We start from the raw sequence: 72,089 nt of genomic DNA, 5'->3' as shown, positions 1-72,089 counted from the left end.
GGAAATAAATCTGATAAAAATTCAGGGGCATGCTACCTCTAAAATTTCTAGAGGTCTAGTGATGTTAGGCATGACATGATATCCCTTCCAAGGTAAAAAGATCCGTTATCACATCTGGCCTTACCTACAACCAAAAACAAGTTACAACCCCTTCTGGGCCTCTTTGGATTTTGGAGGCAACATGTTCCTCCTTTGTGTGTGCTACTCCAGCCCATTTAACAAATGACTGGAAAAGCTGCTAGTTTTGAGTAGGGCCCAGAATAAAAGAAGGCTCTGCACCAGGTCCAAGCTGCTATGGAAGCTGCTCTGCTACTTGGGCCATATGATCCAGCAGAGCCAATAGTGCTTGAAGTGACACTGGCAGGTAGAGATGCTGTTTGGAGCCTTTGGCAAGTCCCCAAGGTGGACCACAACACAAACCCTTAGGATTTTTGAGCAAAACTCTGCCATCCTTTGTGGACAAGTACTCTCCCTTTGAGACATAGCTCTTGGTTTACTACTGGACTTTAGTAGAAACTGAAAACTTATAATACACTTTCTTTACTCTCTTATCCCTTATTATATAAGAGGCATTACATTTACATAATAGTATCTAAGTTATAGGATATCAAAGAAAAGCGTGAGCATCACTCAAGGACTTTGCATTCTCTTCTGGAGAAAAGGTTACTGAATTTTCAGTTGTACATAAGACAGTTACATCATGTTAAGAGGAATCATGAACTTGTTGCCTTTATTTGGAGATTAAGTATAGTTTAAGGAGATGTCTATGGGTGCCAAATTGACAACAGGTGAACAGTGATGGTTAATTTTATGTGTCAATTTGTCTGGGCTATAGTGCCCAGATGCTTGGTCACACCACTCTAGATGTTGCTGTGATGGTACTTTTTAGATGTGATTAACATTTCAATCAGTGCACTTAGAGTAAAACAAATTACCCTCCTCATTGTGTGTAGGCTTCATTGGTCAAGACGCCCTTCAGACTCAAGACTGAACCTTCACTCCCGCCAGAATTTCCAGTCTGCCAGCCAGCCCTACAAATTTCAGACTTGCCAGTTCATACAATCGTGTGTCCCAATTTCTTTTTTTTATTATTATTTAAATTCAATTAGCCAACATATAGTCGGTTATATTGGTTTTTGGTACAATGTCCAATGATTCATTAGTTGCATATAACACCCAGTGCTCATCACATCATGGGCCCTCCTTAATGTCCATCATCCAGTTACCCATCCTCCCACACACTTCCCTTTACACAACCCTCAGTTTGTTTCCTGGTGTCAAGAGTCTCTCATGGTTTGGCTACCTCTCATATTTCTTCTCATTCAGTTTTTCCTCCCTTCCTCTATGGTCCTCTGAGCTATTCCTTATAGTCCACATATGAGTGAAACCATATGATAATTGTCTTTCTCTGATTGACTTGTTTAACTTAGCATAATACCCTCCAGTTCCATTCATGTTGATGCAAATGGTAGGTATTCATCCTTTCTGATGGCTGAGTAATATGCCATTGTATATATGAACAACATCTTTATCCATTCATCTGTTGAAGGACATCTCAGCTCCTTCCACAATTTGGCTATTGTGGACAATGCTGCTATGAACATTGGGGTGCATGTGCCCCTTCTTTTCACTACATCTGTATCTTTCAGGTAAATACCCAGTAGTGAAATTGCTGAGTCAGAGGGTAGCTCTACTTTTAACTTCTTGAGAAACCTCCATATTGTTTTCCAGAGTAGCTGTATCAGCTTGCATTCTGCCCAACAGTTAAGAGGGTTCCCCTTTCTCCACATCCTTGCCAGCATTTGTTGTTCCCCGTCTTGTTAATTTTTGCCATTCATTGTGGTTTGATTTGTATTTCCCTGATGACAAGTGATGTGGAGCATTTTTTCATGTGTCTGTTGACCATTTGTGTGTCTTCTTTGGAGAAGTGTCTGCTCATTACTTCTGCCCATTTCTTGACTGGATTATTTGTTTTTTGGGTATTGCATTTGAGAAGTTCTTTATGGATCTTGACTACCAGCCCTTTATCTGTAGTGTCATTTGCAAATATCTTCTTCCATTCTGTAAGCTGCCTTTTAGTTTTGTTGACTGTTTCACTTGCCATGCAGAAACTTTTTATCTTGATGAAGTCCCAAAAGTTCATTTTTGCTTTTGTTTTCCTTGTCTTTCGAGATGTGTCTTGAAAGAAGTTGCTGTGGCCAAGGGCAAAGAGGTTACTGTGTGCATTATCCTCTAGGAGTTTGATGGATTCCTGTCTCACACTGAGGTCTTTCATCCATTCTGAGTTTATCTTTGTGTATGGTGTGAGAGAATGGTCCAGTTTCATCCTTCTGCATGTGGCTATCCAGTTTTCCCAGCACCATTTATTGAAGAGACTGTCTTTTTTCCACTGGATAGTCTTTCCTGCTTTGTCAAAGATTAGTTGACCATAGAGTTGAGGGCCCATTTCTGGGGTCTCTATTCTGTTCCATTGATCTATGAATCTGTTTTTGTGCCAGTACTATGCTGTCTTGATGATCACAGCTTTGTAATATAGCTCAAAGTCAGGCATTGTGATGCCCCCAGCTTTGGTTTTCTTTTTCAACATTCCCCTGGCTATTCAGGGTCTTTTCTGGTTCCGTACAAATTTTAAGATTGTTTGTTCCAGCTCTGTAAAAAATGTCAAAGGTATTTTGATAGGGATTGCATTGAATGTGTAGATTGCTCTGGGCAGAATTGTCCCAATCCATGAGCATGGAATGTTTTTCCATCTCTTTGTGTCTTCCTCAATTTCTTTCATAAGTGTTCTGTAGTTTCTAGAGTATAGATCATTTATCTCTTTGGTTAGGTTTATTCCTAGGTATCCTAGGGTTTTTGGTGCAATTGTAAATGGGATCAATTCCTTAATTTCTCTTTCTTCAGTCACATTGTTAGTATATAGAAATGCAACAGATTTCTGTGCATTGATTTTGTATCCTGCCATGTTGCTGAATTGCTGTATGGGTACTAATAATTTGGGTATGGAGTCTTTGGGGTTTTCCATGTAAAGTATCATGTCATCTGTGAAGAGAGAGTTTGACTTCTTCTTTGCCAATTTGAATGCCTTTTATTTCTTTTTATTGTCTGATTGCTGAGGATAGGACTTCTAGTACTATGTTGAACAGTAGTGGTAAAAGTGGGCATCCCTGTCGTGTTCCTGACCTTAAGGGCCTGATGTGCTGCTTCTCAGGTGTCTTTGCCTGGGTGGAGTTGCCCCACCCCTTGCCAGGGAGCTGGGCTCAGTGTAAGCTGGTCTTCTGTGTGGCTTTTGTTCCCTGGAGGCTTTCTGCACCTCTTTAGAAGATCAGAGTAAAAAATGCCCAGCTCTCCAGTCCAGAGCCAAAAGATCATGGTCCCCCTTCTTCAATAAACCCTGTGGGACAAGCAGTTTTCACTTTTGTGTGTGCCAAACTGCACAGACTCTTTCAGTGGTTGCCCACTGTAACCCTCCTGGGAGGAGTCCAAGGGACCTGTGCTGCTGCCTTTCGTGTGCCCGGGGCCTGAGAACAGTTGCAAGCTTGTGTGCATACTCACTCCACCGCCCCTGGGGGGAGTGCTGGGTGTCGCCTTACTGTCCTTTCCAGAGCTGCTGCGGCCATGAGAGTTGTTGCCTGATCGTGGGTGCAGCTGTTTCACCCCTCCCAGGGAATGGTAAATGGCCTGTGTGTTCCCATCCTTTTCAGGGTGCTCAGGCAAAGAGCAGTCACCTGACTGGCCTGGTTCGTGGTTTACGGTGACCCGAGCTGAGAGTCCCCTCCTGGGCTCACTGACCATGACCAGTTTCCCTGCTCCATTGCTTGGGCACTCTACCGGTTCAGGCACCCCCCCCCCCATTCATTCTTTGTCTCCTGGGAACTGGAGACCACGGTGACACATCGAGAATTCTGCCCTTTTCATCCCCTGAACCCCTGTCACAAAGGGATGTCTCTCACTGGAGCAGTTATCTGACGGTTCCGATTTTGCACTCCAGTGTTTTACCACTTTGCAGTAGCCAGCTCATGGAGGCTCCCTCCCCTCTCCATTTATCTTCTGATATCTCCCCACAGGTTCATGACTCCGCAGCTCCTACCTTAAAAAAAGCAGTCAATTTTCTACTTGTAGATTTCCAGATGTATTTTCTTACATCTCAGGCTGAATTCATGGGTGTTCAGAATGGTTTGATAGATATCCAGCTAAATTCAAGGGACCAGATGAAACAAGGTCCCCTACCTTTCCACCATCTTGTCTCCTCCCTCATTTGTCCCAATTTCTTAACATAAATGTCTATACATCCTGTTTCTCTTGAGAACCCTGACCAATTACTTCTCTCAGTAATGAACAGACCAATGAAATAAAAAATTTATAAGGCTAGCAAAGATTTTAAAAATATTTTCAGGTAACTTGACATAAGCAGTCTTTCAAATGCAGGTAAAGGTAGTCCCACATTCTGGGCCACAGAAGTCTCAAAAAATTCTCAAAGACTTAAGTTTTAGAAACTTTACTGATGACATGGAAATTTTTTTTTTAATTCTTTTTTTTTTTTTATTAATAATGATTTTTTATTATATTATGTTAGTCACCATACAGTACATCCCCGGTTTTCGATGTAAGGCTCGATGATTCATTAGTTGTGTATAACACCCCGTGCACCATGCAATATGTGCCCTCCTTACTACCCATCACCGGTCTATCCCAGTCCCCCACCCCCCTCCCCTCTGTAGCCCTCAGTTTGTTTCTCATAGTCCATAGTCTCTCATGTTTCATTCCCCCTTCTGATTACCCCCCCTTTCTTTATCCCTTTCTTCCCCTACTGATCATTCTAGTTCTTATGTTCCATAGATGAGAGAAATCATATGATAGTTGTCTTTCTCTGCTTGACTTATTTCACTAAGCATTATCTCCTCCAGTGCCGTCCATGTTGTAGCAAATGTTGAGAACTCATTCTTTCTGATTGCTGAGTAATATTCCATTGTATATATGGACCACAACTTCTTAATCCAGTCATCTGTTGCAGGGCATCTCGGCTCCTTCCACGATTTAGCTATTGTGGACATTGCTGCTATGAACATTGGGGTGCATATGGCCCTTCTCTTCACTACGTCTGTATCTTTGGGGTAAACACCCAGTAGTGCAATGGCTGGATCATAGGGTAGCTCAATTTTTAACTTTTTAAGGGACCTCCACACGGTTTTCCAGAGTGGCTGTACCAACTTGCATTCCCACCAACAATGTAGGAGGGATCCCCTTTCTCCACATCCTCTCCAACAATTGTTGTTTCTTGCCTTGTCTATTTTTGCCATTCTAACTGGCGTAAGGTGGTATCTCAGTGTGGTTTTGATTTGAATTTCCTTGATGGCTAATGATTTTGAACATTTTTTCATGTGTCTGTTAGCCATTTGTATGTCTTCATTGGAAAAGTGTCTGTTCATATCTTCTGCCCATTTTTTGATTTGTTTATTTGTTTCTCGTGTATTGAGTTTGAGAAGTTCTTTGTAGATCTTGGATACCAGTCCTTTATCTGTAGTGTCATTTGCAAATATATTCTCCCATTCCGTGGGCTGCCTCTTAGTTTTTCTGACTGTTTCCTTGGATGTGCAGAAACTTTTAATCTTGATGAAGTCCCATAAATTCATTTTATCTTTTGTTTCTCTTGCCTTTGGGGATGTGTCATGAAAAAGGTTGCTTTGGCTGATGTCGTAGAGGTTGCTGCCTATGTTCTCCTCTAGAATTTTGATGGATTATGACATGGAAATTTTTAAATCTAAAATCTTGTGTTACTGTGACCTCTAGATTTTAGGTATTCAAATATATTCTCATGTACTGTTTCATGGCACATTCCACAGGCAGTTTGTTTGTTTGTTTCTTTTTTATTGAGGCATAGTCGACGTAAAATGTTGTGTTTGACAGCAGTTTCTTGATCATGAGTCAGTAAAATAACAAAACTATGTTCAAAGTATTTTTTGTACGTGGCCATGTCTGAAGTGGCCCAACCACAACTGCTAGGTAGAGCATCTCTCTCGCCAGTAGCAGCAGTGTCCTCCTGTCTCCTGGGAAGTAAAAACGCTAAGGGTATATACAGAAGCTTCATCATTGGTGCTTAAGTCATGGTTCGAATAATAAATAACATTGGGAGAAACAGAGCAGACGACTTCATGTATTCAAGCCTTAATTCTGAGGACCACATCAAGCTTTTCTCCCAAGTCTCTTTTAGCATGGAAAAGGCTTTTTTGGGGGACCGCCTATGTGTCAGCCTCTTATTTTGCCTATACAAACACAAAAATCCAAGATGCCTCTTTCTAAGGACCCATTCATATCCTGGGTGTATAATAACTTCCTGAAGAAACTGGTTTTTTATAGAAAATCACATATTTGCTTATATAGACGGTCAGATCTACTACTCTGTTCCAAGAAAGGAAGACACTGGAATGAAGCTATCAATTCCTGAAATAAAATAAATAAGAACTTCTGAGTTGGGCTAAAGAAAGAAAAAATTCACGCCTATATTCTAGTAGACCCACAAGAGAAGTGTCCCTTTTAGGTCCTTACTGTAAAGAGTCTAATAAAATGCTAAAATATTCCAAGTACAATTTAACAACTGAAGGATATATCAAAAATAAAAATGCACAGAAAGCATAAAAAAAGTGGAAAGATAGTTTCAGGACATGGTGGGGGGAGCTCTCCAGAGCCTGCAGACTGAATTCATTTGAGCCCCTCTTCAGGCTCTATGCAGTATGTACCATCTTCTCATTTGCCACTGAAGACCACAGCAAGACATCTCCCTTCCAGCAACCAACCCTAGAGATCTGGGCCCAGAGAAAGATGTCCTAGAGAGAAAACTATCGACCCGCTTGTAGACCCACCTGATGAATTGCAGCTTCCTTTCCTGAGTCTGCTCCCCTGGGCGATGGACACTGGGAGTATCCACTCTCTTCATGGGCCACAGCACTGGAGCTGGGCCTCAATACACAGCCATTTCCAACACAGCGTAATATGTCTTCATCCATACAAGACATACCCACATCTCAGGTCTTAGTTCTGCCTCTGGTTATGGTGCCTGTTCTCAGCCTGTGGCCCTTACTATAATCGAAGGTATCATCCTGTTAGGGCTAGGGCTAGGAATTAGACAGTAATTTTCCAGCTCTTTTTAGAACTGCTGTTCCAAAACCTGCTTTTTGTTTTTTTGTTGTTTTGATTTGGGTTTTAGAGGAGGGTATCTATTTTTATTAATGACAGCACTATTGGGCTTAAAACATCACACTTGTCTTTGACTCTTCCTAAACACCTACATCTAACATGCCTCCAGGTTTATCCCATATGGATTTCTTACCCTGTTGCCTTCTATTTCCACTACTTATACCTAGTCAATGGCTTGGATTGTTCCACCAATTACCTCCTAATTAATTGCCAGTGTAGTCTTTCTCAAAATCAATTTTTTTCTCCTTTTAGAGAGAGGGAGAGAATGCACGCAAATGCGTGACTGAGCAGGGTGGGGGGAGGGGCAGAGGGAGAGAGAGAATCTTAAGCAGGCTCCACAGGAGTGCAGAGCCTGAGGTGGGGCCAATCTCACAACCCTGAGATCATGACCTAAGCCAAAAATCAGGAGTCTGCTACTTAACCAACTGAGCCTCAAGTGCACACACCAAATGTTCTCAGATACTCAGCATCTGCCTAACTTTACCCTAAATTTGCATCAACTTTCGCAAGTAGTTTGGGATTACAGGGGTAGAAACATAGACTTTGGGGGTAGAAAGGTTAAATTACAATTATGGCATCAGCTGTACTTGCATGAAAACTATTGAGCCTTGGTTTTATCTTACACCATCTGTGAATGAAAGTACTTTGAAAGGTTGTTGAGAGATTAAATGAGATGGCAAGGAGCAAGCATCTAGAATAATTCCTGACATATAGTAAATGTTTAATACAATCCACTGCCAGATGTCTTTGCTCCTGATGTCCTTCAGCTGGAGTACTACGTGTATGATTCTACTCGGATATGCAAAGTCTTGTTTTATGTAGTACTTACTTGTGGAATATAGCCTTAATTCCTCATTAATGGATTTAGTAAATCCTTTCTTTATTGATATTCCATGAGTACATCTTAGTTCTATTGTCAGCATTTTTCCTGTTCTATATTGTGTTGTGGTTCATTTTAAAGGAGACTGAAGGGTAGAGAAGTGAATAGTGTATTCCAGATTGAGAAGAGAGGATAAGCAAATATTCGGAGGGGGGAAATGCACAGTGCTTAGAAAATAGAAGGTTACAGTGCTCAGATTGGTGGTAGGACACAGGCACTGAGAATAAAAAGTAAATGAAGACTAGCTTCAAACTTCCTTTCACGCCATGCAGTAGATTTCTGATTTTATTCCATGAAGCTGAATCCTGATAGGTTGTTGCTTCATGTTTTCGCAGGGCTCACTGCAGTTGCCTGCATTTATACTCAAACCCAAGACCCATATTTTGGGTAACAAAAAAATAATTATTTAACAATTTTTGTTTGCCCATTTCACAGTTCTCCAACTGTGCATGTTTGCCTGTGTGTGTTGTGTGTGTTTTAAGATTTTATTTATTTATTTGAGAGAGACAGCACAAGCAGGGGAGAGGCAGAGGGAGAAGCAGACTCCCCGCTGAGCAGGGAGCCTGATGCAGGGCTCAATCCCAGGACCCCAGGATCATGACCTGAGCCAAAGGTAGACGCCCAACCGACTGAGCCACCCAGGCGCTCTTGCCTGTTTTTCACTCTACTGCTCATTTTTGCCTGGACGTGGCTTACTAGTTTCTGCTTATCTTTCAAGATAGCCAGTTCTAGATCACCAACTTGTTCAAAATAATTTGTGAGATAGCTCTTTATTTTCTTATAAATGAAAGTAAAGTCAGGATGACAAGAGTGGGAGACGTCCCAGCTTCACATTAAAGATGCAGTTCCCAAAAACTTTCACTGGCCATGTGTACTTTTCCTTCAGCCAGCCTTCTCAAACTTTAACCCAATATTCCAAAGGTCAAAATATAATAACCAGAATGTGAAGTTGCCTGTCATAGGTACAACTTTTTTTTTTAATTTTTATTTATTAAGTCATCTCTTTTCTCAATCTAGGACTCAAACTCACAAACCCAAGATCAAGAGTTGCATGCTCTACTGACTGAGCTAACCAAGCACCCCTCCTAAGTACAACTTTTAATGAGTTGAGATACTTCACAGTCATTGCTCAAAAGACAGGTTGTGCAAATGAGAAGCCCCCAGCTCACACTCTAAAACCACATTACTACTTAAATTACTTAGAACATGTTTAATTCCAAAAGAAAATATTGTCACTGGGGCGTTCCTAGAAATTACAGCAGCTATATTAAAAAAAATTAGATGAGTGGGATTTTTTTCTGTGGGTTTCTAATAGGGATGGATTTAGGAGCTTCTAATGAATTGAACTGTGCTCCTCCCAAAAGATACGTTGAAGTCCTACCCACCAGTACCTCAAAAAGTGACCATATTTGGGAAGAGGATCTTTAGAGGTAAGTTAAAATGATGGGCCCCTATTCAATATGACTGGTGTGCTTGTAAGCAGGTAAAATTAGGACACAAAGATAGACAGGCACAGAGGGAAGACAGCGTGAAGACATGCAGGGAGAAGATGGCCATGTGACTGGAGTGGTGGGTGTACAAGCCAATGAATGCCAGTGACTGCCTGCAAATGCCAGAAGCTGGAAGAGTCAGGAAGGGTTCTCCCCTGGAGCTGTCAGAGCATGACTTTGCTGACACCTTAATTTTGGGAAGATACAGATATTCTCTTCTGGCATTTATAACATCACTAACGGGAGATATTACTGAAAGTTTTTTGGGGTTTTTTTTTAATGATCTGTGAACATGACAGAATTTCATGTTTCTTAGAAAACAAACAAACAAAAAACCACACAGGTTTAGAGTAAGTCCTCTGTGTTAGGTTTCCAAGATCACCCCAGGCTTGATGATTCGATGATTCACTTGAAGGACTCACAGGACCCAGAAATTATTATACTCCGTAATTACTGCTTATTACAGCAAAATACACTGAGGAAAATCAGCAAAGGGAAAAGGCACATGGGAAGAAGTCCAAAGGAATCTGGTCACAAGCTTCCAAGAGTTCTCTCTGAGTAGACTTGCATAGGATATACTTAATTCCTCCTGCACCGATGTGTGACAACAGGGGCAGAGTGTTGCCAACCAGGGTAGCTCGTTAGAGACTCAGTGCCCCAAAATTCCAGGCCCCCAAAAGGAAAGCAGCTGTTTAGTATATACCACACTGTTTATACAAACAGTTTAGGCAGAGTGAGCCACTCTTACCAGTTAGGATTGATGAGAACTGAGGCAAAATCCAAGTTCTCAGATGGCAGCCAAGGGCCATCCTTGCAAGCAGACCTTTCTAAGGATGCTGTCCCAGGCCTGCTATGGTAATTCTCTTCAGTAAAGTCCATCGCTTGGCCCTTGACCAAACTGTGTTTATAGCAAAATAATTATCGGTAGGCCCCGGTGAAGGAGAACAGGTGGCTTCCTCAAGTTTTTGTATGAATCTTTTTAATGTGACCTGAGGCATCGATTCAGGCACAGAATCACCTGGCTGTAGGCTGAAGCTAACCTAAATTGCCTTCCAGCTGAGACAGTGTCATAATGATCAGGGTCCATACAAAATAAGAAAAACCTCTGCGGGCATACTTCAACTGTTAGTGCACCATAAGCAGGACACACAGTAGGCCCCCAGGTTAACAGAGCACCCAGTGGACCCCCACCAGGGCCTCCAGCCCCAGGATTTCCAGTTTAGTTGGAAAACTTTAGTTGAGCCCTTGGTTTTAGAGGGACTGCAAGAAGTCAGTTCCCGTTTGTGGTGTCAGCTCACCCATCCTATGACTGTGTTTTGCATAAAAAGTGCAAGCGCTGGGGCCACCCAATCTGTTCCACAGCCAGCACTGTCTGGTGTGAGCAAGGTTCAGCAGTCAGTCTGAATCAGAGCATTCTCAGCAGTTTGGACAGGCAGCACAGGGAGTTTCCTTCCGGAGGAGAGGACAGCTTCCAGGAACAGTTTTAAACAACGAAGGTCATAAATGCTGTCCCCCACTCCCATCCCTTCCAGATACTAGGGTTTTGTTTTTTCTCATTGTTGCAAAATCAATGTGTCCTTTTCAGTAATCATGACTTTATGTTTTTCAGTCATCCCCTACTCTAATGCAGACATTTCATCAGGAAGAGTTGTATGCAAGAGGAATAAATGTATTTTCATAGGAAAAAATATTTTTAAACAACTCAAGGAGAAAGACCTGGCATGTTCAGGAATCCATCAGGAGAAAATCCTGAATTTTTAAAAATTTCAGAATGGGTTTTCATAACCACCTACCCCTTCTATCCTAATGATGTGTCCGGTGAGCATCTAGAAAAAATTAATCCCTTATGAGGGATAGCTGCACTTAATGATCAGTTTGCTTTACTAAAGCTTAATTAATGATCAGTTTGCAAACCACAGCTAATCCAGAAAGCCAAATATAATCATCAACAACAGTGAGCCGTCCCTGAGACGGGGGTCAAGAGTCCATTCCGCTAGGAGTGGGCAGAAAGTTCACAGTCCCTGCAATGTGTCCTCCCCGAACTTGTACATAGTTCTTGGCAGAAATCACAAGTTGGAATGCAATTAGTTTTGTGTCAGAAATATAGAGCTGATCAGCAGCCTGATTCCAGATGGCCCCAGTAGAGAACAAGCCCTTTCCTGTGGACATTTGCATGTGACCCTGGCAGCGCAGATAGCGTCCATGATGTTTTCAGTTTGTGGCCCCATGCAGGGGTGCTCTGTATCTGCAATGATACCGGGGCTGAGTGATGTCTGCTTTTAGCGCAGCACAGTTTGTGCTGAGGCTGAAATAGCCCACAGCAGAAAGTTTCAGGTTTCAGCTTACAGTCAGGTTCAGGCAGTTAGGATCTTTGAGTTAAATTCCAGGAAAAAACCAGCAGCGTTTGTTCTGCTGGTAGCAAAACAAACACCCCCCACACCAGCAGCAGGTGGTCTAAGTGCCAGGGAGAAGCAAGGCTTTCCTAAACCCTGTTCATCTTGTTTTCCTAGAATCCAAACTGACGCATTCAAATATATGCACAGAGGCCAGAAAACTATCAGTCTCTATCAGAGGTCTGATTTTACAAGAGCTCATTAGCAACTACGAACACCTCTTTAAAATTCTAAAAGCGCTTCTCTATTTAGAGATTACCTCTTTTCATGGTGCCTCCCTTGTTTCAGACTCGAATAGGCAAAAATTAGAGCACATACCTCACATGTTACACAAAAATTAAACCAAAGTGGATCATAAAAACATTCTAAGTGAAAGAACCCAGAGATAAAGGGCCAGATATTATATGGTTTAATTTATATGAAATGTTCAGAATAGGCAAATCGTATTTAGACGGAAAGCAGATTAGTGGTTGTCAGTAGGCGGGATGAGGTGTGACAGCTAACAGGCACTGCATTCCTTTGGAGGAGGACAAAAATGTTCTGCAATTATGCAGTACTGATGGTCCCACAACTTCGTGAATATAATAAAAACTGAATCGTACACTACGTACGGTATGTGAGTATCTCAATTTTAAAATACCTGGTACTTAAAAGAAGTTCTCGCAGTGTTTCTAAGTAGAGAAAATTAGGAAATGATCTAGATAGGAAACTCACAATAAATTTTGTCATGTTAACATGACAATATTTTCAGATGTGAAAATCCTGTTTAAAAAGATCTTTGTTGCGCACCCGGGTGTCTCGGTCGGCTGAGCATCTGCCTTCAGCTTGAGCCCTGCGTCAGGCTCCCTGCTTCGCCCTCTCCCTCTGCCGCTCCCCCTGCCTGTGCTTGCTCTCTCTCTCTTAAATAAATAAATAAAATCTTCTTAAAAAATTTTTTAAAAAAAGATCTTTTGTGGGGTGCCTGTGATGTAGTTTTGGAATATAGGTGAGGTATGGTGGGGTGAGGTCCAGAGCTGATGACCAAGAAAGAATTCTTGAGACACCTTTAGTGCAAAAAAGTGGTCTTATTAAAGCGTAGGGACAGAACCTGTGGCAGAAAGAGCTATTGCCCCAGGGTTGTCAGGGATAGCTGATCGGGAGTTCAGGAAGGTAAAAAAAAGGGAGGTTTCAAAAAGATTTTCATATGTTAAAGAAGACTCACAAGATACCTAGAGGCTTTGCCATTGCCAAGTTAAGGTTGTTTTTACCTCTTCCTGGAAGAATGTCACATATATCCCACCCAGGAGTGTGTTGGGGTGGGGGTGGGGGTTGCAAGGTGTCAGCTTCTGCTTTGTCCTTAGCTAGCCTTCTGTTCCCTCATCTCCTGGGTGGGTCAGTTGGTTAAGTGTCAAGTTTGGCAAATGCTGAGTATCTGAGTGCATTTGGTGCGTGAAGCACTTGAGGTTCAGTTGGTCAAGTGACAGACTCTTGATTTCGGCTCCGGTCATGATCTCAGGGCTGTGAGATGGAGCTCCATGTCGGGCTCCACACTGAGTGTGGAGCCTGCTTAAGATTCTCTCTTCTTCTCCCTCTGTATCGACTCTCACTCCTTCCCTCTTTAAAAAGAAAAAAAAAAAAAGACCTCTTGTAGAACACCAAAGGCACAATCCATGTTTAAGAAAGTAATTGATAAGCTGGACTTCATTACAATTAAAAATGTCTCCTCTACAAAAGACACTGTCGGGAGAATGAGAAGACAAGCCACAGACCGGGAGAAAATATTTGTAAAACACAAACCCGATAGAGGACTGTTTTCCAAAATATACAAAGAACTTAACAATAAGAAAACCAACAACTCAGTTTAAAAATGGGCCAAAGACCTTAACAGACTACCTCACTGAAGAAGATATTCCGATGGCAAGTAAGCATGTGAAAAGATGCTCCACATCATTTGTCCTTAGGGAAATGCAAATTAAAGCTACAACAAGATACCACTATGCATCTATTAGAATGGCCAAAATCCAGAATATTAATACCATCAAATTCTGGTGAAAATGTGGATCAGAGGAACTCTCCTCCATTGCTGGTGTCGCTTGCTGGACTGCAAGACCTGACTTCACCGCCTGCTTGCTGGTACTCACCGATGCTTGTCCCACATTTTTCCTTAAGCTCTTCTTTCCAGTTTATCTCTTAACTCAGGCAGATGTAAAGTGAAACGTCACCTCTCCAGCTCTAGCGACTGCTCTGACAAGACCTCCAGCTGGCCCAGACCACGCACAGCAGTTTGAGCTCAACCCCTGACTCACACCTGTGCAGATGGATGATGGAGTGAGCCCTAGAATGACTGACAACTACCTTTTCCTCATTATAATACTAAAATCTCAGCCCAAGGAGGAAGACAAGCCTCATTTACATAACATACAATGTGTATAGGCATGTTTCCTTAAGGCGCATGTGTGACCTTATGCCTACGTCTACATATGATGACAAGGCTTCCCTACCTAAATATTCATCCTAATCCTAAATAAAAGCAACCTATCCATCCTTGCTTGGGGAGTCATGGCTTTGGAAGCCATTCCTCATGATCTCCTTACTTGCTGCTGATAAAGTTTTCTTCGTGTAACAACTCAACCTGGTACAGTTTCTGACTTACCAAGGAGTGAACCTGTTAGTTTGGCTACACTGGTAGGAATGCAAAATAGTATAGCCACTTTGAAAGAGATTTTGGCAGTTTCTGACAAAACTAAATATATTCTTGCCGTACAATCTCGCAATTGAGCTATTTGGTATTTACCCAATAATTTGAAAACTTATGTCCACACAAAAACTTGCACATGGGTGTTTATGGCAGTTTTATTCAGAATTGCCAAAACCTGGAAGCAAGCAAGATGTTATTTAGTAGGCAAATGAATAAATTGTGGTACATACAGACAATAGAATATTATTCAGCACTAAAAAGAAATGAGCTATCAAGCCATGGAAAGACATGAAGGAAGCTTCAATTCATATTACTAAGTGAAAGAGAACGATCTGAAAAGGCCGTGTAAGTGTATGAACCCAACTATATGACATTCTGGAAAAGACAAAACTATGGAGACAGTAAAAAAGATCAGTGGTTGCTAGGGGTTTGGGGGTAGGGAGGAATGAATAGGTGGAGAAAGAGGAATTTTAAGGCAGTGAAACTATTCTGTATGATACTACAATGGTAGATATATGTCATTATACTTTTTTCAAAACCCGTAGAATATACAACACCAAGAGTGAACCCTAATGTAAACTATGGACTTTGGGTGATAATGATGTGTCAATGTCGGCCCATGGATTATAACAAATGTACCACACTGGTGCAGGATACGGATAGTGGGGAAGGCCAGCATGTGTGATGGTGGGAGTTATATGGGAACTCTCTATACCTTCTACCTTCTCTTCAATTTTGTGGTGGACTTAAAACTGCTCTCTCTCTCTCTCTATATATATATATACACACACACATTACATTAAAAATATATATTATATTAATATGCATATGTGTGTGTGTATATATATATATATATGGACACCTGGGTGGCTCAGTCAGTTAAGCATCTGCCTTCAGCTCGGGTCATGATCCCAGGGTCCTGGGATGGAGCTCTGTGTTGGGCTCCCTGCTCTGCGGGGAGTCTGCTTCTCCCTATCCCTCTGCCCCTCCCCCTCACTCGTGTGCTCTCTCTCTCTCTCCCTCTCTCACTCTCACTTGCTCTCTCTCTCTTTCTCAAGTAAATAAATAAAATCATAAAAAAGATATATATATACTTTATATATATATACTTTATATATATATACTTTATATATATATACTTTATATATATATATATACTTTATATATATATATATACTTTATATATATATATATATATAAGGTAAATAAATAAAAAGTATATAGCCCCATTTGGTCAGCATATATTATTCTATTTATGTATTTATGTATTTCTGGATTCCATTTGCTATTATTTCACTAAGGATTCCCATACATATTCACAAGGAATTTTGGTGAATTGATGATTTAGTGATTTGGTGATTTTGGTGACTTTAGTTTTATTTTCTTGGAATATCTTTGTCTGGTTTTGCTATTAGGATAATGCTGGCTTCCTAAAATGAATGAAATAAATAACCATACAAAGGAGTAGTGCATAGCAACGGAAAGGAACTACTAATACACGTAACAGTACTAATAAATCTTAAAACGTTATGTTGAGCGAAAGAAGCCAGACACTAGAGAGTACAACTCTATGATTATGGTTATACAAAATTCTTGGAAAGCCAAATCTAATCTAGAGGGATAGAAGACAGATTAGCAATTTGCCTGAGGGTAGAGGTGGGGGTTGACTAGGTAGGGAACCAAGGGATCTTTTAGGATAAAAGGTCTAAATATACATAGTGGTGATTACACAGCGTCTAAATTTTCAATACTCATCCAAGTATATGGAAAATTGCACACATTACGGTATATAAATTATGACTTGATTGATTTAAAAAATTATATAGGTGAGTTTCAGTACTTCATTTCGTGGTGAGACAGTCAATGCTTAATGACCTCACTTGGCTATTATTCCCTGTCCCCACTTCAGATGGCTACATGATCCACAGCAAGTCATGCCTCACCCATAAAATCCAGTTTCCTCCTCCATGAAGTGGTGGATAATGATTATTATTAACTACAGTTCTTTTAGGGAACGCTTTCTACGGTAATTACACCAGTCACTTAAAACAATGCCTGACAGAGTAAATGATCAGAAAGTAATAACTCTCACATTATCTATTTTATTAGTGTTATTAAAAATCATAGTAATAATTTATGTTCCTTAAAGGAGCTCAAAGTAAGATCGTAGCTCATAATAAAACAAGAGAGTAAAATTAAGGCTAAAAGAAGACATCCTTGAAGGTGGACACCTATGCAGGAGGTCCTTACGCCATGGGGACGTCAGTTTTTTAGAGCACTCTTTATCTGATGATACTCACTCCTTGAAATCTTGAAACCTTAGGCCTCATGTGCTTCTGTCAACAGGCTGACATGATTCACCTCAAAATACTTTCAATAGGTCTAGTTCCCCGGAAGCTGATTTCTCATAAAGGTAAGAGAAGCACCCTCCCTATAGGGCATTCCTCCCCTGGAAGCTTTTAGAAACCAAAGGGAGCCTGGTGGACTATCACCTGGGTTCTCTGTGATAGTCCAGGGTAATAGCTACACACCAGATAAAAAGATTTTACGGTGCAAACACACTTGAGGATCGTGCTTATGTCAGTAACATACACACACCCTAAACGCCCCAACTTGTAATGGAGGTGATTTTGTTTCCTGTGGTTCCTTTTAACCCATGAATTTTGTCCTGAGTAGAATCTCTTGGCCAGCGGAATGACATTACAGCGTCCTCCATAGCAAAGGAAAATTCAGGGATAGGCCACTGCTTTGGCTCTGACTCATTGTCAAAAGTTGTAAAATTTCACAACTTTAGCAGTTATCTATTGTTACATTACAAATTACCACAAACTTAGCGGCTCAAAACAACATACATTCCTTATCTCACAGTTTTTATGGGGAAGGAGTCCAGACACTTAGCAGTTCCTCTGCTCTAGGGCCTCTCCTAGGCTGTAATTCTGGCATCTGACAGGCTTAGCCACCTGGAGGCTTGGCTAGGAAAGAATTCTCTGTCACACTCACATGGTTATTGGCAGAATTTCAATTCCACAAGGGCTGAGGGACTCAGGGCTTCTGCTTCTGTGACTATTGGCCTGAGGCTGCCCTCAGCTCCCCACCACATGGGTGTGTGAGATCTCTCAGTCCTGTGCGGTGCTTGGAGAGAGCATGTGAGCAGACAGCACTGGAGTCCTTTATAGAGGTAATCCAGGGTAAGGAAACACTGATTACCTAATGTGAAATTGACCATCTAAATGGAGCAAAATCAATACTGAGAGGGCAAATTTATTATCTACAGATATATACTTCTTTGCCCAAAAGAGCTACTTTGCCTCAATTTTTTAATTATTGCTTATTTTCCCAACTGTTGGAAGTGGAATGCCCATCATTGTGAATGAAAATGAGTAAGGCCTTCCTACAACTGTAATTCTCTCCCAGCTAAGGCCCAGTATTTCTCACTTGTTTTAATTTCGAAGGAATACATTGGAAAAAAAGAAATGTAATACACCGAAATACAAAATAACATAAAAAGAACTTCCTAATCCCCCCATGATGACCAGCAACAGTTTGCTATACATTCTCCTAGACTGGTGTCTCTCAGCTTCAGCACTCTTCACCTTTCCAGCCAGTTAGTTCTTTGTTGTAGGAGCTGTCCCATGCACTGCAAGGTGTTTGATAGCATCCCCGGCCTCTATCTACTAGATGCCAGTAGTACCCTTCCCCAGTCATGAAATTCAAAACCGTTTGTAGACATTGCCAAATGTCTCCTGGGCATTGGACATTGGCATTGGACAGCAAAGTTGAGTACCACTGTTCTAAACTTCATGCATATGCCTACATCTGCATATCAAAGTATACATACACCATTACCTTTCCTATTTTTTAATAAAATCATGTTATGAAGTGTTCTGAAGTTTGCTTTTGCCCTCAGTTATATCATATCCTTGACACCTTCCTATGACACACAGATACATCTCATTCTTTTAAACATTTTTTTGAGAGAGAGAGAGTGCATATGCTGGGGGCAGGAAGGGAAGGGAAGCAGAGGAAGAGGGAGAGAGAGTATCTCAAGCAGACTCCATGTCCAGCACGGAGCCCGATGCAGGGACTCGATCTCACAACCCTGAGGTCATGACCTGAGCCAAAACCAAGAGTCAGATGCTTAATGGACTGAGCCACACAGGCACCCCCTCATTCTTTTAAACCATCATATGTAACCATAATCAAACATTTCCTTACTGATAAATATTTAGATTATTTGCAGGGGGTTTTTGTTTTTATTTTTTGTTTTGCTATTACAAACTATGTTTGTACAATTAAAGTCTTTGAATATGTGAAATGTGTACTCTCCACACTTATGTGACTATTTTTGTAGGATAAAGTGGATTTGCAAAGGCAAACAGTATGTACATTTTTTTAAATTATAAACACCTCCAATTTTTTGTTGAAAAATTGCATCAATTTACCAGCAAATTTCCATTTCTCCACACTCTCCTCAACCCTAAATATCATCAATCTTTTTACTTTTGCAAAACTGAGAGGTTAAAAATAGAAAGATAGCTTATTTTAATTTGCCTGTCATTATGAGAAGGTAAGCATCTTCTGGTATTTTTGTCTCCTTTTCCTCATACTCAGAGCAAGACAGGCCATGAAGTGAAATCTATGGCGGGAACAGGGTTTCTCCTCTTAATTCCTTGACTCAGAATGTTTTCATCAGAGGAGCAAAAGCAATGAGACATCAATGTCATCTAAGACCGAGCATCAAATTGAAATGTTTTGGAAGACTCTGCAGGAAAATGTAAATAAATTCTGAAAGGGAATCAGTAGAGGCTGGTAAGGGCTTTGGTAACTGGAGAGTGATGATGTTATTCACATTTGTAGAAGTGTTAATGATTATGCAGACTGAATATCACCTGTCTATGAGTCAGATTTGGCCACGAATTTGTAATCCCTGATCTAAAATGATAAAGAGTCTGATTATCCAAAGAAATACATCTAAGTACTAGATTTTGGCTTCTGTAGAAAAAAAAATCCCCCATGTTCAAAATTCTAATATTTAGCTAACTCTTTTTCTTTTAAATGTTAAGTTTAGGTTTTGACTTAATTTTGTTTAAAAATTAAGATAAAACTTAATATTTTAGAAAACATATAAAGAGGTTTTGTTTTTTTTTTAACCTCACCTATGCCCATAAAAGAAGATCAACCAAAAGTAATATTATGAATTTGCCAGGAAGTATTAGGAATTTGCTTCTTTGCTTTAGTATTTATCTATATTTATATAGACACATTCCAATTAAAGGAATTCTTAAATCTTTTATTAAGTTGAACCACGTGAAATTGCCATTTTGAAGGTCAAAAATAGTTGAATGTCAGCAATCTCCTATATAAATCAAAAACTTTTTTGTAAACTTCTCTGTGCCACGCCAACTTATTTTAAAAGGTCCAGACATTTCAATAGGAGAGTAGGAACAATACCATTGAAGTGAGAATACTCATGTGAATTAGTTTGTTTTTATTAGCTGATTCAAACTTCTTGCTTCATCTTTTGTTTATTTGATTGCGAACTCACGAGAGAGGCAGGGTTTAGTTGTAGCTTGCACCAAAGGAAACAAGCTGTATCTCTTTAAGAAGCTGCTTACAGTGTCAATATCATTCAAAAGTTCTATCCTCTTCAGGAATGTCTGGGTAGCTCAGTCAGTTAACCATCCAGCTTTTGATTTTGGCTCAGGTCATGATTCCAGAGTCCTGGGATCAAGGCTGCACCAAGACCCATGGTCAGCGGGGAGTCTGCTTAAGGATTCTCTCCTCCCTCTGTCCCTCCACCCAACTCATGCTCTCCCTTTTTCTCTCTCTAAAATAAATAAATTTTTAAAAAATAAGAAGTTCTACTCTCTTCAAAGATGCCTTTTTGTCTCTGACTGGAAATAGTAACACTGACAGGCAAAATGCTTTGTGTTGCTCTGAGGTATGAAACATTACCTGTTTGGTGACAACATTACATAACTGCTGTACCCAGCCTCTTCCACCAAATGATTCATCAGTTTCATGGAGTCATTTGTCAACATCATTATCCTGATCGGTACCAATTAGAGTTTGTAGAGCATCCACACAGAGATGACACTGTACTTGGTGCTTGACAGAGTACAAGGAAGACAAAGAGTACAACTTATAAAGTAAACTATTGGAGCTGTGCATTTGAATATGAACCATAATGCAAACATACCTATAAGTCCAAACCTACCTGGGTCACACATGGTAGAATAAACTCATTGAAACTCACCATTGAGCTTCACAGTGATTATGTATGTTGCATCAGAGGATGGAGCAGATGGTCTTTCCACATGAAAGATCCTGAGAAAGGTTCCCAGTCTCTCCGGGCATCAAAGAATCAGACTAAAGGTCTGGGATGGCTTTTGCTGACCACTAATCTGAAATCTCCAGGATCCTTTTACAATGTCCATGGCCAGTGAGTGGCCACCAGGTCTCTAAAGATGTGGAGAATTTCAAGATTCCAAAGAAGATTCAGTAGGTTAAGCCATGGGAATTTCAAAGAGTTCTATAAAAAACAACAACCCTGGAACAAAAACACTCTTGAAATTATCAGAGGAGAACTGTAACACAAATGTTTTTACTTACTAGCTTTAATTAGAGACTTGAGGTGGGCACTGGAGTGAACCAAGACTATTCTTTACCATTGTCACCATTCTGATTCCAAATTATTTCTTGCTGCTTTATATCTTCTTCCATTCTATCTTGTACTGGATAGAGGCAGAATAAAAAAACTGAACAACAAAGTCCACTAGTGCCTGTCTGAGAAGCTCTCTCAAAGGTTTCTAAGAGATTAAAATAGGGTAGCTCCAGTTGACAAGCAGGTTGTATGCCCTTAGTGGGTATCCAATGGGCTGTTTGGCAAATAAGATGTATTTTCCCCAGGGACTGAGCTCTTGGTGGTTAGGCACTGAGACTGGTACAGGACAGCCCACTTACCTCGTGGTGCACCTGAAGTGGTGTCACACGATGTCACCTAATAGAACCTAACCCCTGTGGGTTACAAGGTCTCCCTGGGAAGCCAGCCACACATCTGTCCCAGTGCAGTCGATCAAGGCTTGCCCTTCAAGCTGCCCAGTGTGGGGCAGCAGGAGATATGGGCTCTTCCTGGCACCCCGACTGGACGGGGCAGGCCATCAAGAGAAACATGCTAGAACTCTCCAGCACAACTAAGCCCACAGATGGGATTTCTTTTTACTCAAGAAGAATTCAGCTCTGCTTTTAAGATTTTTCAACTGATTGCATATCAGGCCCACCCAGGCTATCTAGGGTAATTTCCTTATTTAAAGTCAACCGATGGGGACTTTTATCAGCACAGCCGATAAATCAGCGTTTATTTGAGTTTAATTAGTGTTTAATTGAATAACTAGGGACTATAGCCTACCCAGATTGGCACATAAAACTGACCATCACATCCATGTAATAAAGACAATGCTACCACTTCTATTTTCCACTAGGGGAATGGAAGCACAGCGTACCTAAATCATTTACCTAAGGGCACACAGCTGTCTCACACTTGGTTTTTCAGTTGTAAAATGGTCAGCAGTTCTTACCTCACATGATTGTTGTGAGGAATAACTAAATTAAATCCATTCCAACTGTGTATGTAAAGTCTCTGGCACCTTGGGGTCTCAATGTTGTAAAACAGCAATTAGATCACATTTTGCTTATAAATGAGATGGTTTACAAATTCTGAGGAAATGGACATTTTCATTGGCTACAGGTGGGAATACACATTGGAATAACTTTCTTCAGCAAGTAGTTCCATTTTCAGAAGTTAGCTTTATAATATTTGCACACGCTCATAAAGACACATGTGTAAGGGGCACCTAGGTGGCTCAGTCAGTTAAGTGCCTGCCTCTTGATTTCAGCTCAGGTCATGATCTCAGAGTTGTGAGATCAAGCCCCATGTCAGCTCTGTGCTGTGCATGAAGCCAGCTTGAGATTCTTTCTCTGCCCCTCTCCCCCAGCCCCTCCCCCATCTCTCTCTCCCTTTCTCTCTCTCTCACTCTCTCTCTCCTCCTCTCTAAAAGAAAAAAAGATACGTGTGCAAAAATATTCATTGCAGTGGTGTTTGTAAATGAAAAACAAATCTAAATGTTCATCAATAAGAGAAAAAGGAAAGTATTAAAAGTATTAAAGTCATTATAGCGTGGGTGAACACTGGAATGCTCTGTGTACAGTCATGGAAAGATATCTATACTTTAGTATTAAACATAAAATAGAAGATCTTATATTATTTGATGCCATTTATGATCCTAGACATTTTGCCAGTTCCTTTGGTGGTGGGCAGGGGATGGATTTCATGCCCATTCTGTTCAGATGAGCATATTGCCTCCTGAGAAAGAACTCTAAGGTACTGATGTTTTGGTTAAAACTTGAAAGTTTGCACCACATGCCTCTGCCTGTTCTCTCAGATTGGAATACCAATCCTTGTTTTCTCTGTGAACACAGGAGGACCTGCAAAGGTTAATAGTGAGGTCACCACAGGGACTTTTTGGGCAGACGGGCAGATAGGATCAATGGTGCAACGAGGCAACCCCTTGAAAATAAAGACCAGAGAGCAGGTCACAATAGAATGAGCTAGAGCTGAATCAGGTGACAGATAATGGGTCCTAGAGTTTGGGCAGAAATACCTGAATCAACCAGGCACGTTTGATCCATGATGGAGAACACTATGCATCCCTGGTCAGAATGTCTTTTATTTCATGTCATTCAGGACTTCACTTTTTCCTGAAGAAATCCGGAGAAGAGGAGGCTGCTGTAGTTTCTCAGGCTCCCCCTATCAGGGGGATGGGATGGCTACATGGAAACCTTGCTACTTGGGGACCCACAAAATGAGAAACTGCCAAGATTTTTAGGTCAATGGCAAAGAAAGAAAGCACAAGTCTATATATCATCCAAAAGTAATATTTGATTCATACCTACTGCTTCATGGGATGTAAGCTTCCCCAGTGCAAGGAGTGTATTAGTGTATGTTCATCTTTGATTCCTCAGCATAGGACCTGACATACAAGGGACTCAGTAAGGATTCATAGAATGAATGTATGGCAAACATCATCTCCTGAATCCAACTGAGGAGGGAGGGGAAACGCAAGCTGAGGACAAAGCACAAGCTGACACCACGCAAACCGCCCCCCCCCCACTCCCGGGTGGGGTATGTGTGACATTCCTCAGGAACCTCTAAAGCCAAGGGAAGGAAAAAAAATGGTTAACTTTATAGAGATTATAGTCTTGCAAGGCATGAGTCTCCCTCAGTTTACAAATGTCTTAGGGATTTACAAGAAAAAGGCATTCTTATCACTAATCTAACTTCCAGAAGGAAATGTAGATAAAAGTAAATGTCCTTATAACAAATACTTGAAGCAGCCCGAGTATAATGTTCCTCCAGGAAGCTCTCCCAACTGTCTTTTTTGTTTTTTAAGATTTTGTTTATTTATTTGAGAGAGAGTGAGCAGAAGCAGAGGAAAGAGGCAAAGGGAGAAGTAGGCACCCCACTGAGCAAGGAGCCTGATGTAGGACTCAAACCCAGGACCCTGGGATCATGACCTGAGCCAAAGGCAGAGGCTTAGCCAACTGAGCCACCCACGCACCCTCCCAACTGCCTTAATGTTAATATGCCTTGCTAGAGGGAAAAACGACTTAACTTGACAATGGCAAGGCCTGCAGTATCTTGTAGGTCCTCTAAAGCATATGAAAGTTCTTTTGAAAACTTCCCTTTTCCTCATCTCCCCCAATTCCCAAGTATATAATCAGTCACCCCTCACAACCCCCTTTGGCGCAGCAGTTCTTTCTGTCCAGGGTCCTGTCCCTGTGCTTTAATAAAACCACCATTTTGCACCAAAGACTTCTCAAGATTTCTTTCTTGGTTGTCAGCTCTGGACCTCACCCCACCAAGCCTCACCTACATTCCAACACTACGTCACAGCCATTGTACTGTCATTATCCTGAGCCCCTGCCCTTCCCTCTTCAACACCTTATACAGAATCCCCAGGAGGAACAGAGTGCAGGTCATTCGCAAAGGAAGAAATGGAGAGAACACCCAATTCCACATACCTGGCTAGAGAGCTAGCAGTAAGGGCAAGGGCCAGTCTTAATGTCACTCTTGGCTCAGGCCTGGCGCTCTCAGCCAGTGCTGTATAAATTAAGCTAAACTCCTCAAGACCCTTGTCTTATACCTACCACTTTTCCTCAAATGGAATGGAAGCATATTTTACAATTCTATCACTGTTCTTAGAGGGTGCATCCATCAGTCCAAGTGAATCCCTGGAGGGAGAGCTTCCTAGGACAGTAAGGTAAAAAAAACTGTAAGAAATCTGGCAGAGGACCATCCAGAAGGGGAAGAATGCCAGCTCCTATGGTTTTATAGCTATTGAGAGCTTTTCCTCTGAATCAAGTTACAGGCTCCTCTAATGCCTTACAGTAGGATTGTAGATATGTAATAATGGTCAAAGCTGTAAGCATGGTCAGTACACAATATCTCAACGGCAACAATTTTTGCTGCAATGCTAGTGTGCCTTTGCATTGAGATATTTCTCAAAGATATGTCAATTTTCAAGGAAGAAATTCTATAAATGTCTGCTTATATCAATATTCATGTTATCCCATTTAATTATTAATACGACCTTATAAGGTCATTAGTATTATCCACATTTAATTTTTTTTTTAAGATTTAATTTATTTATTCGACAGGATAGAGACAGCCAGCGAGAGAGGGAACACAAGCAGGGGGAGTGGGAGAGGAAGAAGCAGGCTCATAGCGGAGGAGCCTGATGTGGGGCTCGATCATAACGCTGGGATCACGCCCTGAGCCGAAGGCAGACCCTTAACCGCTGTGCCACCCAGGCACCCCTATCCACATTTTATAATGGGTGAAACCAGGGCTTGGAGAAAGTAAATTATTTGTGCAAAGTTTATGCCTGCCAAAGATGAGATTGGAGTTATCTATCTTCCAAAGATGGTGCAATCAGGTGGTAAATTGGGTCCGGAAGTACTGGAAATTGTTGTTTATTGGTCTGTCATTTTTCCATTGACTGTTTTAATGCAGATATGGTTGTAACATCGAAAGATTTTAAAATAGAAGCTTTGTGATGTTCTGTAATTTTGGTTGTAGAAGTTTAGTATTTACAGCAGGCATCCTTATTTATCAGCTCTCTCCTTTACCTCCCTACCAAAATAATAAACAAAAAAAAAAAGCATTAATGGTTTTTCATTGCTTCTCCAATCCAAAAAGATAAAACAGAAATGAAATTCAGATAGTTCCCAATTTTTTTCCCTTTCATAAATGGGCAAAACAACCAAATCATTTGTTTTTATTTATTTATTCTTAAAGATTGTATTTTTTTATTTGTCAGAGAGAGAGTGAGAGAGAGAGCGAACACAACCAGGGGGAGCAGTAGGCAGAGGGAGAAGCAGGACTTGATCCCAGGACCCTGAGATCATTACCCAAGCTGAAGGCAGACACCCAACCTAGCCACCCAGGTGTCCTGAAATGATCTGTTTTTAGATGGTGAATCCCCACTGTGATTACAGAAAGTTTTCTTTAGAGTGCTCAACAGTGGGAAATACAACAATATTACATCAAATGACTTAATTATGCTAGTATTCTTGGAACTCACTGGATTAAACACTTGATTAATATGAGTCCTATCTCGATGCTCATTTTTTTTTTAAAGATTTTATTTATTTATTTGACAGAGATAGAGACAGCCAGCGAGAGAGGGAACACAAGCAGGGGGAGTGGGAGAGGAAGAAGCAGGCTCATAGCGGAGGAGCCTGATGTGGGGCTCGATCCCAGAACACCGGGATCACGCCCTGAGCCGAAGGCAGACGCCCAACCGCTGTGCCACCCAGGCGCCCCTCGATGCTCATTTTTACCATTTCTCCCATGCACCTCCAACTATTTCTTTTTCTCCTCAATGAACCACTAGGGTTCACCAAGGAGTGGAACAGCAGAAAAGGGTCTCCACTCCCTGGGATCAGGCAAGCAATAGTAGCCACTTGGCTTACCATCCCAAGAGGCCACCCACAGGGACCCCTTACACTGCCCTGGTGGACTCCAGCAGAGTTCTAGAATCCACCAGCACCCTAAGGTTTTGGGTGTACAGGCCTTAAGAGACCCTTGATGGCTAGTTTCTGTCTTGGGGATTCTCTAAGGAAAGAGGATTCGCTAAGCTCCCTGTGGCATTTCCAAGCATCTCAAGGACAGTGAGGAGGATCTAGGATTTCTGTATCCTGGGAGTGAGAGAAGTTTCCCAAGTACACCTGAAACCCACTGAGCTCTGGGCCAAGTGTCAGGGTCCCCAAGAAGTTTAGCCAAATGGTCAATAATTCCTTTCTTGGCCCAATAATTGCCATTTTGCAGTGATATTTACATTTGCAGTGATATCTATCACATTCTGGGGACCTCAATACTATAAAACAAAGTCTTTGTCCCTCAAGACGCTTTTGCTGGGGAGACAAGACATGTAACTTAGTTTTGCCTGTCCTCCTGATACAAGTAAAACACTTTCTCATGTCATTCAGACGATTGCTTACTTCCATTTCCCTCTTTGAACTTGGAGGAAAAACTCTTCTTTACTACTTCCCAAAATTTTCTGTCAAATTCCACTGACTTTCTACGGAGTCATGCAAACCATCACTGACACCATAACTGAGCATTGCAGGTCAATTACTTCTACGCTGAGCCCATGGAAATTTACGAACTGGGAAAGTTTTGGCCAGGGGGTAGGGCACTGTGCAGAGGAGTGGGTAGATTTAGAAGACACACATGCCATATCCACAGTGTAGATGCTAATTAGCTTTGGAATCACCATCCTGTGTGATCTTGCTCCCTGGATGAGAAACCTGGGATGATGGGCAAGGAAACACTCAGGCAGGACAACCAGGCTCCAAGACTTACTAATTCAGTGCGCAGTGGGACTACACTCTGGGGGGGAGCTGGGCATTCTGCAATGTGCCTAATTTATTCTCCTAGAGTAAAAGAACATCATCTGGGCACAGGATTCTGTTAATAATAAATACATTTAAAAGAAGTAGTTGTTGCTTCCTTGGATCAGAGCTGTCTATTCTATACTGAACTCTTACATGCTATTTCATTTGACTGTGCTACCAGCGATCTTGAAGAAAAGTCAGATTCCTTATTTTTTTTAAAGATTTTATTTATTTATTTGAGAGAGCATGAGCAGGGTGAAGGGCAGAGGGAGAAGAAGACTCCCCACTGAGCAGGGAGCATGATGTGGGACTCAGTTCCCGGACTTGAGGATCATCACCTGAGCTGAAGACAAAGGCTTAACCAACTGAGCCACCCAGGCACCCCAGATTCCTTATTCACAGGGTGAGTTAGTTCTCAAAAATAAAAGCTGGCTTATTCAGTGGATGCTATGGATTTAACTTTCGATATACTTAAGACCACAGTTACAGGTCTGCTTTGAGGACAATGAAACCAAGATAAGAAGTCAGCAACCGTTGGGTGAGGGGTGGTAGATAGGCGAGGGCAGAGGGGGAACACATGACAGAAGAGAAAACAAATGTAAACCACCAGAGTGGAGTCAGTGACTCAGCAACATTACCAAAGTTTCTATTGAAAAAATTTCCCTGGTTTTGGTTTTAAGGGGATTATATAGGGAATTGGGGATGCTTGAGTACACAGTTTTATTTCCTTTTTATGGTCTCAAATTTTTAAAAAAGAATGCTTTACGTGTGTGTTTCCAGAATTGGTGAATGAATGAACCTCACTTTTTAAATACCTGAGCTTCTCAAAACCATTGAGTCACTGAAGCATTGCCATCAGAGGTAGACTTAAAATCTGACAATGAATTGATCATAGTTAAGGTAACAGAGCTTTTGTTTTCAAGAAATGATCAAGCAAGGAAACACCCAGGAGGCACAGGGCAAAACATCTTCCTGGAAGGTAGTGGGGCAGGAAGATGTGGAAGCCCAGCCCAGGGAGGGCAGCAATGCCTTCTGCATGGCTCACCGGTCTTCCCTTCCTTTCAGCCTAATGCCAGGTAAGGCTCCAGGTAAGTGGAGAGCCTGGTCCTGGGGAACTTTGACGCTTTATCTCACTATGGCCCCTATCATTTTCCACTTCCCCTGCTGCCCCCTGGCACCCAGAGTCCAGTTTGCCAAGTAAGCGATAGGGCCTGGGGCTGAGGGAAGAGGGCAAAGTCCCCCAAAGTCCAGCTTCCTTTTCTAAATCCTGCTGTCCTAAAGTACATTTAGGTTCTTTCTTCACTCTAAAGAGGAACCTGAATCACCCTTGATTTTGTATACCCCACGCCGTGACCATCTTCATCTATAAAATGGGGTGAACAATAGCACCCATCTCCTAGGGCAGTGGTTCCCAAAGTGGGTCCCTGACCAGTAGAATCAGCATTACTTGGGAATTTGTTAGAGAAGCAAATTCTCAAACCCCTGCCAGACCCGCTGCATCAGAAACTCAGGGGATAGAGGTCAGCAATCAGGTTTCACAAGTCCCCAGGTAATTCAGATGCTCACTCGAGTTTGAGAATCACTGTCACAGGGTTGTTGTGACGAATCAATGATAGAGCAGCTAGAGCATGCACAGAACAGTGCCTGGTGCCTAAGCGTTATTTAGCTGTTGGTATCCTCATCGTGGTCACTATCATCATTATCATCATCACGATTATCATCGTTGCAGGAATCTTTTCTAATAATACTTTAGTTTCCAGAAGTAGATGCCTTTCCTGCGGAACAACCCCCTGGCACATGTATGTGCAAACTGACTCTTAATAGCACAAGTGATATTTCCATCGAGAGGGGACCTTACCAAAATGATTCAAGGTGTCAGGGGAAGAAATGCAAGAACCTACCTTTGTAGGGGAAGACTTTATTAATGGGGGCAATTGCCATAGAGAGATGCTCAAAGCACAAACCAGAAATGTCTTCAGAAAAGGATGGGTGAGCAATGCTTTTATATGCAGAGACCCTGGGATAGGTGGCTGAGGAAAGAGTAAGGGGGCTTGGGGAAGGAAGAGGTAATAAAAACTGCTGTGTAGGAGTCTTGAAACTTAAAAAACTGTGTCAAACATTGCACTAACAGGAGAGTCAAGGCAGGAAATATCTGTATAGGGACATGAGCAAATTTACAGAGTGGGAAGGTCACGTAGAGTTTATGGGCTAGCTGTCCTAGTCAAGCTAGCCTAAAGATGTTGACCACAGTTTTGATCACCCTTGTCAAGAAACTAGTTTTTATTTATGCCATGTTGTGGTTGACTAAATAATGGCCCCCAAAGATACCAGAGATTAATTCTTGGAACCTGTAAATGTTACCTTACCTTGGCAAAGATTTTGCAAATGTGATTAAGTATTTTGAGAGGGAGAGATATCCTGGATTATGTGGATGGGCTCTAAATGCAAACACAAGGGTTCTTATAAGAGGGAGGTAGAGGGAAATTTGATGCAGACAAAAGAGGAGAAGGCAATGTGACCACAGAGGCAGAGACTGGGGTGATGTGCCGCAAACCAAGAAGTGGCTAAAGCTACCAGAAGCTGGAAGAGAAGAACAGGTTCTCCCGTAGAGCCTGCAGAGGGAGCACGGTCCTGTGACAACTGGCTTTCGACCCCCATGATGCGATTCTGTACTTCTGCCCTCCTTAACCGTGAGAGAACGTTGTTTTAAGCCACCAAGTTTGTGGAAATGTGTTACAGCAGCCATAAGAAACTGATACATCTTGTTTCATGAAAAGACTGGTTTTTCAGATTTGAGGAAGAGATCCTCTGGCAATCAAAGGAAAGTTTGTGAATTATAGTCTTGGCGGTGGAGAAAATCCCCCAAGGTTTTGTTATCTACTACATCAAGACGCTTTGCCGTAATCTCATTAAATGAGATTGATCATAGCTGTGCTCGCATGCTGTGAAATCGAAATTACCGTAGTAAATCTCAGATTTTAAAATGGAAAGGCTGAGCTTCAGTAAAGCCGTTAGTGAAGTTACGTGTAGAATGTGTAAATGCACAATTTATACCAGGAGAGGACAATGAGCACGAAGTAAGAATTTAATTAATTCTCGATTGATTTACTTAAGGAATTGGTTGACTGTTTAACCATATAGAAAAGACAAGGTTACAGTAGCTCAAAAAAAATTATTTCATAAGTGGCTTCATAGGAACATCTAATCATAATTTTCATAAAATTATAAAATATAATAAACCATTTTACAAATGGACAGTTGTCTGGACAACGTTTTTAATGTCTTGGCTCATTGAATTTAAACAAATTGGAGCGGTTGTTATTTTGGGGAGAGGTGTTAAGCGGCCCCAGGGTCCTGAATAACATTACATTGGATTTGTTCATTGCCCCATTGTTTAAAATTTCCAGAGATGAGGTAAAGAATTATATCCTGTTTTACTGGTGAGCCAAAGAAATCTAGACATGCACGTGAGAATATACTTTCACAGAGACTGCATTTTAAACAGGAACTGGGAAATTCTGACAACTGAATTTTATTGAAGGCAGAGCTAAGTCTTGGTTGCTTGATTAAAATGTGACTATTTTAATATTAGCACCCATCTTAGTTATTTTGCAAAGGAATAGCAGTAGAATAAGCAGAAAAGGAACACAATGGTTAGTAATACACATTTCTGTAATGCAGTACTTAACAGACTATGTAAAAGTACATGTCATGAGTTGGAGCAATAATATCTTCAGATGGCTTTCTCCTATATTTCTCCTGAATTTAGATATTTCTTGATTTAATTTTAGGTTCTGAGCATATTTGCTCTAGAGACCATTTTGTCCTCCATTGATTTTGTATCACATTCCGACAAGCGAAGCTGATACCACTCTTTGGAGCGGCACCTGCTTGGCAGCCTCCCGCCAGACTATTGCCTAAGGTGCAGGCATTCCCGCGGTAGCAGGTTTTTCCACCCTGCGCAATCTTATGGAGCTGTGACCCCAGGGCAACTGTAAAACCCACCTGCTGGAATAATTTAGATTTCTTGGGATTGACTGAGTAAACAAGCAAACAAAGGCCAGACTTTACATGACAAAGAACTCTGACCCACAAAAGAAACCTCTTGGGCTACAGTCTCAGAACAGTCAGGACTTGCTGAATGGTTCTCAATTCATCCTTGCCAACTTCCAACCCAGGACAAACCAGAGAAATCCAAATATTCTCCCCAAACCAATCACATAAATGAGGTTCCATTTCTAGTTATTCGTCCTCCAGCTTCCCGGTGACGACAGCCTTTTACAGAAGCCTCCCTTTTTTTTCCTAATTAAAGCTTTCCCTCACTCTGGCTGTTTTTGAATTGTCTTCTTTTTGTATCATGCGGGTGGCCTTCATTTATTTCCACATGTGGAGGATGCTTGTGTTAACCACCATGATTACTTTTTTTTTTTAAAGGATAAAACAAAAAACCAAAGTTCAGTCATATGCAATATACTTCCGTAACCACCTGAGAACTTTGGGCCCCTAGCTGTGTGTGAGATGAAAAGGACTCCACTTTCAAAGGACATAAAATGAAATTTGTAATAAGTTGACTTTTAAAAATATTTATTTGTCTGATTTTGCTTCTACAAAGATTATCAATTTAATTTTAACTAAGTACAAATTGACATGCACTATGACTCCATTTCTGTAAAAAGAAAATATATATATATAAAGATATGCCTAGAAAAGAGGAAGGAGAGGACAGGGGTGTTCATGTTCTAAAATATAGTTTCTACCATGAGTGTTTCTTATGCAATTAAAAAAAGAAAATTTTAGAAACATTGCTGAATTAATTTCCTTAAATCTCTACCTACAGTTGACCCTTGAACAACAGGTTTGAAATGTGGAATTTAGTTACATCGATAAATACACTAGAATACTGTAAATGTATTTTCTCTTCGTTATGATTTTCTTAGTAACGTTTTTTCTAGCTTACTATAAGAATACAATATATAATACATACAACATACAATATATGTGTTAGTCTACTGTTTATGTCATTGGTAAGGCTCCTGGCCAACAGTAGGCTATTAGTAGTTAAGGTTTGGGCCATTCAAAAGTTATAATGCAGATTTTCAACTGTAAGGGGAGTTGTTGCCCCTAACAACCACGGTGTTCAAGGGTCAACTGTATATATTTGTTCTCCAACTAAAACACTTTTTTTTTTTAATTTTATTTATTTATGTAACAGAGAGACAGCCAGCGAGAGAGGGAACACAGCAGGCGAGTGAGAGGAAGAAGCAGGCTCCCAGAGGAGGAGCCCGATGTGGGACTCGATCCCGGAACGCCGGGATCACGCCCTGAGCCGAAGGCAGACGCTTTAACGACTGCGCTACCCAGGCGCCCCCAACTAAAACACTTCTTTACACTGCATAACCTAAACGCGGATATTAAGTGTTACTAAAGCACATTCCTTATAGCTCAAGAGAAGCACTGGATACTGAGAAAGACCTAACCATCAATCCCTGGAGTGTAGGAAAATGTAAGTTTCCACCCTTCTTAACCGCTTTTCTCCTTTTTATTAAACCAAATTTTTTCTGTAAATAATTTGTTTCGATTGGTTTTGAGAAAGATTTGAGAGGGAAGAGGGGGGAGAAACAGGAGAGAAGTATGACAAAACGCCACGCCTTCCCTGTACGCCCATCCCATCTGTCCGCCCATTCCAAGGATTTAGGTCTTGCCCATCGCGTCCCGTACTTGGGGGATTTCCAGTCCACTCCAAATTCTTCCCAAACCCAGAGGCATCCCATCCTGCATCCTCCACCCGCCCCACCTTTGCTCGGAATAAACAGGAACCACTAGATTATACTGTTCTCAAACCTACGCGAAACTGTAACCAAAACTCCAGAACTAAAGGACAAGCAGAGCGATACTGAAAAGCCATTCGGGGCTCCCTGTAAGCTTCCTTTCATGAACTACCCGCCGATCTCCTGAATTCGGGGTAATGATTCTACCTGGGTCCCCAGGTCTCCGTACCCTCCGCCTCGCCCCCCTCAGCGCTATCCCCGCGCCCACTGAAGCCGGCCCTAGCTGCCCTGGAACAAGTTGAGACCCCGCCGCGTCACGCGCTGCGAGTCCCACGCCTGGAGGCCCCGCCCACAGGCCGGCGCAGCCAATCGCCGCGCGGGCAGGCGGTAAGGGCGGGGCCGAGCGAGCCGAATTCCAGAGACCTTAAAGGCTGAGTCAGGAGCAACCGGGCCAGAATCCCAGGCCTCGGCGATCCGGGAAGGGCTGCGTGCGTCTGTGGAGTGCGCCTGCGCAGCTGTGGACGCCGCAGGTCAGCGTCGCAGACTGGGGACCGAGCGCGTCGGGACAGGGACTGGAGGAGGGGATCCACCCTGGGGCTCGGGCGAGGGGCGGGTGCGATCCGCAGGAATTAGAGCATCCGCTCGCCTGGAGTTGATGAGGCTGAGTCGACGTTACTTGGATCCTGTAATCCTTGAGGAGGGGAAGTCGGGGTAGGACGGTTTGGGGAACGCAGGGCGGCGCAGAGACCACCGGGAGGTCCTAGGCTGTGCAGGAACCGGTCCGCCTCTGGGCCGTGGCGGGCACAGGTCCGGTAGCTGGACGCTGCGGGGCCCAGCCTTGCTATCGAGGTACACGCAGCCTGACCTAAGCGCTGGCTGCGGGGCCCGGCGCTCCTTGCGCGGCTGTCCATCAACAGCCTCTGGAAATTGAGGGCGGCGAGCAGGGTGGAGAGCCCCCCAGCCCGGCCCCACCTGCCGCGCCGCCCTTGGCCGCGCCTGAGACCGTGCTCTGAGGCCCGGCATAGCCTGGCCCTGCCCGGGTCGGCAACTGGGGGCTCGAGACTCCCTTGTGCCTCGTGACCACGTCCTCGGTTTGGGGGAGTGAATGGGAGTGTTGGCGGCAGAGGCCCCATGTGAGGACAGCGGAGCATTGAGTGCACTCTTGCCCAACTTCTGGAAAGGCCTTTTCACGAAGTTTTCCATTAAAGAACCGGAGGTTCGAAGGCCTGTATCAACGCCATGCTGTACTTTAGAAGAAAAGTGTGAGGTGGCTACTAAGTCCTGGGGGGGTCTTCCCCCTATTTGGGATCAGGTGCCCTGGTAAATAAGATTTCCTGGGTTACCTCGGTATTTTCAGTAAATAACTTGGACTAACAGTTTCTTAGTTGAGCCAAGATTCTGAGACCCCTATAAAAACCTAAATTGTCATTGCACTGTTAGAATGAAGTCAGTTTCAATTCCTACAGCACTTGTCAGCCTGTTTTTCAGTTGATGGCTGAATCATACCTCCACTGTTTAAGTCCTTGGCCTGTTTTTCTCCACCCACATCCTTAGCCTTCGGGAAGATGATTTAAGTGTTTTTACTCCACAACATCTCAGGATAAAATAGGATGGCTTTTTTTTAAAGGATCAGTCTCATTGACTCTTCATTTCATTTTCCTTACTAGGTTTTTGAAACATGAATCCTTCACTCTTCCTGTCTGTCCTTTGCTTGGGAGTAGTAGCCTCAGCAGCTCCAAAACTCGATCAGAGCTTAACTGAACAGTGGTACCAGTGGAAGGCAACGCACAGGAGATTATATGGCATGGTTGGTAACACATGAAATTGTCCAGAGGGACCCCAAGAGAAAGGCCCTTGCTGTTGGGACTTTATAGGTAGAGAGTAGCATCTAGAGGCCAGCTTTTACCAAGGCGGGAACTTCATGGCACCCATTACTGAGTACAGTATGGGCATAAGTTCTGGTGTTTGGTTGTTAAAGAACAGGTCCAACAGAAATACAGAGCCATTCGTGGCAGTGGTTTTTCTCCCTATCCGTCTGCAAATCCACTTGGTGAGAGGATGGGCTCGGTTTTAAGTAGAAATAAAGATAAGTTATATATTTGCTTTAGAATGAAGAAGGATGGAGGAGAGCAGTGTGGGAGAAGAATATGAAGATGATTGAACTGCATAATCGGGAATACAGCCAAGGGAAACATGGCTTCACAATGGCAATGAATGCCTTTGGTGACATGGTGAGTGTGGCACGGATTGCTGAACTTTTTGTGCTTCCTCTTTGTTCTTTAGCAGAATAACCTCTTGTTTTTTCAACATTTTACTTACTTCTCCTTAAAGACCAATGAAGAATTCAGGCAGGTGATGAATGGCTTTCGAAACCAGAAGCCCAGGAAAGGGAAGGTGTTCCAAGAGCCTCTCTTTGCTGAGATCCCCAAATCTGTGGATTGGACTCTGAAAGGCTATGTAACTCCTGTGAAGAATCAGGTATAATATTTAGCAGATCTCCTAAGAGTAAAACCAAAAGGAATTAGTGTCCTTGCTTTGGTAGACTGTGGAGTGACATCAGTTTGCTTTTTTGTTTTAAGAATAGTCAGGTGTATGGGCTATTGTTGTCTTGTAAACTGATAACTTTTTTATTCTCAGGGTCAGTGTGGTTCTTGTTGGGCTTTTAGTGCTACTGGTGCTCTTGAAGGACAGATGTTCCGGAAAACTGGCAAACTTGTGTCACTGAGCGAGCAGAACCTGGTGGACTGTTCTCGGTCTCAAGGCAATGAGGGCTGCAATGGTGGCCTGATGGATAACGCCTTCCAGTACGTGAAGGACAACGGAGGCCTGGACTCAGAGGAATCCTACCCGTATCTTGGAACGGTAAATGGAGCTCCTTATCTTGTTATTCCAGCCCTGATTTTGAAAGTTGAATTGAACATTTTCAAAGATAACAGGCACTTTATTTAGCATTCACATTTTAGGTGCAAACCGACAGAACTGCCACTAGAAATTATCAGCCTTTGCACAGGTTCTCTGAATAGATGGTTTGTGTATGGCTGTTCTTACTTCTATGTAACGTGGAGACTTTTTATACCATTCCGTGCATAATGCAGATTTCTCCATAGTGAAAAATTTCTTACGGAGAAGTAGACTTGGGTTTCACTGAAGAAACATCTGCTGATTTTTCAATTTCAAATCAACCAGTAGCATTTTGCTTTTAACTTACAACAAAGTCCACTTGGAAATCATTAAGCTGCAAACTGCTGAGTCTTGAGGTCCTAGAACTCGTGTTCCCCAGGAGCTGGATGGTGGTGATCAAGTTTCTTTCCCATTTACCTTTAAAAGGATACAGATAGCTGTAAGTACAAGCCTGAGTGTTCTGCTGCCAATGACACCGGCTTCGTGGACGTCCCTCAGCGGGAGAAGGCCCTTATGAAGGCAGTGGCAACTGTAGGGCCCATCTCTGTTGCTATTGATGCAGGCCATCAGTCGTTCCAGTTCTATAAATCAGGTAGGTCTTTACATTTTTACTGTAGAAATTCAGGCAGGCAAAATTGGAAAACCACCGTGGTTGACTTCAGAGTCCTGCTTTCCAAGACTAGAATTTGAGTGTGCATTGAATACAGTGATGTTTCCATTTGATATACTTTAGGCATTTTCTCATGACAAATTCTTCCTAAATGTTTTTAAATGGCTGTGTAGTTCTGTAAATACAAATAATTGTCCAGTTGTTGGACCTTTTTTCCAAAAACTGTTCACTATAGAATTAAAAGAGCTCTGTGGCTCAGGTGGTACATTGTTTTGTGCTGTTTCCTTTTAGGAATAGAAAGGATTATGCTAAAGAAGAGTGGCTAAATGACCTTAGCCTTGGTAACTAGATCTTACTATTGGAAATCTTTGTACTTTTTTCAAGTAGAAAATATCTTGGATTGATTTCTAGTAAATTGAGTTTGACTTTTCCTTCTTATGGGCCATAACAATTTTTTGCTAAGTATTTAAGCTTTATTTGGCATTTTTTTTAGGACATTTAATTGAATTTTGAGATGTCTCTCTTAACTGTGGTAGATGGGATGAGTTACTGTCATATGTCACTTGGAGCCTCTTACCCTGACACTGAATTTTACTCTCCTAGGCATTTATTATGATCCCGACTGCAGCAGCAAAGACCTGGATCATGGTGTTCTGGTGGTTGGCTATGGCTTTGAAGGAACAGATTCAAATAACAATAAATTTTGGATCGTCAAGAACAGGTATAAAACTCCAAATGTTATATATATTAAATTGAAAAGGGCATGTTTGTTTGGAATCAGTATTTGATTTCAAGTCCAAAAACGCTCAACTTTGAAACCCCAGAGGTCTTTCTCCCACATAAGAGTGAACACTCTGACATTTTTATAAAGATAAAATGTACTGATGTTTGATTACAAGATTACAAGATTCTGTAGGTTGTTGTAATTATTATGCATTTGTAACATTGCATTTCTAAATTCTGAATTTTTTTTTTACTCAGAAATACATCTGGCCCTAAGAGTTACAGATAAGGATTTTGCACCTGTACGGTTAAGGCTGGTTTCCTTTTTCTGTGTCCAGGTTTTTAACAAGTTATACTGAGCACAAAGAACTGCTGGCTTTTTAAGTTGGAAAGGTTTTTCCAAGAGTCCAGTGGACTCTGTGCATCCTTCCTGTTACCATTGGTGGCCCTGTCGTTTTATGCTGCTTCCCAGCTTTCTGAGGCTTTGAGGGTTGTCAGGATCAATTGTCACTGTTAAAGTTCTTTAATTGAGATGAGGTATAAGATAGCCTGTAGAAACAGACTGCTACATTGGAATCCTAGCTCTGCCTCAGTTTCCTGCCTTAAAATGTTAAGGATTAATGGGAATTAATATACTTACATGTAACAGCACTTAGACTAGTGCCTGGTAAGTGGAAAGCCCTATTCTAATTATTAGTTATTATTAATGAACTTAATGTGTACTTGATTCTTTGTATAAAACAGAAAATATGCTCTTCTTTCAGTTGGGGTCCAGAATGGGGCTATAATGGCTACGTAAAAATGGCCAAAGACCAGAACAACCACTGCGGAATTGCCACGGCAGCCAGCTATCCCACTGTGTGACCAGGAGTTCAGAGGACTTGAGGACAGCATATCTGCCGGAATTTTATCTTAAAACTGACCAACCCTTATTGTTGAAGATAAGACACTTGAATCATTGAGGATCCAAGTTGTGATTTGAATTCTGTGACATTTTTATAAGGGTAAAATATTACCACCACTTTAATTACTGTTATAAATAGCTTCATAATGTTGAAGACTCATTACTTAATTCTAAGACTTTGGAATTTTCATTTTTCAAGGATATATAAAACTTTACCTTTTAAAATAAAAAAGTTTAATTCAATACATAGAGGTGAAACTTCTCTGTTTTCAGTGCATTTACTTTTTGTGTAGTCAGGAAGTATAACTGGGTTATAAAGACATAACTGAATATGCCAGTGGTGCATTAGGAGGACACTGGGTGGCCCTCGGGATCTTGTAGTTATAAATATGCAGATTTTATGTCAGCTGCCCATTGGCTGTGTTGACCCAACCCTTGAATCTGGCAAAATAGGGCATCCTGGAAGGACAAAGGTAAATTGTTTCAGTAAAGTTTTAATAGTTAACACTGTTTAGAAAAGTGAATAGACATAGATGAATAGACCTACAGATTCTTGGGTTTTAGATACTAGATAAGGAGATCCTCAGACTCAAGATGGTTACAACCTAATAAGGTTGGGAGATAAAATCTCAAGCCAGTTACTGAAGCAATCTCTTTAAATTGCTGGTGAAAACTATGTGACTACTTTGCAGTTGAATAAGGACCAGATTCTAGATGACCAAATCTGTGTGTCTTTGTTCTGCCAAATCTTTGACTTACCACATCACTCTTCTAGGAAAAGCTTCATTTGTTACCCAGTGTTAGCAAAAGTGAATTTAATGGCTGTGAGGAACAAGTCTCAGATGCTTGGTAAGAACTGGAAAAAATGTGTTACAGACCCACAAGAGATGAACGTGGGCTACGGAAGTCGTCCCGTGGCCTGGGAAGATGGATGAGTGATCACTAGGCCAGCCTTGGGTTTAGCTGCCTAAGCTCTGAATTAAAAATAAACTTGGAACAAAACAGCCTAAGCAAATGGTTATACAGGCAGTAAATACAAATAAGACAATATTTTTGTATATTAAGATGGGAAATATGCCAACTTTTGTGTGGATTATGGATGATTATTAACCTGTTCTGTTGAAGACGCATCTTTTTTAGTAGGGGGAGAAGTGTACGTACATTGTGCAAGCTAAAGAAGCATGTATGTATGTGTTCAAAAATTTCATGCTTCTCATCGAATAAGAAAATACATGAATAAACTGGTGAAATATTTAATCTAGCCATAATCCATTATGAAGGGAATGAGCATAGATGGAGGACAGTTAGAACCTTCTGTCCCCCAAAACCTTCAGTAACCTTCGTCCATTTCCATTGTCGGGAAAATACAAGCTACCACACAAGCTTTCTCTGAGAAAGGATTCCTTCATCTTGCAACAGCAGGTTAACTCAATGCTGTCCACAGAATCCTGAAACAACTCAAGAATCTAAGGAAACATCTGGGTGCTGAACTGAAGGGAAGTGTGATAGCATTTTCTTCTTTTTTTCTTTTTGAAGTACAAGAGATTTTTTTTTATTGTGGTAAAATGCATACAACGTAAAAGTTACCATTTTTAAAGGTATAGTTGTATGGCATTAGGTGCATTCACACTGATACGCAATCATCACCACCATCGTCTCCAGAACTAGTTTGGGAATACTGTAATTCTAAATACTTACCCCGTATTCTCCCTCCCCCAAGCCCCTGGCAACTACCCTTTACTTTCTGACTCAATCTACTACTCTAGGTATCTTACATAGATGGAATTGTACAATATATAGTCCTTCTGTGATTGGGTTATTTCACCTAGCATCATGTCTCCAAGATTCATTCATGTAGTGTGTCAGAATTTCCTTTTTAAGGCTGAGTAATACAAAAATCTCCCATTTTGGCGAAGTCCAATTTTCCTATTTTTGTTTTCTTTTGTCACTTGTATGTTTGGTTTCATAGCTAAAAAACTATTACCTAATCCAAGGTCACACTATACCTATGTTTTCTCTAAGAGTATTAAAGTTTTAACACTTATATTTAGGTCTATGGTCCATTTTGAATTAATTTTTGTAAATGTGATGTAGGGGTCCAGTTTCTTTCATTTGCATTTGGACATACAATTGTTACAGCACTCTTTGTTGACAAGACTATTCTTTTCCCACTGAATTACCTTGACATCCTCTTAAAAAAATTTTTATTAACATAAAATGTATTACTTGTTTCAGGGGTACAGAGGTCTGTGATTCGTCAGTTGTGATACAATTCACAGCACTCACCATAACACGTACCCTCCCCAACGTTGATGGCTTTTTCTTTCAAAAGTTTCCAAGTCTGAAAGCAGAGAGACCTCCTCAGATGTCTAAACTATTTGATGTTTTTGTAACTTCCAAAGGCCTTTATATTTTAAGTTTGTGGAAAGTACCAAACCACATCTATCATCTAAAGGAATTTCAAAGGAGCCAATAGACCTGAAAAAGAGCTGGAAACAAGTTTTATCACTATAAGAATCTAATCCGAAGAACAGACTACCAGTATTTCCTATAGTCTGGACATCCAAAAATGGTTCCCTATGCTAGTTATATTCCAAAGGAAATAAGGAAAGGTGAGAAAAGTTGGCAAATTACGAGGGACGAATTGGCTTATATGGGTTTGTAGCTGTGACACTGGGGCATGTTATTAGGGGAGGAAAAGTGCTCAGAGTACAGTAGTACCCCCCCAACCCCCACTGTGTTTTCACTTCCCATGGTTTCAGGCAACTGCAGTGCAGAAGCAAACGATCCTTTTGACAGGTGAGCAGAAGGTCGGTAGCCTAGTGCTATACCACAGTGCCTGTCCTTCACCTTACTTCATCTCATCACATAGGCACTATATCATCCTACATCACAAGAAGGGTGAGTACAGTAAGATTTTGGGAGACCACATAGCTTTATTATAGTATGTTATCTTTTTTAAGATTTATTTGTTTTGAAAGAGAATGGAAGGAGGGACAAAGTATCTTCAAGCAGACCCCCCACCTAGCACAGAGCCTAACTTGGGGCTTGATCTCATGACCCATGAGATCATGACCTGAGCCAAAACCAAGAGTCAAGACACTTAACCAACTGAACCACCCAGGGTCCCCTATAGTATATTATTATAACCGTTCTATTTTAGTGTTAATCTTGTCCTGTACCTCATTTACAAGTTAAACTTTATCATATATATATATGTATGTATAGGAAAAAACAGTACAATTGACCTTCGAGTAATGTGGGGTTTAGGGGTGCCAACCCCACCCCCACCTTAGGCAGTTGAAATTCTGTATAACTTGATTCCCCAAAATCTTAATAGCCTACTATTGACCAGAAACCCTGCCAATAACACAACACATTTTGTATGTTATACATACTCTGTATTTTTACAATAAGAATGTTAAAATAATAAGGAAAATACATGTCCATTACTGTAAAAGAATCCACATATAAGTAGGCCTACACATATGAGATAAGCCATATACTTAAACCATTGATATCACACTGTATATAACTTGTTTCCAATAAAATCCTTGAGATATAAGTCTATGGAAACCTACGCAGAAGCATATTGGAGGTGCGCCTGGGTGGCTCAGTCAGTTGGGCGGCTGACTCTTGGTTTCAGCTCAGGTCATGATCTTAGGGTCCCCGCTCAGCAGGGAGTCTGCCTGAGGATTCTTCCCCTCTCCCAGCTCAAGTTCTTTCTCTCTAAATCTTTAAAAAAAAAAAAACAAAAATGTTGGAATACTCCTGTGCTTACCTTACTGAAACTACACTTTGTATGTCTTTCAAGTGGCATTTTCATTAAGATAGAAGGGTTTGTAACCTCTTGTGTAGAAGCATGTGGGAGTAGCTTTTATGTTTAATTCATTAAAACTATACTGTATAAAAAAAGAAGTGGGCCTGCACTGTTCAAACCTGTGTAGTTCAAGAGTCAAACATGTATAGAGAGTTTGGTACTATCTGCAGTTTCAGGCAACCACTGGAGGTCTGGGAACTTATTACCCACAGAGAAGGGGAAACTACTGTAATTAGGAAACTGCCATTTGGTGCACATATTTCCATCACCATCTCAAAGGTATATTTACAAAATCTTAAGCAAGTATAGACTGCCCTATTTCTGTTAGTGATTTTTTAAAAATATTTTATTTATTTATTTAACAGAGAGCACAAGCAGGGGAGCAGCAGAGAGGGAGAGAGGGAGAAGCAGGCTCTCTGCTGAGCAGGGACCCCAATAAGGGACTCGATCCCATCATGACCTGAGCCGAGTACAGATGCTTAACCAACTGAGCCACCCAGGTGCCCCTCTGTTAGTGATTTTTAATTGATGAAAGTTACAGTGGTAAGACCACATTTGTTTTGTCTATGAAATTTGAAATTGGTGTTGTTTCCTAAACTCAGTTACCTTTGTATGATATAAAAATCTGAAAAACTTCTGGGAGTTTAAAAAGTAAGTATTAGTAATAAACAAATATGTGTGTGTATCTCCCATCACTTAATTTTAAATACAGAATTTCACAAATGTTCATGGTCACCACTCTTTTTAAATGAGTTAATAAGAAACTATTACCAAGAGCTATTCCATGGTCTCTTTTCTCAGTACTACGTTTTAAAACTTTTGTAATTCATGTATTTACTCATTGAACAATGCTGTCAGCTCTGGGGACACAACAGCAAAGGAAACAGTCACAGTCCCTCCCTTTGGGAGCTTACAGTCTCGTATTTCTGAGCCCGTGCATAACCTCCATCTGTCACCACAGCCACTTTGCTCATGACCTCATTGGCAATGATAGCAGTGGCTGGGGAAAGAAGCTGACTGGTAGCCACAGAACAGATCATTCTATCCACTTGATTTACTGATGTTACCCCTTGGTGAGCATTTACATGGAATAAAAATATAATCATGCTTTTTGCCAATTCAGAGAGCTCTATCCACATACCTCTTCTCAGGATCTCTTGGTTGTTGTTTTTTTAAGATTTTTTATTAATTTGAGAGAGAGAGTGAGAGGGAGCACAAGAGCAGGGTGAGGGGCAGAGGGAGAAGCAGACTCCCCACTGAGCAGGCAGCCCAATGCAGGGCTCAATCTCGGGACTCTGGGATCATGACCTGAGCCAAAGGCAGACACTTAACTGACTGCCACTCAGGTGCCCCTTCTCCAGACCTCTTTGTCAGGAATTTTCTAATCATGATTCTTCCAAGTCCCCGACAGTCCAGTCAAACCATGGCCACAGCTCATGAATCGGTATATAATTGCATGTCTGGCCATTTTTCCTTCCAAGCAAATGAACAACCAGATGCTCAGCATTTTGCTCACTGGGAGGGTTTCCCTTCACCACTGTCCTTCAGGGATGCCCCCAGAAAGGGGTCATAGTGCTGCAGTTGTCCACTTCAGTTAGTGCCCGCATATCATGTAGAACCATCTGTAAACCAGCCCCAAGTTTTCTCTTCCTCATTCAACTGATTTTAGAGAACTCCCTGTGAGGCCACAGGTGGAGGCCGGGAGAAAGAAGGTAGGAGTGGGGGCCATGAGCATTTGTGCCTTGAGAGCCTGCTCAGACCCAATCTCATATATACCACTTTCTTTCTTTTTCCTTTCTTTTTCTTTCTTTCTTTCTTTCTTTCTTTCTTTCTTTCTTTCTTTCTTTCTTTCTTTCTTTCTTTCTTTTCTTTCTTTCTTTTCTTTCTTTCTTCTTTCTTTCTTTCTTTCTTCTTTCTTTCTTCTTTCTTTCTTTCTTTCTTTCTTTCTTTCTTTCTTTCTTTCTTTCTTTCTTTCGTTAGTCACCATACAGTACTTCATTAGTTTTTGATGTAGTGTTCCATGATTCATTGTTTGCATGTAATGCCCAGTGCTCATTGCAACATGTGCCCTCCTTAATACCCATCACTGGGCTAACCCATCCCCCCAATCCCCTCCCCTCTGAAACCCTCAGTTTGTTTCCTGGAGTCTATAGTCTCTCATGGTTCATCTCCCCCTCTGATTTCCTCCCCATCATTTTTCCCTTCCTTCTCCTAATGTCCTCCATGCTATTCCTTATGTTCTACATATAAGTGAAACCATATGATAATTATCTTTCTCTGCTTGACTTATTTCACTTGGTTAATCCCCTCCAGTTCCATCTATGTCGATGCAAATGATGGGTATTCATCCTTTCTGATGGCTGAGTAATATTCCATTGTATATATGGACCACATCTTCTTTATCCATTCATCTGTTGAAGGACATCTCAGCTCCTTCCACAGTTTGGCTATTGTGGACATTGCTGCCATGAACATTGGGGTGCATGTGCCCCTTCTTTTCGCTACATCTGTATCTTTGGGGTAAATACCCAGTAGTGCAATTGCTAGGTGATAGGGTAGCTCTATTTTTAACTTTTTGAGGAACCTCCATTCTACTGGATGATGGAATGCTGCTATGCACATTTGGCTATGACTTGGTGGATCAGATAACACCCAGTTCATGATGAGCAGCTCACAAGCTTGGCAGCCTGTTTTTAAGCCAAGTAATACCCAGTAGCCAAGCTAAAAGCTGTTTTTCTTTTTTTTTTTTTTAAAGATTTTATTTATTTATTTGACAGAGATAGAGACAGCCAGCGAGAGAGGGAACACAAGCAGGGGGAGTGGGAGAGGAAAAAGCAGGCCCATAGCATAGGAGCCTGATGTGGGGCTCGATTCCATAACACCGGGATCACGCCCTGAGTCGAAGGCAGACGCTTAACCGCTGTGCCACCCAGGTGCCCCTAAAAGCTGTTTTTCAAAAGGAGAGTAGTTATCTGCAGAGGATGTCATGACGTCATTCCAAAATCCTGAGTCTGCATTATTATTTGTCTATTGGGGCCTGCCAATGGCTCAAAACCAATGGGTCAATATATTATGTGGAAAGGCAATCAGGATTCCTGAGAAGTAAATTATGATGTATGGCTGGAGAGTTGATACAAACCTAAGGTAGTGAAAGTGTATTATTGGTCTTGCCAGCTGAAAACAAACTTGTTTCTTGTGGTCTTTACTAATAGATGTGGAGAAAAAAATATTTTCCAGATCAATAACTGCATACCAGGGAGTAGGGGCTATGTTAATTTGCTGAAGCTATGCAACCAGATCTGGAACAGCAGCTGCAGTTGAAGTCACCACCTGGTCAAGTTTATGATCATTCATTGTCATTCCTCAAGATCTGTTGTGTTTCCTTCATTGGCCAAATAGATGAGTTGAATGGGGATGTGGTGGTGAAAATCACAATCCCCACATCCTTTAAGTCTTTGATGGTCCCACTAATCTCTGGAATCCCTCCAGGAATGCATCATTGCATTTGGTTTACTATTTTGCTAGATAAAAGCAGTCCTGGTGAGTTCTGTTTGGCCTTTCCTACTATAATAGCTCTCACTCTACAGATCTGGGAGCCAATGTGGAAATTCTGCCAGCTTTTGAGAATGTCAATTCCATCTATCCATTCTGGAACTGGGGAGACACTATACTGGACCCACTGTGAGATGGACCTGAGCAAAAACTCCATTGATCACCTTCCTCCATAAGGACCTACTCTGATTTGTGGTCTACAGTAATGTTTTGGGTCTCCTAGAATTAGTGTCAGTTTAGAGCCAATATTGAGTATTTCCCAAAATGGCCAATTGTCTTCTTTTCTCCAATGCCTAGTCACCTTGGTAAAAGGCTATGTACCTCTTTGGAGAAGGCTGGGAGAATAAATGAACAGTAAAAAGAGTATAAACAGTATAAAAATCAACAGTGTAGTGGGGACCCACTTTCCCTTTCATTTAAGGGTTTGGGATCTGTAAACTGTCTCAAATTTTAGAATTAATTGAGGGGCTGAAACCTTTTTTTTTTTTAATTCAAATTAGACTTCTGCTGACTTGACCTAGAACTCTTCTGCTTATATAGATCAAATAAGAATTTAGTAGACAACCCATCTACTTCTCTTCCAGGGATGCTATGATCAGCTAGCCAATGCCATAGGTCTTTGCAAGTCAGACTATTCTAACTCTACTGCATCGACTCTGCTGTCTACTATGGTAACCATGTCCACTATGGTGTGTTCCAACTGGGTGGGGGCTGGCAGCACCGGAGGTGAAGGAATTCACCCAAGGCAGAACAAAGGAGATAGAAGTTTATTGAATTCACTGCAAGGGAACAGCAGGCAGGCCAGCAAAGTAGATACTGCCACAGGGCAGTGGTGGGGGGCTATGGGGTGGAGGGGGGAAGTATGGGAATGTATGGAATTGTCCCTTTTTGGCACCTGTGCTTAGTTGTAAGTACCTCTTTGGTTAGTTAGGGCCTATGGCTATGTCAAGATGTGTCATTTAATGAGCCTGTTTGCATCAGCTCAGTAGTCACTGTGGGCCCTTCTGCCTAGTCATGTGTGTTGCCTAAAATCAGCCTCTACATCCACCTTATTTTTGGTGATTAAGTGCCATCATTTGGCTCCTGCCCCCCAGGATCCAATTATCCCCATTGCATTTAAGAATCCCACTTCAGTTGGGTCGTGTATTTTTATCCAATCTAATACCCTTTGTCTTTTGATTGGAGCATTCAGTCCATTTACAATCAGAGTAACTATTGAAAGATATGCATTTATTGACGTTGTATTGCCTGCAAAGTCCCTGTTTCTGTAGATTGTCTCTGTTACTTTCTGTTCTATGTTACTCTTGGGCTCTCTCTTCGTCTACAGGATCCCTCTTAATATTTCTTGTGGGGCTGGCTTGGTAGTCACAAATTCTTTCAGTTTCTGTCTATCCTGGAAGCTTTTTATCTCTCCTTCTGTTCTAAATGACAGCCTTGCTGGATAAAGTATTCTTGGCTCCATGTTCTTTGCATTTAGTACCCTGAATATATCATGCCAGGTCTTTGGGCCTGCCAGGTTTCTGTGTATAGGTCTGATGTTATTCTGATGTTACTCACTCTGTACATAAGGAATCTCCTCTCCCTAGCTGGTCTCATGATAGTTTCTTTTTCTCTAAGATTTGAAAACTTCACTATTAAATGTCAAGTGTTGATCTATTTTTATTGATTTTGGGAAGGGTCCTCTCTGCCTCTTGGACATGAATGCTTGTTTCCTTCCCCAGATTAAGGAAGTTCCCAGCTATGATTTGCTCAAATATACCTTCTGGCCCTCTCTCTCTCTACACCCCCTCAGGCACTACAATAATTCTGACATTTTTTCTTTTCAGGGCATCATTAAATTCTCGAAGACTTTCTTCATGGGCCTGAGTTGTCTTTCTTTACCTCTCTTCCTCAACTTCCTTCCTTTCCATCAGGCTGTCCTCTAGATCACTTATTCTCTCTTCTGCCTAATTGGCCTTAGCTGTTAGAGCATCCAATTTAGACTGCATCTCATTCATAGCATTTTTAAGTTTGGCCTGATTAGATCTCATTTCTGCCCTTCAAGATTCTGTATTATCATTTATGCTTTCTTTATGCCTAGCTATTAACTTTATAATTCTATCCTGAATTCTATCTGACATCCTGCTTATATCCATATCCATTCATTCTGCAGCAGAGAACATTGTCTTTGGTTCCTTTCTTTGTTGTGAGTTCCTCCTCCTAGTCATTGTGCCCAGGGAAGGATGGGTGAGTGAACGAACAGAATGCAATATATGAACAACAACCCAAGTAAAATGCACCCTAGAAAAAATCCCAAGTGGTCAGAAGCTACCACAGATGCGCAAACAAAGCCAAGATGATCCAAAACAATTAAAAAAAAAAAGGGAAGAGGGGAGTGAGACTAATCTCTCAAGGTAGACAAAGCAGGGTGATCTGCTTGTTCCTGGTTGAATTTTGGTCTGTGTGTTAGAAGATGCTATATCCCGGTCAGGAGGGGTTAAGATGGCAGAGGAGTAGGGGACCCCTTTTTCAGCCAGTCCCCTGAGTTGAGCTGGATAGGTACCAGACCAGCCTGAACATTGAAGGAATCAGCCTGAGACGCAGGAAGATAAATCTGAATCTCTACAAATGAACATCTCCAGCACTGAGTATTGAGGTACAAGGCGGGGAGCCATGAAACTGCTCACAGATATCAGAAGATAAATGGAAGGGAGAGGGAGCCACTGCGATCGGGCGCCAGGAAGTGGTAGCCACCTGCACGAGGGAGCGGGCGGACTCACTGACCGGCACCCGCGAGAGAGCAGACTGACACCGTGAGCCGGGGAACGCGTGCGACCAGACTGAGGGCTGGAGCTTTGGAGTGCGCACGGTGGCTGGCAGCTGGCTGCTGGTGGTATTAGAAACACAAAGGACAGAGACGTGCCAGCCCTGGAAGTGAGGGCTGGGACGCCGGGTGTGGGGTGCACATCCCGGGATGCTGCAGGATTGAGCAGCACCAACAGTAACAGAGTTAAAGTGGCTAGAACATCAGTGGAGAATGGTCCACGATCCCTCTGTTCTGAGACAGAGGCTGAGATTCGGCCACTGCTGCTCTGTCTCTCAGAAGAGGCACAGCAAACCTCCAGGGAAAGCCGCCAGAGAACAAAAGCCTGGAAATACCGGCTCACAGTGTATCCATCCCCATCCCCCCTCCCAGGGGACACAGAGAATCTACCCAAACAGGGTTGCCTGAGTATCGGCTTGGCAGGCCCCTCCCCAGAAGGCAAGCTGAAAAATAAAGAAGCCCACATCCCTAAGGTCCCTATAAAACAAGGGCTCACGGCCTGGGTCCCAGTCAATAATCTGGGCTCTGGACAACCCTGCAACCTCTCCTCATCAGAATGACGAGAAGGAGAAATCCCCCCCAGCAAAGAAAAGACAATGAGTCTGTGGTCTCTGCCACAGAATTGATGGATATGGATATAACCAAATTATCAGAAATGGAATTCAGAGTAACAATGGTCAAGATGATGTGTAGACTTGAAAAAAGTATTAACGAAAAAGTTAATGAGAATATAGAAACTCTAAGGGCGGAAATGGGAGCGAATCTGGCAGAAATTAAAAATTCTATGAACCAAATGCAGTCAAAGCTAGAGGCTCTGACGGCCAGGATGAATGAGGCAGAAGAACGTATCAGTGAATTGGAGGATGGGTTAGTAGAAGAAAAAGCTAAAATAAAATCTGGACTCAAAAAAATCCACGCTCAGGAATGTAGGTTACAGGAGATTACTGACTCAATGAAACGTTCCAATGTCAGAATCATCGGCATCCCCGAGGGGGTGGAGAAAAACAGAGCTCTAGAAGAGATATTTGAACAAATTGTAGCTGAAAACTTCCCTAATCTAATAAGGGAAACAAACATTCATTTCCAAGAGGCAGAGAGGATCCCTCCAAAGCTCAGCCACGACAAACCTACACCATGTCATGTCATAGTGCAATTCACAAATATTAGATCCAAGGATACAGTATTGAAAGCGGCCAGAGCAAAGAAATTTCTCATGTACCAAGGAAAAGGTATCAGAATTACAACAGACCTGTCTACACAGACCTGGAATGAGAGGAAGGGTTGGGGGGGCATTTTTAAAACTCTTTCAGAGAAAAACATGCAGCCAAGGATCCTTTATCCAGCAAGGCTGTCATTCAAAATTGATGGAGAAATAAAGACCTTGCAGAATAGCCAGTCACTGACAAATTCTGTAACCACAAAACCAGCCCTACAGGAGATATTAAGGGGGGGGATTCTATAAAAGTAAAAAGGCCCCAAGAGTGATACAGAACAGAAAGTCACAATCTATGGAAACAAAGACTTTACTGGCAACATGGCATCACTTAAATCATATCTCTCAATAATCAGTCTCAACGTAAATGGCCTAAATGCTCCCATAAAACACCACAGGGTTGCAGATTGGATAAAAAGACATGACCCATCCATTTGCTGTCTACAAGAGACTCATTTTGAACCTAAAGATACATTCAGACTGAAAGTAAAGGGATGGAATACCATCTTTCACGCCAATGGACCTCAAAAGAAAGCTGGGGTAGCAATTCTCATATCAGACAGATTGCATTTTAAACTAAAGACTATAGTTAGAGACACAGAAGGGCACTATATTATTCTTAAAGGATGTATCCAACAAGAGGATATGACAATTATAAATATCTATGCCCCCACAGGGGAACAGTAAGATACACAAGCCAACTCTTAACCAGAATAAAGAGACATATAGATAAAATTACACTAATAGTAAGAGACCTCAATACTCCACTATCAGCAATAGACAGATCACCTAAGCAAGAAATCAGCAAAGAAACAAGAGCTTTGAATTCCATACTCTACGAGTTGGACCTCATAGATATATATAGAACACTACAACCCAGAACCAAAGAATACTCATTCTATTCTAATGCCCATGGAACATTCTCAAGAATAGACCATGTTCTGGGTCACAAAACAGGTCTCAACCGATACCAAAAGACTGAAATTATTCCCTGAATATTCTCAGACCACAAACTTTAAATTAGAACTCAACCACAAGGAAAAATTTGGAAGAAACTCAAACACTTGGAGAGTAAGAACCATCCTTCTCAGCAATGATTTGATAAACCAGGAAATCAAAAATCAATTTAAACAATTTATGGAGCCAACAAGAATGAAAACACAATGGTCCAAAACTTATGGGATACAGCAAAGGCAGTCCTACGGGGAAAATACATAGCCATCCAAGCTTCACTCAAAAGAATAGAAAAATCTAAAATGCAGTTTTTATATTCTCACCTAAAGAAGATGGAACAGCAACAGAGGGACAGGCCTAATCCACACATGAGGAAGCAGTTGACCAAGATTAAAGCAGAAATCAATGAATTAGAAACGAGGAGTACAGTAGAGCAGATCAACAGAACTAGAAGCTGGTTCTTTGAAAGAATAAATAAAATTGACAGACTGCTGGCAAGACTTATCCAAAAGAATAGAGAAAGGACCCAAATTAATAAAATTATGAATGAAAAAGGAGAAGTCACAAACAACACCAATGAAATTAGAAGGATTATTAGAAACTTTTATCAACAGCTATATGCCAATAAATTAAGCAATCTGGAAGAGATGGGGGCCTTCCTGGAAACCTATAAACTACGAAGAATGAAACAGGAAGAAATTGATTTTTTAAACAAGCCAATTAATTATGAAGTGATTGAATCAGTGATAAACAACCTTCCAAATAACAAAACTCCAGGCCCGGATGGTTTTCCTGGGGAATTCTACCAAACATTCAAAGAAGAAATAATACCTATTCTCCTAAAGCTATTTCAAAAAATAGAAACAGAAAGAAAGCTACCAAACTCATTCTATGAGGCCATTATTACCTTGATCCCCAAACCAGCCAAAGACCCCATCAAAAAGAATTACAGACTGATTTCCCTAATGAATATGGACGCCAAAATCCTCAACAAGATCCTGGCTAATAGAATCCAACAGTACATTAAAAGGATTATCCATCATGACCAACTGGGATTATTACCTGGGATGCAAGGGTGGTTCGACATTCGCAAATTGATCAGCGTGATACATCATACCAATAAGAAAAGAATCAGGAACCATATGATCCTCTCAATTGATGCAGAAAAAGCATTTGACAAAATACAGCATCCTTTCCTGATTAAAACCCTTCAGAGTGTAGGGATAGAGGGTACATTCCTCAATCTCATAAAAACCATCTATGAAAAGCCTACAGCAAATATCATTCTCAATTGGGGAAAAGCTGGAAGCCTTTCCCTTAAGATCAGGAAATTGACAAGGATGCCTACTCTGACCATTACTATTCAACATAGTTCTAGAAGACTTGTAACAGCAATCAGACAACAAAAAGGGATAAAAGGTATCCAAATCAGTGAAGAAGAAGTCAAACTGTCTCTTTCCACAGATGACATGATACTCTATATGGAAAACCCAAAAGAATCCACTCCCAAACTACTAGAAGTTATAGAGCAATTCAGTAATGTGGCAGGATACAAAATCAGTGCTCAGAAATCAGTTGCATTTCTATACACGAATAATGAGACTGAAGAAAGAGAAATTAGGGAATCCATTCTATTTACAATAGCACCAAAAATCATACGTTATCTTGGAATTAACTTAACCAGAGATGTAAAGGACCTATATTCTAGAAACTACAAATCACTCTTGAAAGACATTGAAGAAGACACAAAAAGATGGAAAAGTATTCCATGCTCATGGATCAGAAAAATAAACATAGTTAAAATGTCTATGCTACCCAGAGCAATCTACACTTTCAATGCTATCCCAATCAAAATACCAATGACATTTTTCAAATAACTGGAATAAATAGTCCTTAAATTTGTATGGAATCAGAAAAGGCCCTGGATCGCCAAGAAACTGTTGAAAAGGAAAAACAAAGCTGGGGGCATCACAATGCCAGATTTTGAGCTGTACTACAAAGCTGTGATCACAAAGACAGCATGGTACTGGCACAAAAACAGACACATAGACCAATGGAACAGAATAGAGAACCCAGAAATGGACCTTCGGCTCTTTGGGCAACTTATGTTTGATAAAGCAGGAAAAAACATCTGGTGGAAAAAAGACAGTCTCTTCAATAAATGGTGCTGGGAAAATTGGACAGCTACATGCAAAAGAATGAAACTTGACCACTCGCTCACACCATACACAAAGATAAACTCCAAAAGGATGAAAGACCTCTATTTGAGACAGGCATCCATCAAAATCCTAGAGGAGAACATAGGCAGCAACCTCTATGACATCGGCCAAAGCAACATTTTTCATGACACATCTCCAAAGGCAAGAGAAACAAAAGATAAAATGAACTTGTGGGACTTCATCAAGATAAAAACTTCGGCACAGCCAAGGAAACAGTCAAAAAAACTAAGAGGCAGCCCACGGAATGGGAGAATATATTTGCAAATGATGCTACAGATAAAAGACTGGTATCCAAGATCTACAAAGAACTTCTCAAACTCAATATACGTGAAACAAATAATCAAATCAATAAATGGGCAGAAGATATGAACAGACACTTTTCCAATGAAAACATACAAATGGCTAACAGACACATGAAAAAATGTTCAAAATCATTAGCCATCAGGGAATTCAATCAAAACCACACTAAGATACCACCTTACACCAGTTAGAATGGCCAAAATTGACAAGGAAGAAACAACAATTGCTGGAGAGAATGTGGAGAAAGGGGATCCCTCCTACATTGTTGGTGGGAATGCAAGTTGGTACAGCCACTCTGGAAAACAGTGTGGAGGTCCCTTAAAAAGTTAAAAATTGAGCTACCCTATGACCCAGCCATTGCACTACTGGGTATTTACCCCAAAGATACAGACGTAGTGAAAGAAGGGCCATATGCACCTCAATGTTCATAGCAGCATTGTCCACAATAGCTAAATCGTGGAAGGGGCCGAGATGCCCTTCAACAGATGACTGGATTAAGAAGCTGTGGTCCATATATACAATGGAATATTACCCAGCTATCAGAAAGAACGATTTGTCAACATTTGCTGCAACATGGACGGCACTGGAGGAGATAATGCTAAGTGAAATAAGTCAAGCAGAGAAAGACAACTATCATATGATTTCTCTCATCTATGGAACATAAGAACTAGGAAGATCGGTAGGGGAAGAAAGGGATAAAGAAAGGGTGGTAATCAGAAAGGGGAATGAAGCACGAGAGACTATGGACTATGAGAAACAAACTGAGGGCTTCAGAGGGGAGGAGGGTGGGGGAATGGGATAGACTGGTGATGGGTAGTAAGGAGGGCACATATTGCATGGTGCACTGGGTGTTATATGCAACTAATGAATCATCGAACTTTACATCAGGAACCAGGGATGTACTGTATGGTGACTAACATAATATAATAAAAAAACATTTAAAAAAAAAGATGCTATATCCCAAGATTGCAAGGAAATCAAAACTTACATTATATATATATATATATAAAATTGAGTAAGTAAAAAAAGGATTTGAATGCGCCATAGATATATATAACGTAGATGTGAAAAGTATAAGTTAAAAAGGGACTTAACATAAGTTGGAAAATAAGAATCTTTTTGAAACGGGGAAAAGGTAAAAAAGAAAAAAAAGAAATGTAAAATTTTTAGCCTGAATGATAAACGAGTTGTGAAGAAACACCTGGAGATAATTATTATTTTCCCCTGGTGCTGGAGTTTTGCAGTCCTATGGGATCTATAAGCTTCTCATTCACCTGTTCTTTGAGTCTGTCTTCTGGGGGAGGGGCCTGCTGCTCAGCTTCTCAGGTGTCTTTGCCTGGGTGGTATTGCCCCATTCCTTGTTAGGGGGATGGGCTTCAAGTGAGCTGGTGATCATTGTGGCATTTGTTCCCCAGGCAGCTTTCTGGGCCTCTTCAAAGGGTCAGAGCAGATATGGCCATCCCAGGGTCTCCAGCCTAGAGTTGCAAGATAGCCCCCCCCTCCCCATACACCCTCTAGATCAAACTATCTCCACCTTTGCATGCACTAAACTCCACTGATTTATGCGGTTCTCAACCCCTTCAATTCTCCAGGGGGTTTCCCCAGGGCCCTGGAGCATCACTGAACTGTGTCCTTGCGACTGCAAGCAGCTGCGGGCTTAGTTGCCTACTCTTGTTAATTTCAAAATTCTCTGTGTACCACTACTTTTTGCCATTTTAATTACTCTGTGTCTTGGTGTGGACCTCCTTAGGTTAGTTTTGTTGGGGGCTCTCTGTGCCTTTTGTATCTGGATTTCCGTGTCCCTTTCCAGATCAGTAATTTTTCAGCAATTATTTCTTCAAATAAATTTTCTGCCCCCTTTCCTCTCTCTTCTGGGATTTCTCTAATATGAATGTTTTTACACTTGATTGTGTCAGAGTTCCCTAAGTCTAATTTGATTTATCATTATTTTTTTTCTCACCTGTTCAATTTTATTGCTTTCAATTACTCTGCCCTCCAACTCACTGATCTGTTATTCTCCTTCCTCCAGTCTATTATGTATTGCGTGTGCTGTGTTTTTTATTTGTTCCTGAGTTCTTTATCTCTGATTGGTTCTTTATGTTTTCTATCTCTTTGTTAAAGGTCTCACTCAGGTGTTCCACTCTTTTCTAAAGTCTAGTGAGTATCTTTATGACCATTTGAATTCTCTATCAGGCATATTACTTATCTCCATTTCATCTAGGTCTCTTGCTGTGATTTTGTCCTGTTCTCTCATTTGAGACATATTCCTCTGTCTCCTCATTTTGTTTAACTCTCTGTGCCTGATTGTATGTGTTAGGAAAGTTAGCTACGTCTCCTGCTCTTGAAAGTAGTGGTCTTATGAAGAAGAGGTCTTGTAACACCCTGCAGTGCAATGTGCCCTGGTTGCCAGAACCTGGCACTTCAAGGGTGTCTCCTATGTGTGTGCTGTGCACCGTGCTGTTGTGGCTGAGCTGCTTTTGCCTTTGGTCCAGTCATCTGCAATGACTCTCCACCTGTTGTGGGAAGGGTTTGGTCCCTGTGTCATTAGTGGGCCAGTCTGGGGCCACCTTGGGCTTCAGTTGAGTCAGACCAGGCATTTGCCAGAAATGAAGTAGCCTCAAATGATACTTTCTCTGTGTTGTCTCCTGAGAAGTTTTCATTGATGGATGGGGCCTGCAGCCAGACCAAATGTCTGCCCCCTGCCCACTGCTTGAACTGCAGTCTGATTGTTATGTGTGGTTGTCTTTCCCTCTCCCCAGGGTAGGAGTCACTTTGGAGGGTACTGGCCCCTGTACAGGCTACTAGCACATTGCCAGGTTTGCAGTATCATTTTGGATGGGTTCCATCCAAGAGCATATTAGAAGGGGTAGATCTACTGAAGTGAGGAGTGGGAGGAGGGAGGATTGTGGAGGGAGGGCTGCATGCTCGGTGTTAGCAAAGTTTATACAGGTCTGTTGTGGGAAGAGAACTGGAGCTGAAGCCTGGCTGGAGGGGCTGTGTCTGAAGGATCACAGGGCAGGGCACACTGTTAGCAAGTTAGTGTCAGCACCTACAGGTGGCAGTGTGTTTATGCTGGGGGGCAAGGTAGGGAAATGGTGCCTGTCAGCTCCTTTGTCCTGGAATTCTCCCAATGATCCCTAACCCTTCAGCTCATGCTGTAAGATGAGTAAAGAAATTCCCCTACCATATGCCTCAGGCATTTTCACACTGCTGCTTCTAGGCTATAACCGTGTGGGGTCTTTGTTGTGCTATCTTTTTAAGGGTGGAGACTCAGTTTCCTCTCACCCTTCCAGCTCTCCCAGAGCCAAACCCACTAATTTTTAAAGTTCCAGGTTTTAGTAGCTTGTAAGAAATTGGGAAATTCATCTTTCTTATGTGGGATCCCTGGGTGGGCACCTGTTTCTTTCTCCTCTTGGTGTCTGAGCATCTCTCCTTCCCAGGGACAGTCCTATGGTCCATTTAGCTCCTGGCTGTGTCTCTGCCTCTCCTTCCTTCTTCCATATGATGTCTTCTCTATATTTAGTTGTGGAGAGTCTGTTTTGCCAGTCTTCAGGTCATTTTCTGGATTATTGATGCTATTGTGAATGTTATCTAGTTGAATTCACGGGACAAGGTTAGTTTAGGTTCCTTCTACTCTGCCAGCTTTCTCAGAAGTCATCTCTGTATTTTAATCAGTGCATTTAAACTGTTTACATTTAACAGAATTCTGATATATTAGAACTGATGCTGCCATTTTATTATTTGCTTCTGTTTGCTTCATAAATTTCTTGTTCCCATTTCACTTTTCTTACCTTCTTGTGGGTTATTTGAACATTTATTAAGATTCTACCTTGATTTATTTAGAGTATATAGCTTCGTGTAACTTTATTAGCCATTGCTTTAGGTGTTCCAATATATAGATGAACTTATTGTAGTGTACTAATATTGACATTTAACTCTTTCTAGTGAAGTATAGAAACCCTATTTCTATTTAGGTCCCTTTACCTTCACACACACTTTTAAAATATAATTGTTGTATTTCTTCCTTATATATTAAACACCTCATGAGGTGGTACTATAACTTGCTTCAACAATCAAATATAATCTAAGAAATTCATAAAAGCTTGAATAGTCTTGTATATTTACTCTTATTTTTACCTATTTTGATGTTCTTTCATTTCTGAAGTTCAAAGCCTTTCTTTTAGAGAGCTTTCTTTAGCCATTTTTAATTTTTATTTTTTAAAGATTTTATTTATTTATTTGAGAAAGAGAGCATGAGCAGGGGAAGGGGCAGAGGGAGAAGCAGACTCCCCACTGAGCAGGGACCCTGATGTGGGGCTTGATCCCAGGACCCAGGGATCATGACCTGAGCCAAAGGCAGACACTTAGCTGAATGAGCCACCCAGGCCACCCCTCTTTGGCCATTTCTCAAACAGTGGGTTCGCTAGCTTAAAATTCTTAGTTTTACTTCATCTGATAGTGTTGTGATTTTGCCCCTTCATTCTTGAAGGATATTTTCACAGGATATAGACTTCTGGTTTGAAGTTTTTTTCCTTCAGTACTTTCTTCTGTCCCCAGAGTTACAGCTTAGAAATATGTTGTTATTAAAATGTATTGTTTCTCTCTGAATGTTTTCAAGATTTTTTTCTTTGTCTTTAGTTTTCAGAAATTTAATGACGATGTGTCTTGGCATGGATGTCTTTGAATTTCTTTGAATTTATCCTGTTTGGAGATCATTTAGCTTCTTGAATCTGTAGATTTATGTCTTTTTCCAAATTTCAGAAGCTTCAGACATTATTTTTTCAAATACTTTTTCAGTTCCACTCCCTCTCCTCTCTTTCTGGGTTTCTGACAGCAACATTAGCCCTTTTGTTTTTGCCCTAAGGGTCTTTGAGATACTGTCATGTTTTTGTTTTTTGTTTTTAAGTCTTTTTTTTTTTCTGTTGCTCACATTAGGTAAATTCTATTGATCTGTCTTCAGATTATCAGAATCTGTCCTCTGTTATGTCACCTCTACTATTGAACTTACACAGCAATTTTTCATTTTATTATATTTTTCAGTTCTCTAATTTGCATTTGTGGTCTTTTTATAATTTGTATTTCTTTCATTAGTTTTTCTATTTTTTCATTTGTGTCCAAAAAATTGTAGTTGCTTGTTGAAGCATTAACATGGCTTCTTAAAATCCCTTGCCAGATAATTCTAGTATCTAATTTGTCTTGATGTTGGTGTCTGTTCATTGTCTTTTTTCTCATTCCTGTTATGACTGATATGATGAGTGCTTTTTTACTAACTACTAGATATTTTGTGTATTATATTAGGCTGTGGATCTTACTTAATCTTTTTTAGCAGGTATAGTGCAAGGGCTAGGTGAGTCAGGGCTAGCAGGTGTTAGCTTCCTGTCAGGCTCCTCCAAAACTTCCTGGCTAAAAGGCGGCACTGACTCACACTGCCTTGTTGCAAATGGGTGGGGGTGAAAGTTCAGGTCCCTCCTCACCTCATTGTCACCTTCCTGGCAAAAGTGCATTGACTCACACCACCTGTGGCCTCTGAGTGGGATTGTATGAGCAGCTCACTGCTTGGCTCTGCTGCCTCCAAGGAAAGTGGGCTGAACAGAAGGCTTACTGACATCACTTTGTTACTGTGGATAGGGGTGGATGGATGGTTAGGCCCCAATGACATGAGGGGAGAGGAGAAGCAGATTGTCAGCTACCCTTCCTTGCACCACTCTATTCTTCCTCACTGATGCCAGGTAAGGGGGAAGGTCAACTCCCCAATGGGCCTTGATGACAGGGGCAGGAGAGGTGAAGCCTAGCTGTAACTAGTTCTGCCTTGTACTGGCTTGTGAAGTTTCATTGCCACAGTGTGGGAGTGGAACCTCAGCACAATACTTTATCCTATTAACACTATTGTGAAGTAGGGAGACATCAGACCTACCTGCTTCCAGATAAGTATGGAATCCTAGCCCCTCCAACACTACATTCTCTCTTGTGTATGGAGTTCAAAAATATTGTGGCTTTGCTTTCTAAAATGTCCTGTCTTTATTCTTCTTCCTCACATTAGTCTAAATCTTTTCTTTCCATTATCTCTGTTGTCCCTGTCCTGCTTGATTTTCATTCCACTATAAGCAATGTCTTCTCAGTGTGGCACCTTGTCCTAAAAGGGAGCCCTGGCAGGTTAATTCAGAGTTCATAAAGGCTATACTGCTCTATCCCCTTTCATCTATCTTAACACAGGCCCCTTATACCCATGTGGTACTGGAGACAACAAACCTCCTTTTTGAGCTGTTGTTCTCCAATTGTCCCATCTCATTGTTTTGCTTGCTTCTTCCTGCACAAACCCACAGGCAGGGGGTTTGTCTCCACAACACAACCCATATTTTGGCCCTTGTGGGGATATCTTTATCATCTTTTTATTTTTGTAAATTTGTGTCTGATGTTTAATGTTTAGTCTTGTTTTGACAACTAGTTGCCCTACCTTTTTTAACGTGGCAATTCAGAGCAATTAAACAACTTTGCTGCCACTGTTGTCATATTCCCAGAATCCTATCCTTCTTTCCAGTCTTCATCTCCTAATGTCTGTTCTTCTCGGAACAACCAGTTCGTTGTTCTCTGCATTGTTCCTTCATGGGTGAAGTGGCATCACATGTGTTCATAGGTTATCCAAACAGAAGAGAGAATTCTCATATTGAGTCAATGACTTGATTTAAGGCATCCATCCTACAAGTTCAATGATGATAATTACAGTAAAGGAAAAACTTCAGCTACACTTTTGGGACAACAAGTATGTAAGAATGAGATGTGCTTTTTGAATTTAAAATTTCTTTATCTCCTCCAGTGGCACTGGAGGAGATAATGCTAAGTGAAATAAGTCAAGCAGAGAAAGACAATTATCATATGATTTCTCTCATCTATGGAACATAAGAACTAGGAAAATCAGTAAGGGAAGAAAGGGATAAAGAAAGGGGGGTAATCAGAAGGGGGAGTGAAGCATGAGAGACTATGGACTCTGAGAAACAAACTGAGGGCTTCAGAGGGGCGGGGGGTGGGGGAATGGGATAGACTGGTGATGGATAGTAAGGAGGGCACGTATTGCATGGTGCACTGGGTGTTATACGCAACTAATGAATCATGGAACTTTACATCAAAAACCAGGGATGTACTGTATGGTGACTAACATAATATAATAAAAAACATTAAAAAAAAAAGAAAAATATGGGGTAAAGGCTCACTCCTACAATGTACAGCAACAGCCATCTACATTTTTTTTTTATTGGGCTAAGATTTATACAAGGGGCTGACTGTGCCTACTTCTGATGGTAAAGGTCAAAGGGCCCCAATTTTTGGGAAAGGAGGAATGCAGAAATAGGAAATAAGCCAGAACCTCGTAGCTAAGTTGTATACATAAGAATATATTTTAATTTTATATGTGAGTTTCTCTTATCTAGACTTCGCAACTTCAACCATTATAAGGGATAATTTCCAATTCTCAATGACATTTAAAGATCATCAGATACCAAATGAGGCTATGATGGCATTGCACATTTTCTTCTTAGTGTGGAATGCTAAAGTATTGGCAAAAAGCCATAATTTAGCTTTATGAAGCAAGGAATTCAATTGTTGTGGTTCTCGCTGTTGGAGCCATTCTGTAAAATGAAACAGTTCAATCCCTCTGTATAATTTATAAGAAATCAAATTAATGGTGCTGTAAACTACTCAAATATGTTTATCCTGTTCAAATGATAATCATACAAGATTTTTTTCTTAGAAAACTTATTCCTGAGTAAAATGTCTGATAGAGCTACAGGATAATGGGGTAATTACTAGAAGGTCTCAGGAAACAGAAAATTTATGACATTATGTATATATGTATGTTCCTTTAGCTAAAATGTTAGTTTGAGCAGCCATGTCTAAAAGTGCAGTACATTTCTGAATTCTCATAACATTATTAAGTTTAAAATGTATCTGAAATTTTATTAGAAATTTTGTTTAAATAATACATTTAGTGTGGCTATTGTTTAATTCATTTTAAATACATACGTTTGATATTCTATGTGCTGTGCGTAGGTTGTACTCAAATATATATATGCAAGTTTAATAGATTATTTCATACAGGAATTTTATTTTGGAAATTTTATTACTTCTTACTTAAAAATGATTGTTTTCGAGGAGACAGGGGTGGCTCAGTCGGTTAGGTAATCTGCCTTCAGCTCAGGGCATGATCTCAGGGTCCTGGGATGGAGTCCTGGGTTGGGCTCCCTACTCAGTGGGGAGTCTGTTTCTTCCCCTCTCTCTGTCCCCCCAACTCATGCTCTCTCTGTCTCAACTAAATAAACAAAATCTTTAAAAAAATAAAATAAAATAAAATTTCTTTAAAAATTATTTATGTATTTGTTTGTCAGATAAAGAGAGAGAGCATGAGCAGGGGAAGTGGCAGGCAGAGGGAGAAGTAGGTTCCCTGCGGAGCAAGGAGCCTGATGCGGAACTCAGTCCCAGAGCCCTGGGATCATGACCGGAGCCAAAGGCAGATGCTTACACAAACTGAGTCACCCAGGCATTCCAAATTTAAAATTTCTATAATGGCATTGACATTTCATAATGACACATGATAAAAATAAATATGTATGCAGTTAAAACAAAAATATAAAACTCTGGCCACAAGACTGAGAGCAAAAGATTGATTCCTTCTTACTGATGTTTTTGTGAAATATTTTCAATCAGAGGCTTGGAGATTCCATAGTTTACAAGGAATAGAGATTCAAATAAGTACTGAAAATCATCTTTTATAATGAAATAGAAATATGTTCATCAAGAAATTAATATAATCTCTGTAATTGAGAATCAAAGAATAATTCAAAACCCTTAATTAAAGGAAGCCTATCCTTCTTTTAGAAATGCCCAATTTTCTATTGGTGCTCAAGCTTAAATGGAATTTATCATGTGAAATTTGCAAAACGAAATAATGAAAAATGTACTGGCAAAGTCTACTAATATGACTTTATATTATGAATAATAATAGTTGAGTATCCCAAAATTCCAAATAACTAAGGCTGCTTCCCTCCAATAACTCTGAAAGCAGTTTTTATTTTTATTATTTATTTTTTTCAACATTTTATCTTATTTTTTAATTTTTTTAGAGAGGGAGAGAGGCTGGTGAAGGGCAGCGGGAGAGGGAAAGAGAGAATCTTAAGCAGGCTCCACGCCCAGCACAGAGCCTGATGTAGGGCTCCATCTCATGACTCTAAGATCATGACCTGAGCTGAAATCAAGAGTCAGACACCTAACTGAATGAGACACCCAGGCACCCTAAGTAGTTTTGATTTTCAAAGACTCAAATCTAATGACCTTTCTCATAACCTTTAAAATCCTTTTCTTCACTCAAAACACACATTAACTTATCCACATAAATTTGAAAAGCAGCTTCTGATTTGCTACTGGGTCCCCATAGGGACTAAACTCCCTAAACATGGGATAGCAACTGACTACGTGACCCAAAATATTTATCAGGAACATGATCATCTATTTCACTGAATCAAAATATTGGATGTGTGTAAGGTTATTCCTTTGTTAAATGGAATGGTAGATGCAAGACCAGAAGGTACAAACAAACTGTATAAGCAAGTGGTTCACACTCACATGGTACATATTCCTACTGCCTCAACACATGACCCTCCGTGCACCTTAGAGCCCCATGGTAAGTCCACTATAAACATTTGACATTTCCAGAGGAGGAAAAAGCACCCTCCTCGGGTTACAAATATGTCTGCAAGGTGTGGTAAATCATATAGCCCCATTCACGGGTGACCCTGAAAGACTCTGACACAGAAAAATTCTCCCTATGGGCAGAGTTTTGAGAGGTATATTTGGTTGTCCACTTTGTATGGAAGGAGACATGTGTTGTTTTTGTTTTACATATGGAATGCTTCATGAATTTGTGTGTCATCCTTGCACAGGGGCAATGCTGACCTTGTGTATTGTTCCAGCTTCAGTATCTGCTGCCAGAGCAAGCACGGAAGGAGACATCTTGAGTCATACTGATTCAGGGACACCTGGGTGGCTCAGTCATTTGGGCACCTGCCTTTGGCTCAGATCATGATCCCAGAGTCCTGGAATCGAGTCCCACATTGGCTTCCTTGCTCAGTGGAGAGCCTGCTTCTCTCTCTGCCTGCTGCTCCCCCTGCTTGTGCTCTCTGACAAATAAATAAATAAAATCTTAAAAAAAAGAAGAGTCATACTGATTCATGACCAATGGCTCGGTGAGTTGATTGGTATTCCAGGGCTAGGAAAAAATATAACTGGAAAATTAACAAGGAGCTCTGGATGTACTTCTAAGAATGACACAGAGTAGGGGGATATAAATGCTCGTTAGGGGATAAGAGATGAGAGGGTGGAAAGCGAATGAAGTCTCGGTGTTTATACTATGGCTCCTTACACTGAGCTGTGAGTTGGCCATTATAATGTTTCTCTTCGTAAGACCGCAGCTCCCTTTGGTACAATCTTTTCTGCCAGATTGTAGTAATACTTCCTGCCTCCATGGCAGTTCTCGTGGTGACAATGGCTCTCTACTGTCACTAGTCACAGGTGACTAGACTCACCAAACCTGCCCACGTTTGTTATTAGGTCTCCTTAAGTATTCCATTGTTTCTTAACTGACCACAGCAACCCTGATCATACACTGCACAGGAGTGTAAATTTTTATTGCTTATTATCCCAGCATCTAGAATGAGGTCTGTCACACCGCAGGTTTTCAATAAATGTTGAATGAATATGTGTTTCATCCACTTTCCATTAAGACATTTCTAATTTCTTAAGCATCATTAGTAATCAATTTTCAAAAATGCATGGTATCTGGTGTTAAAATAGATGTGAGGAAAAAGCATAAGTTGGTATAGCCTTTCTTCTGAACACTGTTTGTTTGCGTTTATCAAATATTTAACATGTACACATTTTAACTGCACAAATCTACCATTTAGGCATTTGTGCCAAAGAAACAATCATATATATATATATGCAAAAGATGTATGGACGATGACGTTTGCTATGTATTATTTATAATACTGAAAATTGGAGACAAGCTGAACATCAATCACAAAGAGATTGATTAAATCAACATGTTATGCCCCTACAGTGCAGAAAAGAATGATTTAGTTCTACAAAGCCTGACCAGATAACTGGATCAGGAGACAACTTTAAGTGTAAAAACAAGTTGTAAATAAGTAGTAACCACGTTTTTTGAAAAATACATTGTTAGCTTTAGCATAAAGTCTAGAGTTAAGCATCAGTTAATATTGGTTTCATTTGGAAGATGTGATAAGAGGGAGCTAGCTTTCAGTATCCAATCTTCACTGTTGTATTTTGGTCAAATTGAACATGTACTTAACATTTTTAAAAGAAACATTTAAATATATTTACATTTAAAAGATAAACAGATGTAACTCAAGTATTTAAAAAATAACAGTCTTGTTCAGCACAGAGCATGAGGGCAATAAAATATCAATCAAGTTACAAAGCATACTACAAAACAAATATAGCTGGGTTGACCATTTCTTATGTCACATTTAGCTTTCGCATTTACAAGTTCAAGGATTTTTATCCAGAAAGGTGCATTTATTTATGTTATACACAACTGATAAATTATTGAACACTACATCTGAAACTAATGATGTACTTACTGTACGTTGGTTAATTGAATTTAAATTTTTTAAAAAACGCTTCTGTCTTCATGAAAGAAGGTCATTTGAAAAAAATATTTATTTATTTTAAAGATTTTATCTATTTGAGAGAGAGAGAGAGCTGGGCAGAGGGCAAGGAACAAGCGGACTCCCTGCTGAGCTGGGGGGGGGCGGTGCTCAATCCCAGGACCCTGAGATCACGACCTGAGCCAAAGGCGCAGACTTAACCAAGTGAGCCACCCAGGAGCCCCCAGAAAGCTGCATTTAATGAAAAAGAAGGGTATTTGATTATTAATAAACCAATTACATCATTTAGGGAAAATAACATTTTTCTTTTAACTTCCCAAAAAGAGCCCACAGGACACTGATCAGGGTCCATGTTTGCAAAGATAAAAAACTCAGTCTGATTAAGGAGACATATCCACGACCCTCGGGAACTGTCCAACATAGAATATTCCTTTCCCAACTGGAGTAAACCCAGACTCCTTTCACGTTGGCCCCTGACCTGGCGGCAGGGGACGAACGTCCTCAGACCCCACCTACTGAGGCTGGAGGACGCGCCCAGACCCGCGCCGCCAGGGCCGTTGGGGAAGCGCGAGGCGGAAGGACGCCCCTGGACGCGGGAGGCAAAGCGGAGCGACGCGCCAACGGTCAGAACTAACTACGGAGAAGCCCCTAAACGCCAGGGAGCGAGGCTGCAAGACTCGCCACGTGAGCGGCTGCGGCGGGGCTGCGGAGGAGCTGAGAGAGCCGTCACCGCCTGCAGAGCTCCGCCCACCGCGCCCGCCTCCCTGGGCTAAGAGGAGGCTGAGAAAGGCGCTGGCCGGGGCCACGTCATGAGTGGTATTGGGTGGGGTGCGCACGAGGGCTTCCTAGGAAGAGCAAAGCTTTACCCGTGTGTTCATACAGATTTCACTAACTTGTTGAAGACTCTGTTTTTTTTCCCCCTATAAGACCCGATTTTAAAAATCATTGTCATAGAAGAAGTGATTGGTATTGTGAAATAATAGTGACCAGATATATGCTGAGTATATGTAATTCAGTAAAAAGATGTTCCTGTGATATTACGCCTGTACGTCCCTAATTTGGTTGAAAAAAAAATCAACAAGATACTCATTGTAAGGTTTAAGCAGGATCATCTCTGGGAATTGTGTGATTTGCTTGATAACCATTTTCTTATTTTGCATTGTGTGTACTTTTGTATATTATGTACTTTTGAAATTTACTTTTTTTCCCCTTCCTTTCCTGGGATAAACTCTGTTGGTCACAGATACTTTCCTTTATAGTACTTTTGTGCTCCATATTCGAGTGTCTTATTTACACTTCACAACCTTATTCCCAAGAGATACTTGTATCTTGACTTCTCTGGGCAGCTTTGAAACAAACAACAACAACAAAACCTCAAAAAAAAAAAAAAAAGAAGAAGAAGAAGAAGAAGAAGAAGAAGAAGAAGAAGAAGAAGAAGAAGGCACATTGATGGAGAGAGAATCCCCCTTTTTTTGTATTACAAAAATTTGAAAAACATAGGAAATGGTAACATGAACATCTATATATAGCCAACCATGCCCTTGATTTAAGAAACCTTACTTAACCTTTTGTCGTACTTGCTTGGTTAGTTTTTGCTGAAATTTCCTAAAGTAAATTAACAAAGATAATTTTGGTGCTAAATGTGGCTCTATGCATACCTTTATAAAATCAATACATTTTCCAATATAATTCCACTTAACAACTGTAATGTACCTTAATATTCTTAACTGCCAGTCCACATTCAAACTTCCAAATTGTTCCCAATGTTCTTGACAATAGTTGCTTTTCCCAGTTGGGTTTGATGGAGGACATACCTTGTATATCTTGGTAAATTTCAAATTTAACCAACACCTGGGGACTGAGAGAACCTGGACAGGAGAGACTATGGAGGACATCTTCCAACCATCTAATAAGGAAGAAACTACAAAGTAATGTCGAGTTGTAGAGGCTTATGGCAAATGTGATCTTGAATCTGGCTGGCTCACCCCACAAGATGGGTCTGCCTGCAAACTTCTGAGAGGAGTGGAGTGGGCTTGTGACCCAGAGGGCAGGAGCAGGAAGTCTTAGGGACGTCCCAGGCTCAACCCCCAGAGTCAGGCTCCCAGATGCAGGTGGGGCAAAGCCATGTCAGGAGCAGGTGATCAGTGCAGGCCAGGCAGCGCGGGGACATTGTGCCTAGATCCGCCTGCAGCGCAACCGGAGAAAAGCCGCTGTTGGTGGCAGGAAGGGAAAGCGTATTTATATTGCGGACTGTGAGCATGCCAGAAAGCAGAGGTGGTGGGTCTGTGGTGGAGCCCAAGTTCTGAAGCCAATAAGACCTGGGTAAATTCCAACTGTCACCTGTAAGCAGGGGCTAGAAAAGGAACCTGGGTAAGAGGTTTTTCAACTGACAATGAGGATATTAATAATGATCGCTTCATGGTGGTGTTTTGAAACTGGTTAGATAAGTCTAAGTTGTAAATCAAACAGCCTAGTTCAGGGTATTAAGCCCTGAGTAAGTGACAACTGTTGTTATATTTAGAAGACACTTTGTCCCCTTTATTGGATAACTTATGTAAACCTCACAACCATTCTAACCATTCTATGATGTTGGAATAACCATTTGCATTAAAAATAACAACTGAAGCTCAGGTTGGTGGAATGATTTGCCCAGGTCACAAGCTAGCAGTGAGAGAGTTTGGATTCAAGGGCAGGTGTGCTTTACTTCCAACCTCAGGCTTTGTGTATCTATCACACCTGCTTAAAACCAGCACTGCAGCCTTCAGAGCAATTAAAAGAGTGACCTGTCCCCAAATAGCCACGGATATAATGGCAAGTGAATGTAGATAGAATCTACCATGTGTCAGGTGTATTCTGGGATTTCCGGGGTCTCCTTAGATCCCTTGAGTCAAACAGAGCCTCCTAACCCCCTGACACACTGGCAGGCTATATTTTCAGTCTGAGATTATAATAAATTCCAAGAGGGCCAGCTTTGTGGCTTTTAAATTAGTTCCCTGTGGCCCATGTCCCAGTTCCTGGGAAATTCATTTTAGAGCAAATCAGCTCTTGTGAAGCAAAAAGCAAGGGGACTCTAGATAGTAATGTCCTCCTTGGAATAGAGCACCCCTTCACCTTAGACCTCTCTGTAGAGTTTCAGAGCAGATACAGAAGAGCCCACAAAGGTCTGCACAGCCAGAAGCAGTTCTTGATCCCCCTGTCAAGAATGAGCCAGACTCGGTGATGCCACCACATTCAGAAGCCACAATACTGTGTGATAGTGGGAACTTTGGGCTAACCTTGAGAAGAGCAAGGTAAGCTGGGGTGGCCTGGGTATAGCTTGCTCAGGAAAGGCCACTTCATTGGACAGCTCGTGAGGGGGAGGTCTGGGGATACCTTTAACCAGGAAGTGGGCCCATGCTTTACAGATGCTGCTGTCACACATGTCCATCACCTCATGGGACACTAGTGATGTTATCTTTACCTCATAGAATTTCACAGTGATGATTTATGAAGAGTTTCCATGCTCATCTACTTTTGACTCATTTAAAACTTTGGAGAAATTGGATCTTAAATTGTCAAGGAAATGTCCAGGGCCACCTATTTGACAGATCTGCAAATCAAAGACAGAGCCATTCATTTGGTCTCAGGTCCCTGTTTCAGTTCATTTATCTTTATTGAAGAGCAGTAATCTTTTGTATGGCTATTCCACAGCTCATTTATCCATTTACCCATTGATACATATTTGGATTATTTCCAGCCATCAATATTTATATACAGGTTTCTATGTGTGGACATACGACTTCATCCACTTGGTTAGTACCAAGGAATGAACAGGATTCCTCAGTCTCATAATAAGTGTATGTTTAACATGATAAGAAGCTGTCAAACTTTTTCAAAGTGATCGTACCAGTTTTCATTTCTATTAGCAGCGCGTGAGGGTTTTAGTTGCTCAGTATTGCCACCAGCATTTAGTGATGACAGGGTTTTTGTTTGAGGTGCTTACATTAGTTTGTAATGGTATTTAATTTTAGTTTTAATTTGATTTTCAAAATGTCTAATAATGATTATGTTTTTGTACGGCATCTGTTCCTTTTTTCTTATTATTATGTTATGTCAGTCACCATACAGTACATCATTAGTTTTTGATGTAGTGTTCCATGATTCATTGTTTGTGTATAACACCCAGTGCTCCATGCAATACGTGCCCCCCTTAATACCAATCACTGGGCTAACCCATCTTCCCACCCCCACCCCTGAAACCTTCAGTTTCTTTTCCCGGAGTCCATTGTCTCACATGGTTCGTCTCCCCCTCTGATTCCCCCCCTTCATTTTCCCCTTCCTTCCCATAATGTCCTCCCTGCTATTCCTTATGTTCCACATATAAGTGAAATCATATGATAATTGTCTTTGCTTGACTTAATTCATTTAGCATAATCCCCTCCAGTTCCACCCATGTCAATGCAAATGTTAGGTAATCATCCTTTCTGATGGCTGAGTAATATTCCATTGTATATATGGACCACATCTTCTTTATCCATTTGTCTGTTGAAGGGCATCTTGGCTCCTCCCACAGTTTGTGGGCATTGCTGCTATGAACATTGGAGTGCATGTGGTCATTCTCTTCACTACATCTATATCTTTGGGGTAAATACCCAGTAGTGTAATTGCTGGGTGATAGAGTAACTCTATTTTTAACTTTTTGAGGAACCTCCACACTGTTTTCCAAAGTGGCTGTACCAACTTGCATTCCCACTGACAGTGTAAGAGGGTTCCCCTTTCTCCACAACCTCTCCAACATTTGTTTTTTCTTGCCTTGTCAATTTTTACATTCTAACTGATGTAAGGTGGTATCTCATTGTGGTTTTGATTTGAATCTCCCTGATGGCTAATGATGTTGAACATTTTTTCATGTGTCTGTTAGCCATTTGTATGTCTTCTTTGGAGAAGTGTCTGTTCATGTCTTCTGCCCATTTTTTTGACTTGATTATTTGTTTTTTGGGTGTCGAGTTTGAGAAGTTCTTTATAGATCTTGGATACCAGCCCTTTATCTGTAGTGTCATTTGCAAATATCTTCTCCCATTCTGTGGGTTGCCTCTTAGTTTTTTTTTTTTTTTTTTTTTTGTTTTTACCATTTCTTTGCTTCTGTGGGTTGCCTCTTAGTTTTGTTGACTGGTTGGTTCCTTTGCTGAGTAGAAGCTTTTTATCTTGATGAAGTCCCAAAAGTTTATTTTTGCTTTTGTTTTTCTTGCCTTTGGAGACGTTTCTTTTTTTTTTTTTTAAGAAGTAAAATTTTTACTATTTGCAGATGACATGATACTCGATACAGAAAACCATGAAGATCCCGCCAAAAAACTATTAGAACTGATCAAAGAATTCATTAAAATCACAGGGTACAATATTAGTGTGCAGAAGTCTGTTGCATTTCTATATACTATTAATGAAGCAGTGGAAACAAAACAAAACAAAAAAAGAAAACAATGCTATTTGCAATTGTTCCCAAAATAACATACATAGAATAAACCTAACCAAAGAAGTGAAAGACTTGCACTCTGAAAACTACAAAACAAAGATGAAAGAAATTGAAGATGACAGGAAGAAATGGAAACACATTTCATGCTCATGGGTTGGAAGAACAAAGATTGTGAAAATGTCTTTACTACCAAAGCAATCAACACATTTAAAGCAATCCCTATCAAAATATGAACAGCAGTTTTTACAGAGCTAGAACAAGCAATCCAAAAATTTGTATGGAACCACAAAAGATCTCCAATAGCAAAAGCAATGTTAAAAAAGAAAAACAAAAGAGGAGGGTCCATAATTCCTGTCTTGAAGATACATTACAAAGGTGTGGTAATCAACATCGTATGGTACTGTCACAAAATCAGACATATAGATGAATGGAACAGTATAGAAAACCCAGAAAGAGACTCACATTTATATTAATGAAAACGTGGCATGTATGTTTAATTGTGTATATATATATATATATAGATTATATATGTATATATAAATATATAAAACAGAATGAGTCAGTCAGAGTAAGACAAATACCATATGATTTCACTCATATGTGAATTTAAGAAACATAGGAGCAAAGGGGGGAAAAGAGAGAGGCAAAGCAATAAAAAGACTAGTAACTCTATAGAACAATTTGATGGTCACCAGATGACAGGGTGTGGGGGATGGGTTAAATAGGGGATGGGGATTAAGGAGTGCCCTTCTGATGAGCACCAGGTGTTGTGTGCAAGTGTTGAATCACTACACTATATACCTGAAACTACTATTATGCTGTATGTTAACTAAACAGAATTAAAATAAAATCTTTAAAAAAAAGTTAGGTGATAACAAATGATCTAATTTTAGGTGCAATGGGCGATTGGTGAGGAGAACATAGGTAGTAACCTCTTTGACATCAGCCACAGCAACTTCTATGTTCTCCTCTAGGATTTTGATGGATTCCTGTCTCACATTGAGGTCTTTCATCCATTTAGAGTTTATCTTTGTGTATGGTGTCAGAGATTGGTCCCGTCTCATTCTTCTGTATGTAGCTGTCCAATTTTCCCAGCACCATTTATTGAAGAAGCTCTTTTTTCCATTGGATATTTTTCCTGCTTTGTCAAATATTAGTTGACCATAGAGTCAAGGGTCCATTTCTGGGGTCTGTATTCTGTTCCACTAATCTATGTATGTTTTTGTGCCAGTACTATGCTGTCTTGATGAACATAGCTTTGTAATATAGCTTGAAATCAGGCAAAGTGATGTCCAAGCTTTGTTTTTTCTTTTTTAATATTTCCTTGGTGATTTGGGATCTTTTCTGGTTCCATAAGAATTTTAGGATCATTTGTTCCAGCACTTTGAAAAATGGCATTGGTATTTTGAACGGGATGGCATTGAAAGTATAGATTACTCTGGGCAGCATAGACATTTTAACGTTTATTCTTCCAATCCATCAGCATGGAATGTTTTTCCATCTTTATGTGTCTTCTTCAATTTCTTTCATAAGTATTCTGTAGTTTCTAGAGTGTAGATCCTTTACTTCTTGAGCTAAGTTTATTCCAAGGTATCTTACGGGTTTTGGTG

The 72,089-nt window shown here is 41.0% G+C and overlaps 1 protein-coding gene and 1 pseudogene across 2 annotated transcripts; one reads left to right on the top strand and one right to left on the bottom strand.

Annotated features, from left to right (window-relative positions):
- The first annotated feature begins 33,745 nt into the window (after window positions 1–33,745).
- On the top strand, window positions 33,746–38,737 carry LOC123781427 (procathepsin L). 2 transcript variants are annotated; one of them, XM_045780897.2, is made up of 8 exons: window positions 33,746–33,886; window positions 35,024–35,163; window positions 35,465–35,587; window positions 35,688–35,834; window positions 35,994–36,218; window positions 36,684–36,849; window positions 37,471–37,588; window positions 38,355–38,737. In XM_045780897.2, exons 2-8 carry the CDS (start codon window positions 35,035–35,037, stop codon window positions 38,452–38,454), a joined length of 1,008 nt encoding a protein of 335 aa, XP_045636853.1. In that variant the 5' UTR covers window positions 33,746–33,886; window positions 35,024–35,034; the 3' UTR covers window positions 38,455–38,737. The 2 variants fall into 2 exon arrangements, with proteins under 2 accessions (XP_045636853.1, XP_045636854.1); XM_045780898.2 differs by lacking the exon at window positions 33,746–33,886 and adding an exon at window positions 33,917–34,067.
- Window positions 38,738–63,239: 24,502 nt separating this feature from the next.
- On the bottom strand, window positions 63,240–63,340 carry LOC123781480 (U6 spliceosomal RNA; annotated as a pseudogene).
- Between the last annotated feature and the right edge of the window lie 8,749 nt (window positions 63,341–72,089).

The sequence above is a fragment of the Ursus americanus genome, chromosome 34 (assembly GCF_024610735.1).
Source record: "Ursus americanus isolate L20-20 chromosome 34, mUrsAme1.1.p, whole genome shotgun sequence".
In the NCBI taxonomy this organism is placed as follows: Eukaryota; Metazoa; Chordata; class Mammalia; order Carnivora; family Ursidae; genus Ursus; species Ursus americanus.
The sequence above is the reverse complement of the archived record's forward strand: the minus strand, read 5'-3'. Positions and strand labels throughout refer to the sequence as shown.

Bases quoted from the DNA above. Each gene is read 5' to 3' on its own strand.
- LOC123781427 (XM_045780897.2), top strand. From the start codon at position 35,035: ATGAATCCTTCACTCTTCCTGTCTGTCCTTTGCTTGGGAGTAGTAGCC. The intron at 36,219-36,683 runs GTAAATGGAGCT...TACCTTTAAAAG, and splicing joins CCTACCCGTATCTTGGAACG to GATACAGATAGCTGTAAGTA. The intron at 37,589-38,354 runs GTATAAAACTCC...CTCTTCTTTCAG, and splicing joins TTTTGGATCGTCAAGAACAG to TTGGGGTCCAGAATGGGGCT.